The 55,768-nt window shown below is 35.1% G+C and overlaps 5 protein-coding genes and 1 non-coding gene across 16 annotated transcripts; 1 reads left to right on the top strand and 5 right to left on the bottom strand.

Moving 5' to 3' along the window:
- The first annotated feature begins 6,372 nt into the window (after window positions 1-6,372).
- Window positions 6,373-14,594, top strand: LOC114738230 (uncharacterized). 4 transcript variants are annotated; one of them, XM_028926266.1, is made up of 5 exons: window positions 6,373-6,383; window positions 7,196-7,522; window positions 7,900-8,760; window positions 9,433-10,566; window positions 11,466-14,594. In XM_028926266.1, the coding sequence occupies exons 2-5, from the start codon at window positions 7,360-7,362 to the stop codon at window positions 14,372-14,374; spliced, it is 5,067 nt and encodes a 1,688-aa protein (XP_028782099.1). In that variant the 5' UTR covers window positions 6,373-6,383; window positions 7,196-7,359; the 3' UTR covers window positions 14,375-14,594. The 4 variants fall into 4 exon arrangements, with proteins under 4 accessions (XP_028782099.1, XP_028782101.1, XP_028782100.1 ...); XM_028926268.1 differs by lacking the exon at window positions 6,373-6,383 and having other exon boundaries at window positions 6,794-7,522; window positions 7,914-8,760; XM_028926267.1 differs by lacking the exon at window positions 6,373-6,383 and having other exon boundaries at window positions 6,795-7,522; window positions 9,436-10,566.
- Window positions 14,595-14,765: 171 nt separating this feature from the next.
- On the bottom strand, window positions 14,766-22,686 carry LOC114738233 (RNA pseudouridine synthase 5). Of its 6 annotated transcripts, XM_028926270.1 has the most exons (16): window positions 22,151-22,670; window positions 21,945-22,070; window positions 21,471-21,723; window positions 21,179-21,236; window positions 20,388-20,415; window positions 20,250-20,296; window positions 20,079-20,169; window positions 19,435-19,600; window positions 19,006-19,093; window positions 18,568-18,643; window positions 17,919-17,994; window positions 17,610-17,677; window positions 17,091-17,160; window positions 16,242-16,320; window positions 15,588-15,681; window positions 14,766-15,093 (listed from the first exon to the last, which is right to left on the bottom strand). In XM_028926270.1, the coding sequence occupies exons 3-16, from the start codon at window positions 21,577-21,579 to the stop codon at window positions 14,995-14,997; spliced, it is 1,149 nt and encodes a 382-aa protein (XP_028782103.1). In that variant the 5' UTR covers window positions 21,580-21,723; window positions 21,945-22,070; window positions 22,151-22,670; the 3' UTR covers window positions 14,766-14,994. The 6 variants fall into 6 exon arrangements, 5 of the variants coding, with proteins under 5 accessions (XP_028782103.1, XP_028782102.1, XP_028782105.1 ...); XM_028926269.1 differs by having other exon boundaries at window positions 21,945-22,670; XR_003739511.1 differs by lacking the exon at window positions 14,766-15,093 and adding an exon at window positions 17,251-17,420 and having other exon boundaries at window positions 15,629-15,681; window positions 21,945-22,686.
- A 1,892-nt stretch (window positions 22,687-24,578) lies between these two features.
- On the bottom strand, window positions 24,579-24,773 carry LOC114738240 (U2 spliceosomal RNA). Its single transcript, XR_003739513.1, has one exon. It is a non-coding gene; the product is annotated as a U2 spliceosomal RNA (small nuclear RNA).
- A 1,526-nt stretch (window positions 24,774-26,299) lies between these two features.
- Window positions 26,300-29,565, bottom strand: LOC114738239 (uncharacterized). The gene is made up of 4 exons (XM_028926277.1): window positions 29,425-29,565; window positions 27,967-28,107; window positions 27,378-27,671; window positions 26,300-27,209 (listed from the first exon to the last, which is right to left on the bottom strand). The coding sequence occupies exons 2-4, from the start codon at window positions 28,081-28,083 to the stop codon at window positions 26,538-26,540; spliced, it is 1,083 nt and encodes a 360-aa protein (XP_028782110.1). The 5' UTR covers window positions 28,084-28,107; window positions 29,425-29,565; the 3' UTR covers window positions 26,300-26,537.
- A 2,831-nt stretch (window positions 29,566-32,396) lies between these two features.
- Window positions 32,397-38,506, bottom strand: LOC114738222 (general transcription factor IIF subunit 2). 2 transcript variants are annotated; one of them, XM_028926255.1, is made up of 6 exons: window positions 38,172-38,506; window positions 36,126-36,234; window positions 34,132-34,262; window positions 33,972-34,046; window positions 33,559-33,705; window positions 32,397-32,707 (listed from the first exon to the last, which is right to left on the bottom strand). In XM_028926255.1, exons 1-6 carry the CDS (start codon window positions 38,397-38,399, stop codon window positions 32,603-32,605), a joined length of 795 nt encoding a protein of 264 aa, XP_028782088.1. In that variant the 5' UTR covers window positions 38,400-38,506; the 3' UTR covers window positions 32,397-32,602. The 2 variants fall into 2 exon arrangements, with proteins under 2 accessions (XP_028782088.1, XP_028782089.1); XM_028926256.1 differs by having other exon boundaries at window positions 36,126-36,241; window positions 38,172-38,334.
- Window positions 38,507-40,214: 1,708 nt separating this feature from the next.
- Window positions 40,215-52,623, bottom strand: LOC114738237 (alpha-taxilin). Of its 2 annotated transcripts, XM_028926275.1 has the most exons (13): window positions 52,478-52,623; window positions 50,846-51,061; window positions 50,620-50,772; window positions 48,593-48,681; window positions 47,895-48,003; window positions 47,527-47,594; window positions 45,163-45,240; window positions 44,075-44,139; window positions 42,823-42,889; window positions 42,540-42,722; window positions 42,122-42,178; window positions 41,902-41,997; window positions 40,215-40,591 (listed from the first exon to the last, which is right to left on the bottom strand). In XM_028926275.1, exons 2-13 carry the CDS (start codon window positions 51,054-51,056, stop codon window positions 40,457-40,459), a joined length of 1,311 nt encoding a protein of 436 aa, XP_028782108.1. In that variant the 5' UTR covers window positions 51,057-51,061; window positions 52,478-52,623; the 3' UTR covers window positions 40,215-40,456. The 2 variants fall into 2 exon arrangements, with proteins under 2 accessions (XP_028782108.1, XP_028782109.1); XM_028926276.1 differs by lacking the exon at window positions 52,478-52,623 and having other exon boundaries at window positions 50,846-51,077.
- Window positions 52,624-55,768: the final 3,145 nt, after the last annotated feature.

Raw genomic sequence — 55,768 nt, 5'->3', positions numbered from 1 at the left:
TATAAAAAGGATCAGACGAGTAAATGATTAAGGAAAAAAAATAATAGTTAAAGTTATTTTCATTTTATTCTCTGTTTCTGCTAAAAAAATATTCGACCTATAAATTAAAAATCAAAACAACATTATATTCAGACCATCCATTTTCAATCTATGCTACACGAGTGCGAAGGTTACATCGGACTTTTGTTTTTGACCTTGAAGTTATATATCTGGCTAGAGCCATGTGACAACTACAATTTATGATTAATATACAGAACCATGGAATAAAAAGTTGTGTGGAGATTTTTTTTTCTTTTTACAAGAAAGTTTGTGTGGTGAGTGTGTGATGGTAGAAGGGTCACCTCTATTCTAAATGCAAGGTTGGTTAACTAAATTATAAATATTAAAAAATAATTAAATTAATCATTTATAATAAACATGTCTTGATTTTTCTAAAACACTTCATTTGATTATTTGCATTTAAAGTATTTTTATTAATTAAAGGCCTTGTTTAATATATGCACTCAATATGACTATTTAGATAAAAATTATAAATTTGTAAGGCAAATAAAATTGAAATATTTAGTATTGGAGAGGGGGACACATCTCAAATTGCATATAACACCTGATGTTCATTTTAAAAAAGAATGAAACAGAAAAATCCAGTGATTTTAGGCTTGAAACTAGGGGTGTTCACGGAACCAGAACAGGCCCGTCTCGGTCCCGTCCTGGTGAACAAGGACGAAACAGGACTTTTGTCCCGTATCCCGTGTCCTATCCCGTCCTTCTTTTTTCTTTGCTCCTTTCAGTTTTGGGCCTTTATTTTTTTATTGGGCCTGTTTTAAAATTTCTTCTTGATTTTTTTTTTGGGCTCTGTGAAAACTATTTTGGCCTTTGATTTAATGGACTTAATATTACTTTTATGGTAACAAATTGGCCCACTTCGAATTCTGCAGCCAACAAAATTAAAAACTAAAAGCATAGTCCATGTTCTAATTGGATTCCCCGCAAATGTATCAAATCAAATCAATTCCTAGAAGCTACCACTCCATGCTAATTAATTAGCCAAAGCACAAAACACAAGACCCATGGCATGTGACTTGAACAGAGACAAACGGTTTACCTGCAAGCCTCGCAGATGAAATTCAGGTCAGGCGAAGGCGAGAAGAATTGGGGATAGTTCAGAGCGAAGGCAAGAAGTAACGGTGACGGGCTCACGAGGAGTAACTAGAGCTGGCCATTGTGGGGAGAGATAAGGGGAGTCACAGCAATGCAATCAGAGACTAGACAGCAGACTAGCAAAGCCGTAAGAAGGCTGAGCTTCACATGAGGGCGGGCGGGCGGGCGGGCCGGGGGGGGACCAGCGAACGGAGGCAGGGAGATGGAGTCAACTAAATATCTGATTCTGGTGACGATTGAGCAAAGTGAAGGAGATTATTAAACCAGGTCGAGAGCCAAGAGGGACTTGCTACAACGATCACCGGTGGGGAGAGTCACAAGCTGGCGAGAAGGAGCGCGGTCTTGACAAATGATGGTAGAGGCTGGAGATGCGAAAGGCTGAGAGGGAGATCTGGAGGAATGGCTGAAATAATAGTAACTCAAGGCATATCTGTTTTTCATTTGAACTACGTTACATTCACAATTTTTTTATCATATACCTTGGGATGAGACAACCTGTCCCGTGTCCTGTTTCGTCCCGTCTTGAAAATTTGTTTGTCCCGTCCCGTCTTGTCCCGAAGTGATTGGGACCGGTATGAGACTATTTGAACATCTCTACTTGAAACACAGGTTTTGTTTTGTGTTTGCAGTTTTTTTTATAAAAAAATTGCATAAATAACTTCCTAGACACTTTTTTTTTTTAATTAATCAATAGCTCCCTAAACTTTAAATTAGAGTGTTTATCTTTGACCATGTAAGAAGTCAACTTTTTCTGTGTTTCCAGCTCAGGAGGAAGATGAGGATAAGGGTATTTTTGTAATTCAAAGATTGAGATAATTGATATTTATATTAGGCCATAAGTTGGAAAATATGATATTCTAAATCAGGAACCTAATAGTTGAAAATGACAAAAAGAAAATGAAATGGTGTTTGATCTGGTATTTTGCAAATGTAGTTAAATAACTAAAACATCTTTATATCAAAAAAGTTTATTAACAAGTTTAGAATTGGCAATAACAAGTGTTGAAGCAAATGACAAGAAATGTGTTGACAACAACAAAATATTTTTTATAAATTATGAATTGGTAATGACAAGTGTTGAATAGCTAATAACAAAGAATGTACTGATAATGACAAGTTTGATAATTTTTTTTTTCAAATCTAATACAAGAGCGTTTTAGTCATTTCATTATATTTACAAAATACCAAATTATACAAATAACAAGAAATGTGTTGGCAACAATAAATTATTTTTTATAAATTGTGAATTGAGAATGACAAATGTTAAACAACCAATAAAAAGGAATGTACTGGTAATGACAAATTTGATATATATATATATTTTTCAAATCTAATACAAGAGCATTTTAGTCATTTCATTATATTTGCAAAATATCAGATTATGCACCGCTTTTTTCTTTGTCATTTTTAACTTTTAGGTGCCTAAATTAGGAAATAATAATTGCTTTTTTTTTTTTTTTGAAATTTCCCGAAAATTTATTAGCGTCAGTAGCGGGGCCATATTGTAGCCGTACAAGAGTATTCAAAATTTGTAATAGAATTAACATTTCTAAAAGGTACTAGTGTTTGTGTATTTTAAAAAGAAAAAACCACAAAAAAGACATCAAAAATAAAAAAAATTACATAGAGAGACTCATTCATAAAAATTATTGTTATTTGTTTATTAATTATTGTCAAAACTAATACTAATACTATAATAGGTCTTTATTTATAAATTTTTTATTTTTAAAATCTTTTTTTGTGATTTTTGCCTTTAAAAATACTGCTCAATAATATTAAACAAATAGAGCTCGTGACTCTTTTCACTTTTTCCGGTATGGACTCCTTTTCACTTGTCAAAAAGTATTGTCAAGATTTGCACCTTGGCATGTTTGGATTGAGAGATCTTAGAATATGCTTTCTTTTTTCTTTTTACTTTTTGTGTAGATAAAATTACTTTAACATTTATATATATTTTTATATAGTACTACTTCCAGTCCTTAATATAAAATTTAGTTAATTAATTTGAGTAGATTAAAGAAATTTATTAAATTAGTTATTCTTAGCTAGAACTACCATGTGATGAAATATTTAACACATGCAATTTTTATAAGGACTATCTTGAAAAAAATAGATAAATATAAGAGATAGAGTAAATTGAGATTTTATATTTAGGACTAAATTAAAAATCAAACTAACTCTTATGTTAAAAATTGGAGGTAGTATAAAATTGCAAATCTACTTATAAAATATTTCTTCATAAGGCTGGAGTATAAAAATGTACATAAAAATTTTAAAATGGCGCAAAAATATCATGGCCATTGAGTTAACTAAAATTGACAATTTACCAAACATGTAGGTCAAAAAAATAGTACAAAAACATACATAAAGTTTTTAAAATGATGTAAAAATGTCACGAGCGATGAACATTTTATGTATATTTTCATATTATTTGGGAAACTTCATGTACATTTTTATACCTTTTTTTTAGTCAAATTGTATGCTAAACAGGTAACATTAGTTGACTTAACGATCATAATATTTTTGTACCATTTTAAGAACTTCATGTGTAATTTTGTACTACCTCCGGTCCTTAATATAAGACCCCAATCCATTTTGTCTCTCATATTTATGCATTTTTTTTCCAAGATAGTCCTTCTAATAATGATAATTCTAGCTAATACATTTAATTAGCAAGGATATTTTAGGAATGACAACACTTATTTATTACAAATAACTAACTTAACTTACTTCCTTAATCTCCTCAAATTAGTCAACTGGGTCTTATAATTAGGACCGAAGGTAGTATTAAAAAATTCATGGTGTTCAGTGCTGTGATGAAATATTTTATTATTATATTTTCACCCTACTCTAATAAATAAAATTATGCACTCTTTTAGCCATTAACACTTTATTTAGCAAGAAATCTTATCTTCTCATCATAACAACATTGAGTAACACAAAAGTCAGTGGGGGAAAAAAAATCAAAGCGTGAAACTGGAGTTAGGCATATAAAATCTTGGGGTTGCCAACTAGAAGGGAAGAAGAAGAATACTTTCCTTAGGCTATGACAATTGCAGTGGGCCACCCCGTCACTTTAGTTGGAGAAAATGGTATTAGATCCTCTTTTTGAATTGCCGTATCATCTGTGTTGTGACTGAAAGAAAATATAAAAAGTCAAGAAAAATAATTTATTTAAAAAGAGAAAATAATACATACACTGGAAAGATATAAAAATTATTTAGAGAATGCCTCCTCCCCCTGCTGTCTTCACATTTAAATAAACTATTTATTCCTACTATCGATCGGGCTTAGAATTATGCCCAAAACATTCTTTTTCAAAGGGAAAAAAAGAGGAAAAATATGTTTTGTACTATCATATTACTTATCTTTAATATAAAAATTAGTTGATTAATTTAAAAATATTAAAAAAATTAATTAAGTTAGTTATTTATAATAAACAGACGGTGTTTTTCCTAAAACATTTTTGATAATAATATTCAATAGAATTCCCCATTCATAAAAACCTTTAACATGTATAATCATTATGACTACCGTGAAAAAGGGTGAATAAATATAAAAAATAAATGTGTTTTGTATTATCATATTATCTGTTATAAATATGAGAATTAGTTGATTAATTTAAAAATATTAAAAAAATAATTAAGTTAATTATTTATAATAAAATAAACGCTGTTTTTCCTAAAACACTCTTAATAATAATATGTATTAGAATTCCCCATTCGTAAAAACCTTTAACATGTGTAATCATTATGACTATCCTGAAAAAAGATGAATAAATATAAAAAATAAAATGAATTAATATATTATATTTAGAACTAAAATAAATATTTAACTAATTTTTATATTAATCACTGGAGGTAACACCGCGTATCCAAGTTCTAAAGGACAAGGAACACAAATCTTGATACTAAGGTACAAATACATCTTTTAGAGTCTAAATTTTAATCCAAAAGTGCAAACATTCAATTCTCACTTTCGCCGTTCAAAAAACAAATTGTTTGACCCCTTCTATTGAGGAATTAACATATATTATTGGATTCCAAGAGTTGTGATATTCATGTGAAATATTATATATTTTTTAGTTATGATATAATAAGTATTAAACACATGACATCATAGGATCAAATATATATTTGTGATAAATATTGATACTAAAAAAATAATTAATTGTATAGAAAAAAAATTTATTAACAAATAAATTTAAATATAATTTTTTTGTATTTATTTATTGTCATATCCTAATCGACCATCAAATTACACGGACCATGAGAAAACATTGCGGTACCTTATTTGAAAAAAAAAAACGATCACAAGCTGTAATAAGAACATAATCAGGAGTTTGACAGATAGGTTTGGTAGATTGAACGAGAGGCATTGCCCCGGAAGATTTTAAAAAAAAAAAAAACAATGAAAAGGAGATTACGGATAATTCCAAATTCGAGTTTGAGTTTTTTTTTTGGAAGGAGACTTATTAAGACCATATTTAAAAGCTTTTTTTTTTAATATGCAAAAAGGTTCATATCCCTGAAATATCAGGCAGGTTTGGCAGGTATTTTTCGTTTTATTTGGGAGTGATATTTGTCAATATTGATAAACTATTTTGGAGACATCTATACTTTTATTTAATTTTTAATTTGATAATCACGTGTTTTTTTAATTAATTTTTTAATTTTATTCTATTAATATTATTAATCCTTACATAGATACTAAAAAATGATAACAGAATAAAGTTACAAGAGTTAATGTTGGTAAAAAAGTAAAATTAAATAATTTATTTAAGAGTTAAAAATTAAGAGAAAATATATGTATCGATTCCCAATGAAGCTTTTAACTTTTTTTGAATGCTTGCTTTCAAAGGGATGCTGTTAGGGTTATTCAATTTTTATATATACATATATATATAAATATATATATTGGGCAGAAAGAAAAAAGGCATGTCATCATTTTAGATTATGCTTTTCCGGGATTTTATACATTCTAATTCCAATAAGAAATAATTTTTCCCTATAGACTGGCTAAAAATGATTATATGTAATATTAATTCTGATCATATATACAATATACATACTAAAATTTATCATAAATTATACCATTTATGACTATAATTTAGAATTATGTATAATAAACTTTTTTGAAAAAAAATAATTCTATTACCTGATTAATAAACGCGGGACAAAAATTATAATTTTAAAAAAACTCACCCTTGAAGTAATAAAATGGTGGTAAAAGGGTTAATTTTATTACTTACAAATGATCTCACGCTAGAGTCAAACAAACAGGGCCGATTGATGAGAGAACGCCACGTAAGGACAGCCCGCCAATTCAATTCACAGGCCCACTCCCGTAAATATCGGCCCAGCCATGGGCCATTCTCATCTATGTCCTCATTACCCAAGTAAAAAAAAGTGAATCGACCCAGAAAAATACATAAAAAAGAAAAAGTAAAAGATACGCCATGGGATAAAAAAGTTTTTTTAATAAACAAAATAAAAAAAGAAATAAAAGATAAATTGCCGGATTCCAAACGAGAACTCAAATATAGTTCGTAATCAGCGTTCAGGTCCGTTGCTGGTATCTCTCTTTTCTCTCCAGGCTCCCTTTTGTCCCTTATCGTCTCACGTTCTCACTTTCTCGACCATACGCAGGTTTTCCACCAGCCAGGAAAGAGATAGAAAGCAGGAGAAAATTTATAGAGAGATGCAGAGAAGGCCGGGGGCAGGGATTCTATGAAGTGGAGACTCTAGCCTTCAAGATAAACAAGAGGGGGGATGAAGAATCCATGGCTTGGGCGCTATTTATTGGCTTCGTTGTCGATCTGAACCGCTGCCTTTGAAGTTATTCGCTTTTTTATGAAACCTTAAGGACTCTTGCTTTGGTTTTGAAGTTTTTGACTATACCGGGAGGCAAAGATTGGTGCGGCGCAGTTTGTATTGGTTGCCCCATACGGTTTCCTCTTCGATCTGGGGCGGGGGGCCTAGCAAATCACCGTTTTATCAGCTGCGAACTTATTCGTGGCTGGCCTTTGAAACCCTAGATTTGTTACTGTGCTGTTAAATTTGGTGTATGTGGTGCCGCCTGTACGATCTGGCCTGTGGGATTGTATGAATTGCACTTAGGAGCGCTTTTACTTGATTTTATTCTTGTGTGGTGCTGTGCTACGGTTTTTCCGTGGCTGCCCCTGCTATTGGGTTGTTTTTCATGCCGCCTGAACCACTGCCGTGGGACCGGAAGGACTTCTTCAAGGAGAGGAAGCACGAGAGGTCTGAATCGCTGGGCTCTGTGGCGCGATGGAGAGACTCTTCTCATCATGGTTCCCGAGAGTTCAGTCGTTGGGGATCGGCCGATTTCCGCAGACCGCCAGGTGATTTGTTATCTTGTGTCTTTTATGTCCTGATGATGTCTAGGTTGCAAATTCTTGGTTATTCAGCCTATAAGGAGCTGGAGCTTCTGCTCGAGGCTAATTCATCTCTTTTTCATTTTAATTTTCTCAAGTTTGTTTTTTTCTTTAATTGATTGATTATGTCTTATGCTCTGGATCCATTGTCGTATGTTTGCGTTGGTATGTTGACGATCTGAGTCGCTTGTTTTAACAAAATACTTTCGCGAAGTGCAAATCTTCCCTTCCCACCTTTAAAAGATTTTTCTGCCATTCTTTTCTTTTTTGTGAACAAAAATATATACTTTGCTTGTGTTGATGTCTTCTATTTTTCCCTGTTTTTGTTTACAAATTTTCTGAAGGTCATGGTAAGCAGGGAAGTTGGCACCTGTTTTCCGAAGATTCTGGGCATGGATATGCACAATCTCGGTCCAGTGAAAAGATGCTGGAAGAAGAGAACTGTCGTCCATCCGTTTCCCGAGGAGATGGAAAATATGGTAGAAACAGTAGGGAAAATAGAGGATCCTTTAGCCAGAGAGATTGGAGAGGACATTCATGGGAGGCCAGCAACGGCTCTCCAAATTTGTCCAGGAGGCCATCGGATGTGACTATTGACCAGAGGTCAGCTGATGACATGCTAACATATCCTTCTCACCATCATTCCGATTTTGTAAATACTTGGGATCAGCATCATATGAAAGACCAGCACGATAAGATGGGTGGTGTCAACGGGTTGGGTAACGCACAGAGATTGGATAGAGAGCATTCTCTTGGTTCAATTGACTGGAAGCCTCTTAAATGGACCCGTTCTGGAAGCTTGTCTTCACGAGGCTCAGGTTTTAGCCACACAAGTAGCTCAAGGAGTGGAGGGGCAGATTCCAATGAAGCTAAATCTGAATTGCATCCAAAAATTGCAACTCCTATTGAATCCCATTCAGGGGATGGGGCTGCATGTGCGACATCTTCTGCACCCTCTGAAGATATGATATCCAGGAAGAAGCCTCGGTTGAATTGGGGTGAGGGACTTGCAAAGTATGAGAAAAAGAAAATTGAGGAACCTGATGCGAGTGCAAGCAAGGATGGGCCTGTCTTGTCTACTAGTAATATTGAACCCTCTAATTTTCTTGGTTCAAATTTACTAGATAAAAGCCCAAAAGTTACAGGTTTTTCAGATTGTGCATCTCCAGCCACTCCATCTTCTGTTGCCTGCAGTTCCTCCCCAGGTTTGTACTTCCCTTGATCCTGACTTTGGTGTGTTCCTTTTCTTTAACCCTTCAGTGGAAGTGATGCATGATGATGGTGAAATGATTATTCTTAATAATAAAACATGAGAATTTGACTTTGCTTACTATTACCAGTCAATTACCATCTATGTCCTTGGGGTGTTTATCAAGCTATGTCATCATACAGAAGTGTAATGCCTCTTCCTGTGATGTCTGCTTACACATTCCTATGCCTGTTCTACTCCACATATGGTCCACACGTGTGGTCAAATATACGATCCTTTTAAGTTGAATGAGTTATATTAGCAGGGCTTTTAATATCTCTATGCAATCATTGGCTTTGTTCTTCTGTCTTCATTGGAAGTGGATTGCAGTGTTGTTAGGATTGTTGCTATCTTTTCTTTTATGCTCATGAAGTTTATTCCTTTAACCTGTTGCTGTTTACTGTTTAGCCAAAAGTATGATACAGACGGTTTTATTTGCTTTTTGTGCTTCTTGTTTGTTAAATGCTTCATTTTATTTCATCTCCCCAGTTACTTCAAGAAGTTATATGCTTCCCTGAGATTAGAGGAACTCTATTATATTTCATCCTTTGAGTAGCAGAAGTGTAATATAGTTCCGTCAGTCTGGCAAGTTTACTAGTTATTAATCAAAGTAAATTTCGCAATTCAGCAGGTGTGGAGGATAAATTGTATGGAAAAGCCGTGAATAGCGACAATGATATTAGTAATTTGAATGGCTTATTGGACCCCGGGCCTCAGAATCATCTACAGACGTTCTCTTTGAATTTAGAGAAGTTGGATATTGATTCCCTTAGTAGTTTGGGTTCTTCACTTATTGGGTTGCTACAATCTGATGACCCAAGTTCTGTGGATCCTAGCGCAGCAAATTCCACTGCAATGAATAAGTTGCTGATATGGAAAGCTGACCTTTCGAAGGTATTGGAGGTTACTGAAGCTGAAATAGATTTACTAGAAAGTGAGTTGAAGTCACTGAAATCTGAATCTGGAAATAGCTGTCGTCCTGCAGCATTGGGCTCCTCAGTGGTGGCAAACAACACAAAGTCTTGTGAAGAACAAGTTAGAGGCTATGATAAGGTCTCCAGGCCTGAGCCATTGCAGGTTTGTTCTTCTGCTGATCCTGATGTTGAGAAGATTTCCCTTTCAACTAAAGTGAATAATATTCATGAAAATGGCAAGGAGGAAGATATTGATAGTCCTGGAACGGCAACTTCTAAATTTGTGGAGCCTCAACCTCTTATGCAAACTGTCTCTTCATGTGATATAGGCGGAAATGATAATTGCTCTGGAGGCTTTGATGCCATTCAATCTGCAAGCAGTAGATGCTTAGTCCCTTGTTCCACTAGTGAGCGAGCTATGGAGATAAAAGATGACATGGGTGCTGCTCCTGGTGCAAGTGCTTGCTCTAGATCTGAGGATATATTGTGTAATGCAATTATTTCTTCTAATAAAGAATATGCAAACAGAGTGTGTGAAGAATTTGCTCAGTTATTGCCAAAAGATTGTTTTAAGATTGGTAACATAAGAGCTATCACTGATTCATGCTCTTCAGCTGCCGCTGTTAGAGAAAAATTTGTAGAGAGAAAGCGGTTAGCAAGGATTAAGGAGCGAGTAATAACCCTAAAGTTTAAAGCCTTGCATCATCAATGGAAAGAAGATATGCGATTACTGTCTGTACGAAAATGCCGCCCAAAATCTCAAAAGAAACTTGAAGCGGGCATTCGAACTACTAATAATGGTTTTCAAAAGAATCGGTCCTCCATTCGTTCTCGGATATCCTACCCTGGTATGAATCTTTCTTCATCATGTCTGTTTGCCAAATGTGTTCCAATTGTCTGTCTCTTGTTTATCTCAACTGTCTAGAATATTCTACTTATTCCATATGGCAATGGTTGCTTTCTTGAGGTGAAAAAGCAGAATTTGTAGTTTTTTTAACTGCAGGTTGGGTTTTATTCGCATATACGGTGCATTTGTGATGATTTTGATGCCTATTATCTTGTGTGCATGCATTGATTAGAAAACAATTGTATTGTTGATGATTTGTGAACGATGTGGCTTCCAATACTTTCAGTATGTTATATTGATATCCATACTTATGTTATTGTTAACCAATGTTTGTGTTAGCCTTGTTGGATGGTTGATATGGTAGCTGTATTTTCAATGTTAGCAGGCCACGTAGGTCTGGCTTGTAGTTGAATTTTTCAATATTGTAGAGATTAATGCGTGTGATGCTGCATTGGGTGTTAGGCTACTGGCCATGGTGCTTGCGATAGTAGCATTCTTTTTCAGTTTTATTTAGCATTTCTATGGCCTGATTTCCATGACACTGTTGGTAACTGGAGCTCCGATTTTTATCAGACTAGACTGAATTTATGTCAACGTTAATCATCGGCAGAAAACACAGCAAGTTCTTACTCTTCATGGAAACATTTTTAATTTGTTAGTAGGATCACAGGTGTTCTCATTGATTTGGAGAAGCAGTGCGAGTTTTAAATGTATATATTTTAGGTTATTAAACAAATATTTACCTTGCTGATTTTAGGATTGCCTGCAATTATTGCTGGCACCTAAAGTTTTGGGGTAGGTTCATTTGAGGCGATTTATAAACAAGTATTTAGCTCGCTGATCTTAGGATTGCCTGCAATTATATTTCATTTGGGTGGTGATAAATGTATTTTTGTGCAGGAAATAATTTAAGCCTTGTTCCAACATCTGAGATAAATAATTTTGCAAGCAAACTTCTCTCTGATCCCCAAGTTAAAGTTTACCGGAGCGCCTTGAAGATGCCAGCATTAATTTTGGATGAGAAGGAGAAGATGATATTGAGGTTTCCGTGTAGTAATGGGTTGGTTGAAGATCCTTTGGCGTATGAGAAAGAGAGGGCGATGATCAACCCTTGGACATCCGAAGAGAGAGAGATTTTCATGGAGAAATTTGCTGCTTTTGGGAAAGACTTCCGGAAAATTTCTTCTTTTCTTGATCACAAGACAACTGCTGACTGTGTTGAGTTCTATTACAAAAATCATAAATCTGAGTGTTTTGACAAAATTAAGAAGGATGTTAGAAAGCTAGGGAAGTCATATTTGACCAACACTGACTTAGTAGCATCAGGAAAGAAATGGAATCGAGAAATAAATGCTGCTTCACTTGAGATTTTGAGTGCAGCTTCAGTGATAGCGGGCCATGCAGACAGAATAAATGGTAATAAGAAATTGCGTTCAGGAAGTTCTCTTTTAGGGGGCTATGGTAATGTGAAAAGATCTAAGGTTGAGGATAGTCTCCTAGAGATGTCAAACAGTTTTGATGCTCTTAGGGACGAGAGAGAGGTAGTTGCGGCTGATGTTTTGGCTGGTATAAGTGGTTCTATATCATCTGAGGCTATGAGTTCCTGCATAACAAGTTCTGTTGATCCTGTAGAGGGTAGCAGGGACAGGAGTTTGAAAATAAACCTTGGGAAAAAGCAGTTGTTGACACCTGATGTTATTCAGAGTGGTGATGATGATTCCTGTTCAGACGAGAGCTGCGAGGAGATGGATCCTGCTGATTGGACTGATGAGGAGAGGTCAGCTTTTCTTCAGGCTGTGTCATCTTATGGAAAGGACTTTGCTAAGATCTCACGGTGTGTAGGTTCAAGGTCCCAAGATCAGTGTAAAGTATTCTTCAGCAAGGCTAGGAAATGTCTTGGATTGGATCTTATGCGGCCCAAGTCTATAAATGCAGGATACCCAGCGAATGATGATGCAAATGGTGGTGGGAGTGATACAGATGATGCATGTGTTGTAGAGACAGGTTCGGCAATTGGCCCTGATAGGTCAGGCACTAAAACTGATGAGGACCAGCCAGTGTCTCTCATGAATACATGCTCTGATGAATTTAATTCGGTTGAAGTCAGGGTTTTGTCAACTGATTTGAATAAATCAAATAATATTGGGGCAGAAGGGGTTCAAGATGGTGATGGTGTGGATGATATGGTTTCTGATGCTTGTGAAATGGATGAAAAGCCTAAACTGTGCTATGATGATGGTGGGGATGTCTTGTACAGTTCTGACAAGTCTGCTGCTGCCAGTGGCCGGACATCTATGAATATGTTAGTTAGTGATGAAGGAAATAAATTGGAGGGTGCAGTTACAGAGTCAGTACCATGCCAATCTAATTCTGTTGTTGAGGCTAAAGTGGTTTCTGAGATCTCTTCTGGGGGTTTTGGAAAGGATTTAACAGGGCAGAAACAATCACTGCCTCCGTGTCTTGATGATAGGAATAATAAATGTGAAGCAGTTGCTGATGTAGCTGAATCAGGAAGCTCAGTTCGAGGTACAAGTACAATGGTGAATGCTTCACCCTTAACTGCAGGCGCTTCTCGTACAGGCTTGAATCTTGAAGTTGAAAATAAACATCAAGTGTCTCTTGGAGAGCCCTGTATATCAGCATTGCCGCGGGGGAATTTTCAGTCCAATGCAAAATTATTGTTGCAAGATGCTGTCGCTGTTGCTGTTCAAGGAGAACAAAAAGCTGTTCAAGATCAACTACCTTCTGCGTCTAATTTTCAGGGAAGTATAGACGTGCACCGTCAAAATTCCACAAGCAAAGATGGGAAACGTGTTCATATTCCCAGCTGTTTATTGGACCGTGTTGAGCCTAGTAGCATCCTGCAGCGCTTTTCCTTGCCCATTAAACAAGAAGTGAGGGGTGATGTTAGTTGCAGCAGTTCGGCGTCTGAATTGACACACACATCCCAAAAGATTGAACAAGCCTGTAATCGTTACAAATCAGAGTTGTGCCATTCAGCAGATTCTGAAGTGACATCCAGAAATGGTGATGTGAAGTTGTTTGGGAAGATATTAACCAATCCTTCATCCAATCAAAAATCTAATTTGAATTCCAAGGGACGTGAGGAAACTGGTACCCGTCAGCCAAAGACGAGTAGCAAGTCTTCTACCCTGAAATTCAATGGCCACTGCCATCAAAATCCTGATGGAAATTCAACAATTTTGAAGTTTGATTGTGGTGATTACAACATAGGCCTTGAAAATGTTCCCATGAGGAGTTATGGTTATTGGGATGGGAATAAAATACAGACTGGCATTCCATCATTGCCTGATTCTGCCATCTTGCTTGCAAAATATCCTGCTGCCTTTAATAATTATGCTACCTCGTCAGCTAAACTGGAGCAACAGTCATTGCACACATTTACCAAGAGTAATGAACAGCAGCTGAATAGCTCTGCGTTTACAACTCGAGAAATCAATAGCAGCAATGGTGTGATTGATTATCAGATGTTTAGAAGTAGGGATGCCCCGAAAGTGCAGCCATTTATGGTAGACATGAAAAACCGCCAAGAAGTATACTCTGAGGTGCAGAGACGAAATGGTTTTGAAGCAATAGCAAATTTACAGCAGCAAGGGAGAGGAATGGTTGGATTGAATGGTGTAGGGAGGCCGGGGATTCGGGTGGGAGGATCACACAGTGGCGTCTCAGATATTGTGGCAGCCATCAAAATGCATTATTCCAATTCTGACCAGTATGGTGGTCATAATGGAAGTATCATGAGGGAAGACGAATCATGGGGAGGAAAGAAAGGGGACTTAAGCAGGTAGTAGATGTGTTCAGCGGCAAATGTTTTCTTTTGCCGCGATCTGTATTATATTTTTGTTATTGAACAATACAGTGATAGGTCGATTTGACAGGTTCCCAAGCCTGTCTTTTTGATAAATTATTTAGGTTCTTGTAATATGGCAGCAACTTTGTTTTCCCCCCTTTTTGGATCATCATTCTGATCATCATCTAGCTAGTTGGTTGCCTGGCTGATTGTTTCAATTTCTGACGATCTTTGTTGGAGTGGTCTCGTGTGACTTGCGTCACTTGTCAAGGAGTGCAGGCTTTCTGCACCTGTTCTAAAAGCAATACCTGGCTTATCACCAGCACTTACGTGCTATATAAATTGTGCACTAATAAAGGTGCTTTGGCCTATTCTGCTACTTTCTAAGATTTTCCTCAAATTGTTATTGCTTAAATGTTTTGAGCGTATCGTGCATTAATAGGCGGACCAAACTTTTTGTCAGTGCCAACTTTTTCGAACAATCACGTATCACCCCATTTTTGAAAGAGCATACCTATTACTAACATCTGGCGGGCTTCGAATGTAACCTTGTAAATTGTGACGATTCATACATAGTCAATCGTATAAGCCCATTGAAAGTTTTTATCTCAACAGTTTTCAAACTGCCAGAGTTTCACTACTTGGGTTCCATTTAACGCTGATGGCCTCTGCCTGTGTCTGGAGGATCGGCGGAACGGGTGCAATGATCTCAATAAGCTGCAGATTACATAAGCATACGAATACAGATAAATATGGAGGATCGTGAGTAAGCATGTGAGGATGCAGAGCAGCAAAACCACCAAATGAGCTATTGCTAGTTTTTAAATAGAAAAATTGACAGAAAACTCTAGTTAACAAGTCTTACTAGGTTTCCCTGATCCGGACCTCCTGCCCATTCCCCCCCCCCCCCCCAAAAAAAAAAAGCTGCACCTGAAGAACAAATTAAAACCGTCAGATTTTAACGGTCCTTATATGGTCACCCTCCCATTGATGAACTCCCTGCCTGACTTTACCGGTTGTCCTAGAGGTTTTTAAAATGTCTTTCGGGACTTGAGCCCCGTTTTAGACCCAAAAAAATTGAGTCAAGTCTACCTAATGAAGCCATGCAGCAAAACGGCATAAAAGCAACTAAAACAATCCTTGCATCCGTTACTAAATGGCTAGTCATGGGATCACTGAATTTGAGATCACGATTAAAAGTAATATTATACCTCATTTGTTTTGGGATGGGAAATGACCAGCTGATGTGCGTGCAGATGGTAACCACAGTCTCCAGGAACAGGCTGAGTAGGTTTTTGGTAACCCCTATATAATACACAGCAATAGAACACAATTCAAATTAACTTTCTGTAATTCTTGAATAATCAAACAGACGGAACTGAGGAAATAATCCAAATTCGTCCACCATATGTCACTGCTTAACTTGAGGGTTACGTGACAGTTACAAAGATACCATAAAATTGCTATTGTTGATCATGTCAACCAAGTAGTTAGGTTCCAGCACTTATTTCCTGTAAAGGGTCTGTCCTTTCCATAATTTGCATATATCTTTTAGAATCACATGCAAAGGAAACTTTTGGCCCCTGAAACTTCTATAGGGGCATGCAGAGTCTTCCAATTAGCAATGGCTGTTTTCTATTTTAAAAGCAAAGAAAATAGAGTCCTTAAATATGCTTGTTAAAAGGCCAGAAGTCAAGAATCAGGAAAGCACATGCATTAATTCCACAAACTTGTAGGGGCTCTGTCATGTTCTCCAGTTACTTTGTACACAATATATAGCAAAGATCATTGCAGGAGAGAATTTGAAATAATGTGTGACTACAAGATCGAATGACTCACTGAAGTGTCCCATAATGAGTCCTTACCCATCTTCAGCAAATATCTCATCGGGAACATTGTAGTCAAAGCAATTAGGCTGCCCACCAACTGCATATAGCGGATCGCCTGGTAAGAGACAAGCTAATGTTTAAGCTTTTCCGAAATCAAGATTCATTCCAACAATTATTCCTAAATAGGCGCATCACAATTAATCAGCAGTAGCAGAGACTAAACGCGAGATCCCAAAATGAAATGATTTAAGAATTCCTGGGAAGGCAAGTTAACTGATCCGTGATTGAGGTTTGCCTATATGATTTATGCTGAGAATGCAAATGGACAACGCGGAGCTTCTATTAGAGAAGCAGTTGGAGTTAGCAATAACGTAAATTGGTTTATTTGCTGATCTACGACACAAAAATGCAAATATTGACATGTAAAATGAAAATGGCAAAGCGGAAAATAAGGATAAAGCTCAAGATACTGGAAACCAGATGATATGGATTATGGACACCTTTTTTTTTTTGGTCAGCAATTGAGCGCACCGTTTACACAAGCATTATTACAATATCTGATGAGTCCAGGTTGATGGAGACACGAGCAAGATGTCCCCATAGCATACGGCCTGGATCTAATTTCACTATAATAAAACATGGAAATAGGAATGTGCCTCGGAAACTTAGGCCTACGAAGGACAGCGATTTATATCCATGACAGAAAAGGAAGTCTCCTTGGCTTGTAATATGACGTGAGCTTGCAAAATTCAACAACTTTTTCATGGGAAGAGTGATTCGTTCTCCGACTAGACTAGTGTATCTTCCAATAACAAGACTCGGAAAATTTCACTTGAATACTTTTCACATGAAGCAACATAAATAACTCGTCAATTCAATGCTTACCTACTAGAGGATGCCCTATGAAAGACAGATGAATGCGGATTTGGTGTGGCCTTCCAGATTGTATCCGAACCTGTTAGACAACCCAATCCAAGAAAATTATAATATAACCAGCACAATTTAAATGCATGCAAGCCACAAATATTTACTTTGTTCAGGATACCTAGGTAGACCTTCTGTCAATCCACATGCATATGACATATTGAACTTCTTTATTACCCACACCCACACCCAGCGGTAATGTTTATCAGCCATCACCTCAGACTCTTGATGCCACATAATTATGATTAAAGATACCGAGGTGCAAATGCGCTCAGCAATATGCTTGCTTTGCTGTATATGATAAAATACAATATTAAAATGATCATATTTTTTTTTCATAAATTTTTAAAATAAATAAGAATCATTGTACGTTCATTTTTTTCTCATGATATTGCATGTTCCCCAGAACCTGAGTCTACGGAGTTAGAAATTAGATACAGGAGCATATAACTATATATAATCATATAAATTCAGCCACACCTGGACCAATGTGCAGTTTCCTTGTATATTTCTTTCTAGCACATCCACTACACTGAGAGCTGGTTTTCCTGTCTCAATGAGAAGAACAGAACATAAGATGATGAAAAGCTAATTAAACGATAGAAAAGGAAATGTCAAAATAATGTGAAGAAATTTGTTGGCATATGATGAAATAGCAAATATTATGACAAAGGCATGTAACGGTAGCTCAATAAAGATTATGGTTTATTAAGTAAACATCTGGCTGAAGTAACAAAGGACCATGATCTTATGCAAATTATGGTTTTGAAAGAAGCATTAACAACCAACCTGACGGAGAAGCAACGTACAGCCCTTTAGCAACACCAGGATATTTTATTGTTCCAATTGGCTGCTTGATAATCACCTATAGAGTGAAAAAATCAGTACGTTGTGAAAGTTACGTTTCCTTTAATAAGTGAAAGCTATGTATTTTAAACATCGTAGTTCTAGCAAGTCAGTTTAGAGAAAAAAGGGGAAAAAGCAGAAAGGATCCTATATAAAAAGGAACAAACAACTGAATCTCCCAATTGGCTGAAAAGGAAAAACTTTATTGCCCTTTTGATTCGACATACATGGGAGAACTAAATAGACTCAGTCTATTTAATACAATCTCGAGCAACAATCAGAACAAAAATAAATGATGAAGAAGGACGTTACAAAAATACAGAGTTAGTTTTATGGAACTTCACCTAATACCTCTAAATAACCGGAGTAACTACATAAGCTACTGGAGCTTTAAATCTAATTTATAGAAGAGAACGACTTCCTGTGGTGTAACAAGTCTCGCAATCACTTGAATAAACAATTACTGACTTCCAGACCCTTTAAATCTCATTTAATCTCATTTTGCTTTTTCTTTAATCCCTTTTTTAAGAGGGGTATTATTAGAAATCCCTGAACAATCAAATACCCTTGTCAAACTTATACAGGAAATTACCTTATCATTGTCAACGATCCCACTTACAAGGGCCCGATAAATCTTTGCAATTTTCCCAATCTCCTTGTTGGAATCTCTGTTATTGGAAACAAGAGAATACGATAAGTGAAAAGAGGTGACAATCTTTTTTTTTTTTTTTTTTTTAATGCAATCATGGTCTTAAGTAACAGCATGGTACAAACTAAATAACCAGCAACCACTTCTCAGACAAGTGATAGCGGTAGTGAATGGTGATCTCCTTCCAACCAAGCATAACAAACCAACGGTCTCTTTTGAAACCCCTAAACAACTCAGGAAGTTATCAATGATATATGGCCAGATATATCACAAAGGCATCGATACACACACACACATATTTATTTTAAAACTTCAAATGCAAACTTTTTGAGCTGATACATCTTTATTTTAATGCAGAAAGAATAAGCAGATGCAACAAACCTGTTTCCCTCAATATGAGATGTTCCATCGGCAAAATATGATGCAAGTCGAGCTTTAGCTAGCTTTGTCTTTGCACATAGTAAAATTCCTGAGATACAATCAATCAATCTTGAAAAGAGTGAAGAATTGCCAACCTGGTTAAAATGTTAGCTAGGGTCTAGAAAAACTATTTAGTCAGTCATACTTACGTAGTGTCTCAGGGAATGACTTAGAAAATACTATTTCCACTTCCATTTAAACTATCAATTAAGAAATTAGTGAAGGGTTTCAAACTCCTCACAAGTGGCGTCCATATCTTACACTGATTTGTACATGATCTAAGCAGTGAAGTTATCTCTCAAAAAACTCATGCTCGTAACATTTCTGAATTGCAGTACATCAAATTCAAACTTAACTCTTATAAATATTAGCATGGGTATTCAGTTTAACCTGAAGTTCCCCTACCCAACCGATGTACTGGAATAGGGTGAGACCCCTGGCATGCCACATATGTTCCCTGATTGTTTGCTTGCCACCGGAGCTGTGTTAAAACTGTCCTTTGTTGGAAAAGACCTCCAGGTAGAACTTGCAGGCCAGAAGGCTTATTCAGAGCAATCTGAATGCATATCAACTTGTTCATATCAAATTGAATAGACATATCCCAGTTGATGACCAAAACTAATTAAAAATAATCTATTAGTTTGCTACTTGAAACAATCTATTTTAGCTCGGAGGAACAGGAAAATATTCTGAATGATTTATGCTCCTTTTGGTAAATTAAAATATCAAATGCCTCGACACAATAGGTATTAGAGCATAGAAAATCCTCGATAACATATTTGGCATGACATTTGAAGGTTTTTTACCCCCTTTTGGCCATAAAAAGCTTTCAAATCTAGAATCAAAAGTCAGAGAAAGCAGAAAATTTCAGAACGTGAGGTCTCCTTTGTTTTGTAGTGAATAAAAAAAACAGCAAAACGGTAGCATCCTATGTCTCTAGGCACAGTGTAAATCAAAAAATGCCAGAGCAATTAACGAACAAGAAGAGACTGACATGATAACGCATTATAGTGACAAAAATAAAGAAAAATTACCAAGTCATCATCTTCATGCAAAACTTCAATCATGTATGGTGCATTAGGTTCCTTCCATGGAAGCCTATGATAGACTAACTCTGAGCCAACTCTAACATAAATAAAAAGAAAAAATTAGACATGTTATGGAAGTGAGGATCTACCTACAATAATAGATTTGCATCAAATAACCTGAGGACTGTGTTGGGATCTGTAACAACTTTTCCATCTACTGTTATCTGCAGACAACATGCTAATGAGGATTAGACTGAGCTGTAGAGACAATTCATTCCGTATAGCCTACTAATTCAGATTCCTTGACGACCAGACCTGCTCACTCTGAAAACGCTGCAACCAACTGCTAAAATGTCAGTACGATATTTTTATTGGGAAAAAGGGCGGGGAGAAGATCAATACTGAAATACTGAGTATTTTTGGGTAACAAAGAACGTTCTATAAGAGAATAATTTTACAAAGAGCCTAGGAGAATTAAAATACAAGAGGTTCAGGAGCCTTCGTAAAACCAAAAGAAACTTTAAGTCTGAGAAATGACCAAAAATTCAAATTATACACAGATATTCCCACAGAACTAAACAGACGTGTGCAGGAAGAAACACTATTCTACCCCAAAAACGATACTGGAAGAAACCGTTGGGTAGAAATCATATTGCAGCTCAGCCGTTGGCAAGAATTAATTAGCTCTTCTGTGGTATTAAGGATCAGCTTATAGTTACCATTTTCTCTTGGATTTAGGAGAAGATCTGAATAATCTTAAGCACGTTCATCGGTGATGATCTATTTCTGCTTATGAAAAGAAATGCAGTGACTCGTTTTCGGCTAGCTTGACTAGCACTTTCAAACGCCGTTTGAGTGAAGGAAGGTTAGCATACATATCAGAAGCTACTGAAACTCATTCTCCTTTTAGTGATTCTCAAGGAAGCATATTCAATTACTTCTTTTTTTTTCAGAAGAGGGGAAAAAGTAGCTTTTGATGACATTAACCGTGCCCAACTTACTTTATTTTCCTTCGTTCCTAAGCAGGGCCAAGACCCAAAAATAAACAAAGTTAATCATAATAGTTATAAATTTTGATGAAGTCTGAGTGGTTCCAGGTAGCTTACCCTTGCAAGGGAGCTGAACTCTTGTACTTGCTCGAGTAGAACTCCAACAATGTCAAGCCTGAAATTATTGGAGTATGATTAGTAAGTGAACTGATACATGCTTCTGTAAGCATTATCCACACCAAACAAGAAATTGGAGGGAAAAAGGAGGTCTCGTTTGGCTGCGCCGGCAATGCAGGGAGACGGGTGGGAAAGTAGGGAAAAAGAAAGTGCAAAAATAATTCCGATTAAATTTTCCTTCTTTAAACTCGGCTGAAAACTTGTAGCATAGAATTAAGAAGCAAGTAAGCACCAGAATCGGAGGGTCGCACGATGTCGTTGTAAAAGAGACCGTCGTTGAATTCCGGCCAAGGATATCCGAACTTCTGAATATCACGGGGCAGTGAAGAGCTCGCTGCCATCGAGCGATTTCGACAAGTTTCAAATTGGATCGAAACAATCAAAGCAGCGAAGCAGTGCAACGATGCAACGAAATTGTGATGATGACAATGGTAAATTAGGGCTGATATCGGTGCCAATTTCTTCTTCAGTAAGAAAATTTAGTCCTGTTTGCCGGAAAAATAATCCCATCAAACAAGATAAATAACTTTTTTCAAAGTAGGATGATAGCTTTTTTTTATGTTTGAATATTTTGATGATGCTTTTGATTATTAAATTGAGTTATCACAGATTCTTATTTAAACTTGGATTAAGATGGCATTCTAAAATATTTTTACAGGTGCTTTGTAATTTCACTCCTCATATATTAAAAATAGATCAATTTTACCTTTTTACTAACGCCATCACAAACACAACCGCCGTTAGAATCGCGCCCTCTTCCTCTTGGCCTCTGCAGCATCTCTTTCCTCCTCACCTGAACGCTACCTCTCATCCAATCGCTTTGCGAAGGTGGCTGGCCAAAAGTATTGTGAGCGCCACAATCATCGTCGTCAAAACCGTTCAAGAAATTCTGTGGAAACTGGAAGTACCCACACCAGCCACTATGGAAGGCGGAGGCTCGTGGTCAGGCTCTGCACCATTGAAAAACGGTTGATTTTGCGCCTCCTAGAATGTCGCTTGCGAGATTTTGTTCACGCGTTGCAGAATATAACTTCTCTTTCGATCCCTTCAATAACAAGGTTTTATTATTTGAATCGCCTGATAAATTAGAAACAAGATTTTCAAGAGGAAAAAACCAGTTGCTCTTTCTTGCTAGAAGTAATCCTCATAAAGATTCAATGAGATTTTAGTAGTGTTTTCCACTTTCATGTGAACTGGACGGAGTTCACGTCCTCACTTTTCCTTCTTTCAGTTGTGCGGTAGATCAGTAAGACGATTTCAATAGCAACTTCAAAACAAATTGTATGTTAAATACATTTCCTAATTTCTTCAGTTGAATAGCCATAAAAGGTATAAATTAGTGTACACAGAACGCCACCAAATAGATACGAGCATCAGTAACAAAGCAAATGAATAAATCATATCAGAAAAATAAATTTGGTTTCAGTAATTTCTCAGAGAGGGAGGGGAAACAAGGAAGTATCTGGTCTAGGGGAGGAGGAAAGAGATGTCCCAGAGGCTAAGAAAGAGGAAGACGGGATGGTTCTAACGGAGATTGTGATAGTATACTATAACGAAAAGGAAAATTACGCAGAGGTTCCCAAAAAAAAAAAGACTTTATTTATTAAGGTCTCACGGAATGTCAAAATTATTAATAGGTCTCAACAGACCTTAGAGTATTATCAACAGACCTTAGAGTATTATATTGTAATTGTAAAATGATATCACTATCCCTCAGATTCCTAATTCATGTTTTTTTGACCATTGTGATTAACAATCTCAGTAGCGACTATTAACAACCTAAAAAGAAGGTGTTAACAACTTAAGCAGTATCTGTTGACAACTTATTTTATATGATTACATAACCTTGACATAAAAGTAAATTATAACCAAATAGTATAATACAATAACTTTAATACTGAAATGAGAAGCTTTTCGAAACCATTAACAACTTTAATTAAATCCAATAGAATTATAACAAAATTTTAATACAGAGATCCATTGACAACATCAACAGTGAGTATTAATAACCCAAGGAGAGCTATTGACAACCTAGGTAGTGTCTGTTAACAAATGACTTTATAGGATAATATAACCTCTACATAAAATCAAATTATAACTAAATAGTATAACGTAACAACTACATGAGATCAACTTTAATACTATTTAGTTATAATTTAGTTAGTCATAATTGTTAAAGGTTATATTATCCTATAAAGTCAGTTATTAGTAGACACTGTCTAGGTTGTAAATAGCTTTTCTTGGATTATTAATACTCACTGTTGAGGTTGTCAATGGATCTTTATATTAAAATTTTGTTATAATCCTATTGGATTTAATTAAAGTTTTGAATGGTTTCAAAAAGCTTCTTATTTCAGTGTTAAAGTTATTGTATTATACTATTTGATAATAATTTACTCTTATGTGGAGGTTATATGATCCTATAAAATAAGTTGTCAACGGATATTATTTAGGTTGTCAACACGTTCTCATTAGATTATTAATAGTCATTGCTGAGGTTATTAATCGTAATGTCATTTTACAATTAGAATATAATATTTTAAAGTCCTTTAGGACTTGTGAGTAATTTTGATATTTTATGAGATCTTAAATGAATAAAATATCTTTTTTAGTTGATTTAAAAGGGTAAAATTGCGCACCGGCCAAGCTTGTTTTACTTAGTACATAATTTATTCTTTAAAACAAATTGTAAAACGTGCTAGGTTTTCTCTTGAATGAATGACAAATATTTTTCTTCCTTGCCAACGAACAACAGATACTTAAAAAAACTTTAATTACTCATTAGTCGTTAGGCCTGTGCCTTTGTGCTTGGCACATTTTGATATGCATATTATGAAAAAAATTTATTCGTCAATTTTGACAAATACAAAATAAAAATGAGATTTTAAAAATAAATATTTACTATCAGTGTGAAAGTTAAGAATTATTTTTATATCTTCCTTGCATTTTTTCCTCATCTACATAATGATTTTATTTAGATTCATGAGAGAATTAATTCAGATTTGTGTGATTGATAACTGTTATCGTAAAAGACCTAAAATAATTATATGGCCAAATTAAATATTAATTATTAATAAAAAATAATCATTAATTAGTAGTATTAATTATTAAAAACTAATTTTAAAAAAATTAAATAAATAAAATAATTTAATCACTTGTAATAAATATTTATGATCTTTTCTAAATCATTTAAAATCAAATTAAAATTATCAGCCATCTAAAACAGGGTGATAAACAATTTTAATTTGCCACTACATACCGCGTTAAACTTTCATCATAATAATTGCATCCCATCCATACCTGTATAATCATTAGAGGAAAGCATTTAATACTGGCATTGGTAGGGTGCGCCAGGCCCGAGCCGTAGTGCAACGCTCGGGCGACGCTTGAGAACCCCAATAGCAAGCTATTGTATTGGGCCACCCCAATAAAAAATTAATTTAATATCATGTGGGCCGATGGCCCACGTATCAGATATTAAACTGATAAGAACAGATACTACACTTGATCTTAGCCAAAAGGCCGAGAAAGGTATGAGGTTTTCGATCTACAAGCGCGTCATTTTATAGGCTTGTCTTGGCTATCCGTTGTGACTTTACATGGTGTGGGACTTCCATCATGGCCATGGCAAAAATATTTCTTCTTTATGGTTTTATATTACAGTTAGTTAATGGCTTCTCTCTCTGATAACTGACGATTGGTATCTTGGTAGATTTATTGGCAAATAGAAAGTGTTCGTCGAGTCGAGGAAAGTGGAAACTACATAAATTCACCGTATTTCACTCGTGTTTATTGTCATCACTTGAGTGATGCTTTTAAATGTGGGTGCATTTATAGTTAATCCCTGGGGATTGAGGGTGGATGATTAAAAGCGATTCCATGAAAATCATTCATAGTGTTGAAGAGGCACCTCGTTTCAGCTCGCGATAAAGGCTCTGTTTGGCAGAACATTAGAAATCATTTATAAGTACGTTTTACATAAGTCGAGATAAAACTCTTCTCATATACTTATCTCGTATTATGTAAATCATGATTGAAAAGTTACTTATAAGCTACTCCAAACGGGACTCAAAGTTCGTCAAGGCTATCGCATGTAATGATCAAAATTCTTTTCACAATCCATGTGTTAGTCCAGAGTGGATTGAATGAATGCATTATGCATGACATTGACCATATGATTAGCAAAACGTCGTAGCCATAGAGGTGTTTAAGGCCGGCCCGTCCTGGTTGACCCGTTTCGGTCCTGGTCTTATTGGGACGGGACAGATCCGTCTTGAAATTTTTCGGGACGGGACAAAAAAGGGACCGGGACGGGACAGGACACAGGATGGGGTCGTCCCGTCCCGGTTCTTTTTTTTTTTTTTAATTTTTTATCCTATTTATATCATATCATTTTTTTAATATTTTTTTTAAGATTTGAGACTATTGTATGGAACTATAGATATATTTATTTAGAGTTTTTATATTTGTTAATGATTTGAGATTATTGATGATTAGAATTTTTAGCAAGTTTTTATTGTGTTAAAAGCTTTTGTTTAGAATTTTTAATTACTATTATATGTAATATTTTGAGCTTTTGTTTAGAAGTGTCCAAACAAATAAAAAAAAATTTTTATAAGGTTTAAGCCCAAAAAAATATAATTAAAAAATCATATTTTTTAAAAATTTAAAAAAATTTAAAAAAATAAAAAAATAAAAATTTTTTTGGGACGTCCCGATCCCGTCCCGTCTCGATCGGGACCGGGACACGGGACAGATTTTCTGTCCCGTTACTGTTTATCGGGACGGAACCAGGACTGGCCTGTCCCAGTCCCGACCCGTCCCGTGAACAGGCCTAGTCAGCCATGTACCGAACATTCCGGACAAGTCTGAAAATTAGTGGAGCTGTAGGTAAGAGTAGTTGAACCACGCATCTTACGCGTTTGAACGAACATGTTCCAACGTTGAGTAAGTCAAACCTCTTTGATATGAACGGATATTATGCTGTAGGAAAACAGCGATGTATAGTAACATTATTTTTCAGCAATAAACAGACACAGAAAAATGGCTTGACAGAGCATATTAAGCCAAACATTGCAATCTTTATATGGCACTAATTTATTTCTGTTGAACAATTGAAGCGTTTTTGAAATAGAGTATTTAATAATAGAAGGAAAGGATACAGCCTCAATGGGAAAACGTATGTTTTTATTTTCTCATTTACCTAGAGGCAAACAAGGTGAAAATGGATCAATACAAAGATAATAATTCAAAACACACTCTGCAAACAGAAGCGATTGCACAGATAGCAAACTAATCATCAGCAAAACACATCTGTTGATGAAGGTCCGGCCAGCTGAAGAGTAGCTGCATTCCAGTTCGCAGTATCACTGCAATGTCTCTCTTTCGGTTTAATCACTTGTAACTGAGCTGAGCCGACGGAGGTTTCTGTACTCATAGAGATATCAGTGGCTTCTGTGCCCGCAGAAATATCAGAAGTTTCTGTTAGAGCCAATTTTTTTGCAGTCAAAGCCTTTAGCCTGTACCGCTCGGCCCGAGATCCAATTACTTGACCTAAAACTGATGCAGCAATGGTAAAAGCCATGGCTGATTTAGGCATCAGAATGGACTTCCTTAGCATCGCTATGAATGGAACAGCTGCATGGACAGCAGCAAACCATGATGGTGAAAATTTCTTGGTGTGTTCTCTCCAAATTCCCAGGGGAACATTAGCTGCCATTCCCAACATCCCAATCACGAGAACTTTTGTGGGTAGTGACTGAGGCCGAAGGTTCTTTGCAAGTGCAGTCCGTGCCAGAGCTGCCCGGGCTGCAACTACTGCGGGTGGGCACTTGAATTTCATGCCAGCAGGGGGCTGAAGAACCTTTGCAACAAGTGGAAGGACATTGCTAACAGCTCGGTATGACTTTGCAATAGGGCAGTTACCCGTTTGCAGCCACTCATCGCTCATTGCCTCATGCTTTGAGCTATCCTGAGATACCAATTTGACATGCATCAGGGACAATGAAAAATATAATCTGAATCATGATATGAAGATCTACCAAACATGATATTTATAATGTTAGAGCCTTTATTTGAAGATTTTCCTACAGAAGATGGTTTAGAAAGCGGATAAGACAGCAGGACAAATGTGTTATACCCGTGAAGAAGGTTCTTTTTTTGAAGATTTGGATTTTCTTTTCTGATTGTTCCACTTCTCAGAAAATGAATCAAAACTAAAAGGCCATCCCAATCCAAAAGATGATAGACTGATAGTTGCTGCCTTTGCTGCTAAGGGATTGAACTGGGATGTAGGAGGCTTGGGCTGTCCTTTCTCTGAAAGCTGAAAAGAACTTTCAGATAAGGGAACCACACCATCACTACCGTGGAAAAGCCTAAATGCCAGATCAAAATTGGGACCATCTTCAAAAATTGGACCTTTAGTCCCCCGAACCTGCATAAGAGAAAGAGAAATATTTGTCAGTGTCAGCCCCTCAATTATTATTGTCTCTAACGGGAGGAGATAAATGGTCTGAAAGCATATTTAGGCAACATATTTGAGAGTTAATTTCCAAAAATAGTATAAATACACTAGGGATCAAGGAAATGGGAACTGTGTTTCCTGGAACAGCAGCTCTAGTTACCAGTACACAATAATGGCCTAAATTGTCAGATAGGTCTTAGAGACCAAAGATGGTTATTATTCTCAACAAACATGCTAGCTAGATGAGAGCAAATGAAAAACTTACAGGCATTGGAAAAGCCAATGATGAAGAGAATGAGAAGTTAGTAGGCTCATTGATGTTCCTCAGGAATGGACATCTAATAATGGAATCCTCATTTATATCTCTGGAGAAGAAATCCATTGTTTTGTTGTAGATTTAGCAGATCTGCACATGGCAATGCATAATCAAGAAACTTATTCACTGAAGTAGAGATAATAAGTTTAAACAAAATAATTTATGAATGTCAATATGAAAGCCAGCATTTTACATGCTCATCAGCAAGAGGGGTATTTCTATCTTTCAAAAGCAAGTTATATTCAAGTCTTTGCTTTGGATCAAAGATTTTAATACCTGCGTAACTAATTAAATGGTAAATATCAACTTATCGACACACAAATATTATAATGACGCATGTTATTTATGCTAGTTGAATTGAATAAATGTCAAGACACCATTGCTAGTTGATTTATTAACATACATCAATAAATTTAACTTCAACAAAAAGCCAGCTCAATAATGACTTACCCACCTTCGAACCTAACTGATCATTGAGCAAGGAAACAAAACAATTCAAATATTGAATACAATGAAGGTATTCATCACATTGACGAATAAGGAAATTTTCATGAAGCACAGAAGCTGACTAAAGTGTATAACCAAATTACGGAATTGAAACGTACAGCCCGTTGTTTCTAGTGTTTCTCGCCAATCAGCAATTAGAAACTGATTAAACTTCTTTTTGTGCGAATTTAGCAAAAAAATCCTCAAATACAAACAGTTGAGGGCTAATTGAAACCAATTCTCATAACTTTTACAAATCCAGACAAATGAAATCTCAAAATAAGGAAAGCTCCATGCCAGTATTCAAAACCCAATTGCAAACCCATCTGATCACGCATATCTAAAATTTTAGAATCTTAATTCTCTTCCATTTTTCAGATGATTTCTAAGGTATACAGAAAACGCTCTAACCCTGTCATGAGATGACCATAACACTTAATCATCAAGGTCGTACTAAATAAGCAAATTGATTATTCGTTCCTATTTCCAAACTGCAATAAACCACGACCCTTGAGGTTAAATTAATGCTAGTCTTTCACTTCCCCAAAAGTCAACCCAAGGCCGAATTAGAACGAGCTTTCTGAACCCAACCTCCCAAAATTTTTTTTTTTTATAAAAAAAACACAACAAAAAAGCATAACTTCAATTCCCACAAGGATTTCTATATGCATTGACAAAAGAGAAAATCAGATCCCAAAAATTGTGAACTTCTTGACAATAGTAGCTCCAGAAAAATCAAGATCAGTTGAAATGAGGATCACATCACAGTACAACGGCCAATCACACATCAAAATCGGTATCAAACAATCAACCCAGAATTCCCATCGCAGAAACGAAAACCTAACAGAAGGAACAACAACAACAACAAACAATTGGAGGAAAAAGTCAGCAACCCAGAAATCAGAAACCGCAGATATGTACCTGTCGGAGGTTAAAAGAGCCACACGCCCAGAGAGCGCGAAGAAACCAAGGAAAATGGGAGAGAGAGGGAAAAAAGGCAAAAGAAGCAAGGAATGATACCGCGGTAGGTGGGATGGGAAGGAAAAAGAATAGAGATGCTACAGCAACATGAAGAAAGAAGAAATGCGTTTCTTTTATTTAACTCACTTTTGGTTGCTGGAACGTGGCCGTGGAGAGAGAGAGATGGAGAGAAGGTCAATGTTGGCTGTGGTATGCACACGCCAAATTGGACCTACTGCTCAACGTGGTGGTATTTTGAAGTCACCAATGGCATGAATTTTGATGATTCCGTTTGGAATTTAATTATCGCTATCATTTAATGTCTCTTCGTTTCCAATGGAAGCCCTTCCTACCGCTTTGGTTGGTCAAAAATCATCCCCAGCTCAATAATATATGATTTTTGACCTTTATGCGACGGGAATGATTTTTATTTTCATCCTTGTTTTGGTCAAATATTGAGTTTAATTTATAGGTCTGTGCGATTATTCATATGGTCTAGAAGCTCAATATGTTTCCGGCCAAAAAGAAGAAGAAGAAGAAGAAGCTCAGTGTGGTTTTTTCCATAAATTATAGAATATATTAAACATAATTTGGTATTAATAATTAGAAAATGTTCCATTATTCACCCGTCATTGCCCACGTTTTTTTCAAGATTAATGACGTTTTATTTAATATTTATCTACCCTGTTTTTTAAGAATCCTTTGAATAGTTATCCACGATTTTTTGTGGAAAACTTTTACATTTTATATAATATATATTTAAATTATTTTAATGATATAGTACCTCCGGTTTTAATATAAGGTTTTATTTAACTTTTATTTTGGTTCTAAATATAAGACCTTAATTCACTTTATCTCTTATATTTATACATTTTTTTCAAGATAATCCTTTTAACAATGGTAGTTCTAGTCAATACACTTGATTAGCAAGAATATTTTAGAAAAGACAACACCTATTTATTACAAATAACTAACTTAACTTCTTTCTTTAATTTCCTCAAATCAGTCAACTAGCTTTTATAATTAGTAGTACATCTCAAATTATTTAAAAACTTAATTTCATGTTGGCACAAAATGCGTCTGCAAGGTGTGCTAAAGTCTCAATGTGATTTGACTTCTACCAAATAAGTTTTCTCGAATGCTAAGATGCAAATTAGTATATAAAAAGAAATACAAAGGCATTGTTCAATGCACGAAATGAAATTGGATTGGGGTCAATGGCTAATTACAAAGGAAACCAAACAGCCCAAATAATAATGATGTGCGTTAACAATGGGAAGTAGAAAATGACTCAATAAATGAAGTAAATACTCCGATGAAAAAGAATATGTTGTGATCATCCCCATATTTGATGTCTTCAATTCGTGGCGATACTAAATACTCGTCCAGTAATGAGTCTTACATTTAGAACCGGATAATTTAGTAGATACTCACCAATATTTCCCAATCTTTGACGGTAACTCAAACTAGCAGTAAGTATTATACGTTTGTTGCCACGTGAAATACGTCAGTTTCACTGTTTTGTGGGATTGACAATTCGAGCATGCACGCTGTTCTTTATTTTTAGGCATATTTTTGGACTCAAACTATTTTTGATCCTCACAATTTAATACCAAGTTAAAAATATTGTTATAAATCCACTAAAAAAAATCATATTATTGTAATGAAATGGAAAAATGACAACAACAAAAATAACTTATTAAATTTCAAAAGGACAAATAAATTATACTGATTATTCTTGTAATGATTTTGATTACTCTTGTAATAGTTTTGATATATTAAAATCTGTCAAAATCACTTATTTATTATTATTTTTTAAATTCAACAAGTACTTTTTTTTTGTTATTTTCCCTTATAAAAATCACATTTTTGAAATAAAGATGTTTGTATGTATATGTATATCTCAAAATAAAAGATAAATCAAGTGTGTGTTTAGTTTTTCTTCAAATGTTAATTTTTTTTCCCCAACAGTGGAACAGCTTGATATAATGGCATGACAAGATACTTACTTTTCAAGCGTTATTATGACGTGAATTGTGAACTATCCTGCAAAACCATGCTTATACGATTTAGTGACGTAAATTCTAAATTTTCTTTATATAAAATTTCGGTTAGTAATACAATTATTTTGACGTAATAAAATATTCCATTTTTTTTTAAATCCAAGAGAATATCGCCGTAACCCTTATGACATAAATCTGGACTTAAAATGTGTCAAAAGTGCAAAATAATCAACTTTGCCCTTCTAGAACAAGGCTATCAAAATAAAGCAATATACACAGCATCATCCCATCTAAATAATTATCCTAAAATCTCATATGACTCGAAATCAAAATTAATATCACCAAAATCATTAATATGTTAATATAAAATATAGGGATGAACTCTGACTCCATCCGAATGAAATGCTTAGTTGACTCCTTAACCTTGATGGGAAAATGGCTTATTCAATAACTCGTGCATAGGGGTAAGCAACTCAAGATCTCTTTTACAAATCACAGAGGACATTATGCATTTGTCAAATTCAGTATATTAAAATGACAATAACAAGATGCAGAAAGGGAGGGGTATAGGAGATGCAACTGGCTCGTGATAAACACGGGATAATAAAAAATGCATTTTCCCACAGCTGGATCCCACTACCAGAACAAGGAAAAAAATCATAATTAAATTTTCAATCAAAATGATTTGAGATCTAACCATGTCAGCACGCGACCAGCAATCGAATCTATAGGTGGATTGGTTATCGAGAATTATATATTTACAATCATTATTAACACACACAATAAACATATCAATAAAATCTACCTCTAACAAAATAAAGCCAAGGTTGGTTTGATTAATTTATCTTCAATAAAGTGTTCTTGCCTAAAAATCTCTTATATGTGTGAAGCCAAAAAGCTGAGCGGTAGATGTAAGATAAAGAGACAAGCATGGAAGGGTAATGATTCATTCAAATGGTTAAACCGTGAGGAGACATGCTATAGCAGTTCTGAAACAGACAAAGAAACCCAATTATCCACTTCTTGTGTTCTTGCACTAAACAAATCAACAGGAAAGGAATCAGTGACTTATAGACACAAATTGAAGGGCCAAAAAAGGGTGATCAGGGCATGATATAATCAACCATCTTGGGCATTTAATCATGAGATCTTCTGTATTCGGGCTTCAACTCATATGTGCCCTGATTAGTTCCTTTGTTATTGTAGACACACAGTTCTTTAAGTATATCTTTCACATATTGCTGCAGCAAAGCAAGATGTCAGTCCAGCACTCACAGTCAACACAGTCACAGCCAACAGGATAGATGAATGCTAAAGAAACATAGTTTCAAGATTAGTGGGCTGAATCAAATCACATGGACCGAAAAGCATGTTGAAATGGGTATTATTGAAAAATCTTCTGATACGCTCATTTTATTAATTTTTTGTAGGCTGATTTTGCCTTGGAATTTCTCACAGCGAGAGGACAAGATTTTGGGATATTAACTTATTTCAGGTATTCTAACGAACCACTACTTCATCATCAATCAACAGCATCTGCTATTAAACGGTTTTGGGATTACTCATCAATGGCAACTGTCTGCCATATAGAAGCATGGGTTTCACACAGACATGGTGACCATGGTAGAGGCTTTCCTACTATATATAAAGATAAAAAGATATTTAGGAGTATACAGATTCTTAATAAAATATAACAAGTAAATTTCCCCCAACTCAGTAATACATTATTGACACCTACAAAAGAGTTCTTTCATTTCATATATCATAGTTAAATAAAAGGACTTGATAACAAACATCTTAAAATCTACACTTTTTCTTCTGAAAAATAACTTGAATTTACAAACCCCTAAACTCCATTTACATCGTGTGTGCAGGCGTATCTGAAATACATGCACTTCTCCTAGAAGCAACACATTCTTCACAATTAGACTTGGCATATAGAGTGTAGTCCTTTATACAACTGATGATAACTACTGGCTATTGTCTGACAAAACTTACTTTTCATGAGTGTTCTGCCTGTACATATCTCAAACTAATGTCCCATAAATTAGAGTTGAATATTTAAGAAAAACGTGTCACTAAGAATACATACTTCGGGTTGGTCAGTTTCTTGTATGAGTTGTTTCAAACTCCAGTTTGGCTTCCGTTCAAAGAGCTTAAACAAAATTTCTTCCATCTCTCCACGGTCCCTTCTGGTTCTCTTTGTTTCAGTTGCTTTGGTTGGGGTTTTCTTCTTTTCCTAAATCAACAAAATAGCTTCTGTTAGATCTAGTAAGTACAAAATATATAATAAGCGCTAACCCTTCTACCCCTGGCTCCCAGTCTCCCCAAGGGAAACATAAGCAGACCCAGTCGATATCAAAATAAGCATGTCTGACACACTCGCATACATTTTCATGATTGGCTTAGTCTACGTATGTCAAAGAATCTCTAAAAGAACAAGTCCCTCCAGGCATGGTTCAAGATCTGCCAAAAATCGGGTTAACGAGGAAAAGTAAGACATACACTGGCCCCAGAAGTGGCAAAGGTAATCATCCCAGGCATGGGCCTCATATGAGCCCCATGATCATTGTCAATAACCTGAAAATGAAATTTAGGAAGAGTCAGAGGAAAGAAAATTATCGCATGAATTATTAAATTCATGTTACAAAAGCCATAAGAAAACCTGTATCTGTCTACTTTTGACCATATATTTGTTTGTCCTTTCACGGCAGAGTTTCCCATAGAGTTCAAGGTTTTGATTATGAGGCTTCATGTCAAATTTGTTGAGTATTTTTCCTTCCACACTAATTTTTCCTACAGTTTGACAAGAAATTTCAACTGTTTCAGTCAAAATTTTTGCCAAAATTACAGTACTAGAGGAGATTTATGATATTTTCAGTCTCAAACCAAACATTGCCAGGGGTAGCGTAATAAAGTATATCCTCATTATTCTGATCTCCTCCATTCTTTTACATGTTCCATTAGGAACTATTCAATCTCCACTTGCTCAAGTTAAAGATACATGGGAAAGGTACCTAGGTAAATCACAAACCCAAAGGAAAATAAATTACCACATAAAATGGAATTACATTTAACAGACAATAAATGAATTATTTGACCATTGTTTCAACAATTACCTGAGAAAAATACAAAGTTGGTGCCTACGAATTCACTAGGCAGATATCAATTAAGCTATGAAGTCTAAGTAAAACATATATATTGAAATGTTTTTTTGGTGAAAGTATATATTGAAATGTTTTAATTGACATTAAAATTTCTTCTTCTTTTATTTGTTTGCTTTGTTTTATAAGATAAAATATCTCGTTTGATAGCATTTATAGAAAATCCTCTAAAATAATAATTGAAAAGACAAAACAATAATCTGCCTTGAACAAGAGTAATAGTCAACTTAATTCCAAAACGAGAAAAGCATAATACTGCAGAGTACAGATATCTAATGCAAGCCCTCACTCAAGAATATAGTAGATCCTCCCTGTTTAATTAACTAATTGTTATACAGTAAAAGGTCTGTTGCTTCTGAGGTGTCAATATTTTCAGTGCCAAACTGATTACTATCAAGTAGTCACCCTTCATTTGTATGACGTAAGATTCTTCCTACTTTGACATACCTACATCTCATTCAAAAGTGCTTGAACAAGAATCCATTTTTGTTAAAATAGTCACCATCAACCCAGACATCATAGGAACTAACCAATCAGCAACTTATTGTTTCGCACAGGAAGAGCACTGTCAAAAGTTAAATATTAACGTTCTCTTAATAACCTTTTTAAGACTGGTCTCTCATTTTCGCTCAAAAAGTAACTGCATGAGGTGTCAATATAGAACTTATGCATTAGAAAAAGCTGAAGTTTATAGACAGGATAAGTAGGTCTAGGTATTGAGTTTATAGCTTCAATGGGGGCCAAATTCAAATTCAAAATTAATCGGAAAAGATTAACCATAAAAATCTCCTGGTATAGTGAATATACAAGAGTTCCTCCTCATGGCTGGTTATATTGGGAGTGCAATCATTTCAACATGGGGGAAAAAAAAAAAAACAATTAAACAATGATGATAGGAACCCACGTCCTATAATTACCTAAAGTGGGAGAAATAAGAAGGCAGAGGGGATGATGGCAAAGGAAGTGAGAAGCAGGTCAAAAAGCAGTTAAGGACAGTTTACTGGCAGTTTCCCCGATCACAGAGCACGATGCACAGCAAGTACCACTTAGGTCAATTGTTTTTGAGTTACTTTATGCTTCAGTCATCATGCATCAGTTCTGCTTTACTTCTGTAGTGGTTTTATTGCTTATAAATAGTTGTAGGAATATTGGGAGAGAACGTCTGAAAGATTAACCGGATTATATCTTGGAGATTCTCTTGGATTTATCGGTGAATGTGTTGAGATTCTTTCTCATCTTCCAGTCTTTCACTGTACTGTTTCTTAAATTAGAGTTCATTTCGTGAGAGCACAATAAGCAGATAATGTATGAACAGAGAATTGTAATCAGGCGACAATATCAAGAGTATGTAAGAATGAAAATTGAAATAATCTCGAAAGCATAATGTCAAACCAAGATATAAATTAAAGCAACTGCTTAATTCCTCACTAAAGCAGAGTTCTATTGAAGACAATCAAAATTCAAAACATCTGGTCACTTAAGGATGCATGATTACCTTGGGAAGACTCTGAAAACACGGACATGGGAATGAAATCCTTTGACATATCCATAGCATAACATCTGGGAATATGTCCAGCTTCAGTTCCAGCCAACTCCATGGTAAACTGAGTACTTAAACAATCAATTTCAAGGGAAAGAGTACTGTAGGGAAGGACATCACTTTAATCAGATCTAAAAAATATTAAGATATGGTTACCTTCACATTCAAAAACAGATATATTTAAAATCAATTCATTAAGTGAGGTTAAAGGAAAAAATTTGTCTCCCTCCTTACTTTTGAGTAGATTCCGTTACGCTTGAAATCAAATCATGTGAAATGGTAAATTAGTAAGATTCCTAACGATTTGGGGTGTCAGACTAATTTTGATGTTCTTGACTGCTGTTTGCAACATTTGGAATTGGGGAAGAGGATCTGCTTTAGGGAGTGTGCTAGATTTTATTATATTCATGGACCAGAGAATGACAGCAAAGCAGCCTAGTCATTTTTTATCTCTTCAAATAAAAATGAAAATGTTCAGTTGCGGCATAGGCATTATAGGCTAAGCAACCCAAACTGTCACTACATCAAACAGATGTATCCACATTGGATGGGAGGAAAAAAAAATCCAATCTTAAAGTGTAAAATTTGACAACTTTCCTATGCTAGGTCCTTTTTGTCCTCTCCTCACATCAACCTTCCAAACCATTTTCACACATAGATAATGATATTTAAGGTCCCGCATAACATCAACAATATTAATGGGCCTCAATGGTTGGGCACATTTATAAACCTTAACATGGGTACATCTTCTATTAAGAAATATACGAGGTTACATATTCTTTCCCAAATCTCCAGAAACTATCTTACATCAGTTTCAAATTCAAAAACAAACTTTTAGAGCTGGTTAAGCCAAGAATACAACTCAATCCTCAAGCCCTGCTCCACAAAATCGTGTCTCCATCCACGAAAATTAATGTGTGTACCAAATGCACCTGAGTGTTATTACCTACTAAATCAATGTGACACATTATAGAGCCCTGAAATTCCTTCAAAGAAATTGAGCTAAATCAACGATACAAAAAGCTAAGTTGCTCACAGCACCCAAGGAAAAAAAAGAAAAGAAAAAAGAAGTTAAGTCGCTCAAGCTATTTTATGAGAAATAGGATGCTATCCTTCCGCTGTTCTTTCTTTTCTCCACATTTGACCAAAGGATAAATACCTGCTGTAGAGAGTCCATAAGGGCAAAATTGTAATCACTCAATAGTGCTCAATCACTGTACTATTTTCTTCATCATACTAGAATTGAGATCATGTCTACAATACATGACGATAAAAAAAATACTAAAAGGGGGAAAATTTGGAACGACATTAAGTATAATTCCTTGACTACTGCCAGAAATTTCATTTGAGTTGCAGAAGAAAAGTAAAGAAACCATACAAATGATTGTTTGTTTTAATGCTCATCAAAATAAAAGAAGCTGACGTTAATTTATCATAATTTATGTGCATAATTATAAACTTTTTAGGTCTGTTAACTCTTCCAAGCAACCAAACCGAGCCTACGCACTCAAACTTCATTCACACAATCAAGCAAAAATTCCAGGAAAAGAATATAAAAATCATGTGTGATCAGCGTATTATATTAATCAAAATAGAATATTTAAACCGGGGAGATACGCTGGGTATACATTTTAACTGAAGGACATAAAAACAAAATTAGTCCACTATGGATTAAAAATGAGCGGGCGGCAAGTCCTAGTCCAAATGCCAGAGAAAACATGTAACGTTTGTAAAGAAGGGGAATGTATACTCAAAAAGCAAAAGTTGGGAAAGCTAATTTCGAGCAAAGAGTCTAAAGACTCAGAGCAGGAACAAAGAGGAGTAAAAGAAAAACAGAAACGGACGATACTAAGAGTCAATGCCAGTTTCTGAAACCCTAGAAATCAGAGAATGTAGAACTTGAAGAGAAATTGGGTCTGAAAACCAATGCATGCAGTCACAGAATGATCAATGGGGTCCAAGAAATCACAGAATGAGGTGGTGATGGAAGGAAATAATAACCTGAGGAGAAGAATCATCATTGCAGTTAAGAGGGTCGAGAGAAACGACGACCTTGGCGACCGGGCGAGAAGCGTCGGCGGCATCGGATGGAGGAGAACGGAGGGAGCGAGAGACAAGAGGTGGGCACTTCATGAGCCACACGGCTTTGTCTGCTTTAGTGGTGTCCAAGTACACATTGTTGGCAATAGTTCCGCCACTGCGATTGGGGTTTCCAGCTTTGTCGTCCATGGCGCCACACGCTCATAGACAAGGCCAGAGAGAGAGAGTGTGTAGAGGAGAGGGAGAGGGAGAGAGAGAAAGAAGAATGTATTTGGTGATTTGATTCCAAAATTCGGAAGAACAAGAAACGGTTTTTCAGTGTGTTCTGTTTTCGCGTCGTGCGTTCATATACCCAACGACCAGGTGCTAATAGGTCCCACAACAATCCCGTCCGTCCAGATCCCTCGCAGAAAATATAATTTATTTTTTTTAAAAATAATTCATTTTCTATAACTTATATATTGGGAGAATCACAATAAAGTCTTAAGAAAGAAAAAAAAAATTACAAAACAAATCTTAGGTTATGATTCTTCATTTACAAGTTGTTATTAAGAATTTTTAGTAATTATTTCTCTTCTTTATGACTTGATTGTAATTTTTCCCTATATATTTTCTGTGCAAAGCATAAGCATATATGTAAAAAATTTTGTTAGTATATACTATCTCCTGTTTATAACATAAGAGCTCATTTAATTTTTATTTTGGTTTTAAATACAAAATCTCAATCGACTTGGTCTCCTATATTTTTATTCATTTTTTAAAATAGTCTTTGTAATAATAGTAATTTTAATTAATACACTTGATTAGTAAGAATACTTTAGAAAAGACAACACCTATTTTTTTTATAAATAACTAACTTAATTAATTTTTTTTAATCTACTTAAATTAGTCAACTAACTTTTATATTAAGAACTAGAGGTAGTATTTATTTTGACTCTACATCTATATAGACTAATAATTTTTAATAATAAAAAGTAAACCTAAATATGTTTTTAAATATATTATGTGAAGAATATAAGCTGCCCTGTATATATGTTATCAATTTCATTATACAAATTGATTATGATGATTAATGTTTTAATAAATAGCGTATTTCTGAAAAGAAAACTCCTTATCCATAAAATTTTTTGGATCAATGCCTTGTCGACAAAGTTAATTTCGTTCCCACAAAATGTAACAGTGGAGAAGGTAGTTGCAACACCTTTGGGACGTTAGAGGAGTTGGGTAATTTCATCAGGGAAAAAAAAAAGATTTGGGTAATTTTTTATTAAATCCTTAGATAGTACCAAAAAAATGTGTAGTATATTTAATTAATTCTTTTTTGATAAAATTTTTTTATTACTTTATTAAAGAGAAAATAGAAGATGCCTCACTCATGACATGTTTTGTAGTTTTGATATTTAATTTATTTAACATTCTTCTTATCCTAAATGTATGAGTTAGTTAGAAAGTTAATTTTAATCTTTAATATAAAACCTCAATTCTTTTTCTTCATATCTATCATTTTCTAAACTAATTTATTTAATTTATAAATTCAGATGCAAAAATTATATGTAAGAATATTTTAAGAAGATTAGGTAGCATTTGTTAGAATTTAGTAATTTATTTAATTTCTTAATTTACTCCAATTAATTAAATAGCTTTTACATTAAAAACAGTATAACTACATGAAATATTTTTTTGTATTTTCAGTTGTTATCATTTAATAACACGAAAAATATTTTGAATTATAAATTGTTTCATTGTATTTTAATTCCTTATTTTAACCTATTTTGCACACAAAGCGACTTCTTAAACCCAAGTACAGGTTCATTAATACAAGCCTTGCCTCTTCCTGCCTCTACTCTCTTGTTATTGGGAGATGAGAAGTTTGTAACCATAATTCTGACATATCATATGCAAAAATAATAAATTAAAAATAAAATAATTTTGAACCGCTCATTCAGAACTGGGTCTTACCAATACTCGATCCTGATGAAGAAAAGTATTTATAAAATCAGATCCTTACAAATAATCAAATCGTAAAGATATTCCAAGAGAATCACAAGAAAAACTAGAAAATAAAATCAGATCTTCTAATAGGATGGGTCAACAGAAGAGAAGTTAAACAAGAAAGCACAACCTGAGAATAATTGCAATATATCAGTAATAATGGAAAGATTAGAATTTCGCAAATACATGATAATAATTTTTGAGACATGGCTTCAAGGAGATAGTTCATTGACATGTTCTTAATAAGCTCTTGTTCATGTTGGAACTGAGTTATCACTCTTGCTCCCTGATAAATTTTGCTTCCTTTCTGCCTGAAGGGATCTGCATAACGATTCCAACTTTTCTTTCTGATTTTTTGTTTTCTCCAGCTGTTTCTTCAAGCGCTCACGCTGCTCAAGGGAAAAAATATCACCATTTTGACAATAAATAATCACAATGCTCAAATCGCATGGGAGATTAAAAATATAAGAACGAAAAAGCAAAACATTTCCAAAGAAATGTTAATCTTCTCTTACAGATGTGAGTCACAAATTAGGGGGGGAAAAGTGCATGGGGAATCCAGAATGGATATTAGTCATACTTTTAATTTTCCTGAATTTTCAATAAAAAATGATGGCTGTTTTTAAAAAGCTACAACTTCTACAAATCATGCCAAATGATATATGAGAAAAGAAATTATCAACAAAACTTGGATTTTAACTTCTCATATCCATGTATTTCTTTCTTCTAAAACAATTCAAGCTAATAGGGAATTCAGAAACTTGACATTATGCTCTTGAACCAGAGATTTGCTATTTTAAAACTAGCTAAAAGATAATTAATCATGCCAGGAACTCAATTCTAAAGGGCCAAAAAGATTAAGGGACTTCTCCGCATAATAGCATTATTTTCCCAGGTATCACGGATGCCTAAGGATAAGGCATGGTGCTTAAATCATATTCTTGATCGGACAATGCAGAATTGTTAAATAAATTGTATAAATAATATTCTAAAAAGCTGGCAAAGTTGAAAATTCAGGGAAGTGGCCCATGCGGGATATCCATGCTAGTGGATTGTAAAATGAGAACATCTCATGTCTCCATGCATCTTATATAGCTTCAGTGCTGCTTAGTGGTATTACTGAATGGTCCTCGATAGTGACTTCATCAACCACAAGAAAGATATGGCATGCTATCTGCCAGATATGGAGCCGAGAATATTAGGAACTAGGCTACTATGGATAGACACCTGTGTAGATCGTCCAAACAAAAACCTCGAATAACTATCACTAAGAAGGAGAATCTGCAATAATCTAAAAATATGACAAAGGTGTGTGGTCTCTTTTACTGGAGAAGGGATATGGTAGTTGGCCACTTGGAATGGAAATGCAAGCAGCAGCTTTAAGGCTCTAAGGCGTAAGCTAAGTACCCAGGTAGGAATGTTGGATAACCAGATAACACCCAATGGATACCAAAAAAACTAACCTAAAAAGGCGCCCATAAGTCGTAATATGTGAGAATATCTGTAAATTCAAGGTTACAGGAATTTACACATGATGCAAGTAAGTTCATAAAGCGTAAAAAATCACGTTGCGCAATTAGGTAGACTGAACTCTGTATGCATACATGGAAGAACGGGATGCTAATGCTGTCCTCGCAGACTGAATGGTAAATTGCCCAGAATATAAGACCAACATGCAAATGGGGTAAACATCGTATACCTCATCAACTAACTCTATGAGAGTAACATCAGACTTCTCAGTTTTACTCCTCAAAAATTGATTCTCCTTTTTGAGTTCCTTGATTGATTTTGTCATCTGAATGTTTCCAGAAAAACGAAAAAAGCAGATAACTTTAGAATAAAATTCCTGCAAACTACATAGGGACCAGCAAACATGACTTGTGAACACATACAATTTTTTCAAAGAAAATGTCGTGTACCTTCTCAATCTCTTGTTTAAATGTTTCAAAAACCTCATTGCTCTTTAACAATGCTTCCTGAAAAATCAATGCATAATAAGGAACAAGTCACGTTCAGGCATAAACTACACACACACATGTATCAAGTAATTCAAGAGGGGGTCAAACAATTGAATAATGAAAAAAAGGGCCGATAGTAATGTCTCAAACTAAAGCCTCCATCAATGTATGGCTCACTTAACAACCTTTTCTTTTCTGGGGATAAAAGAAAATATAATTATTTTCAACACTCAAATCAATTTTTCCCCCTCCGCCTTGAAAACCAACGGGTTTCAAATTACACCATTAAAGCAAAGCGAAGTTTTCTACAACCAGTGAGAAGACTGCTGTGGCTTTAATTCAGATTGCACAATGATATATGAAACAGAATCGTATTAACCTGGAATTGTTGGAATTTTTCTCCATCAGCAGTGAGCTGCAAGCGCAAATTTTTCTCAGTTGCCAGTAGCTGAGACACTTGTTCTGCATATACTTTCATCTGAGACTGTTCCTGAATCAATTTTTCCTCATATTGCTTAATTTTCAAATCAGCAATCTGAAGCTCCAAAGCCTTCTGCTTCAACTGTGGATTTGAATACACAATCATGGAAGTAAATATCAGCTGCAAAATTTTTAAATAGAATTATACCAAAAAAGTCAGCCACACATGTAATAAATTCCACCTTCTGGTCATATTGTTGCTCGGATAGTGTATATTGATCAGCAAGCTGCTTCAACTTGTTTCTTAACCTAAATAAGGAATATATATATATATATTTAATGCTAACAATAATACTGCTATCGGACCATAAAATAAATCAATATTCTTGACCTTTTTGTTCCATTATAGATACTCAAACATGAAGTGTAACAAAAATTATAGGATGATTAATTAAGAACACATGAACAGAGAGAAACAAATTAAAGATGAGCACAAATCAAAATTGTCAACACTATGAAATGCTGTCTGCTACATTCTTTTATATTGAATTTTCATATAGTTCAAGAAAAAAAATTAGAATAGAAATTGGAAGGGAAATCTTTCATACAATTTTATTTTACAGTAAAAAATATTTTATTTGATGTTGATGAAGTTCATATAAGTGTAAAAATTATTTAGTAACAAACGAAATTATACCAAGAAGAAGTCAGTTTAAATATAGTTATTAATATTTTGATTAACCAACTTGTCAGTTAAAGTTTTTCAGTTGGAGCAGGCTAACAACCTGAGACGGTATAAATAAGGGCTAATCAGCGAGTTGGGGCACCTGACCATTTCCCACTCCTACGTCACGAACAGAAAAACATATGAAACGATTACCAGAACAGAAGGAAAAAGGAAAAAGAAAAAGAGCTCTCAGGAGAGGGAAATGAAGAGGGGAGAGAAGAGAGAGATAGAAGGAGATGAACAACAGAGCAGAAAGGATTTAGAAAAAACTCAATATACCACATGGACTATGGACCAAGAAAAAAAAAAAAAAAAGAGAGGATGAAGCATGAAATGAAGTCTACAGACCGAGTTCTTGCAGAATAGACCTGGAAATAAGCATCATATTATAAAATTCTTATGATCAGTGCTCAAAACCGTTCTCATGAATCATGATAACATAAGAGAGTAGCATGGTCCAAATGGAAAATGCAAGACCACCTACAGAGGTAGACCACCAATATCTGACAAAAAATCTACCCCCAACACCCATCCCCCACAGAGGAAAAAATCTTCCAATCCCAGTCCCCGTCCAAGGTAACCCACATTCAGATTTATGAGCATGTAAAATTAGCATCCCTATCTAGGAATGCAGTAGTTAAAACACATTCCATTCTATCTCAAATTATAGCAAGATAAAGCAAAAAGAAAGTAGCGGTACTGATGGAAAAAGATGTGCAATCCCAAGTTCCCTAACCAATGACCAATCATAACATCCAAGGTCTTACATTTCATTCTCCTTCAGCTGAGAAAGGCACTCATCCTTTTGTTCTTCAAGCTTAATTCCCACATCCTGTAGAAAAGAGCAAGCGAGACTAAAATAAGAAAGCAAAACATAGGGAGAGAACAAAACTCAATTCTCACAATGAATACTGGATGTTCAGAGAAAACATCGTAGGTGATTGATTTATGTGATTAGGATATTAATTGATAGCAGTACAAAGGTAATTGCTTCTCCCTAATTGATTATACACAGGTATGGAATAAAAGACAAAATATGTTTAAGCTCTACAACCTTCTCTTCCACTCTATTATTTCTATTCATTACTTTTCTCTATCTGCATCTTCAGCCACCCATCAATGCAGAGGCAAAAGCTATTTTTCTGCTAAGGAATAAAATTAACTAAATATAACCTGCTCTGACAGAAAAAATAAAACGTAGAAAAGCAATTTCTGTTGCAATTTTTGCCTTCGGTGTCCTTTGTGTCCCCCTCATGGATAAGCCTTGGGCCTTCTTAGTTAGAACGGATGGCATTCTTTGTTACTAGTAAAAAGGAAAAACAGGATTTATTGTTGAAATGAGAGAACAATGTCAGAAAAATACAAAAGACAAAGGATAGGAGATCCTCCCCAAATAAAGTTGAGACCCTCAGGTCCGTTTGGTATGAGAAATGGAGGTGAGGAAAAATTTTAATGAACTCAATTTAAAAAATTAAATAAGTGAAGTTAAAAGCTTTTAATTAATTTTTCTTACGCTGTTATCTTACATATTCTCTTCATCAAAATTTTATAACCTCACTTCTCTAATTTTTTAAATTGAGCTAATAAAAATTTTCCTTTCCCTCCAGTTTCCTCGTATCAAGTTCAAACATAGGGTCAAAGAGCGCATGAAAATAAACCTATCCCAAAGATGATGTGATAGAAAAAACTTTTAATTAAAACAAATTGCATTGTCTACCGAAAAAGGAAAACAAAGAAAGAAATTCCATTAAATTTGACATACCATAATGGAAGATAAAAAGCTCAGTATACCACATGCAAGTTACTTAAGACTATATCTCAGACTCTGAAGAAAAATAAGCGACCAGGATCAAACCTTTATTGCATCTTGGAACTTGGCTGATAAGTCTAACCTCAAGTTTTGTCCCTCAGTTGACACACGTTTGCATTCTTCCTGAAAATTAACAAAACAGTCTAAGTCTTTCCATTAAGAAAGCCATGATGTAAAGCCTGAAGTCGGTTGAACCAGAATCTCATAAAACTTCACGGTAATCTTCAAAGAGAACAGGCAAAAGTACTAAAGTAGAGACAATATCAGATTGAAATGTAATTGGAAACCCAAATCCATTCCATATGATGATTTTTAGTTGTTACCATCATATTTGACAAACAAAAGCATTAATAATAACATTTTGGTTGGTTCCCATCAGATGTGCACAGATGGGGAAAAAAATAAAAAATAAAAAATAAAAGGGAGGATGCCAGATTAATATAATATCGTCCCTATTATCCGTTGATCATTTCTTCTTGCCTCAAAATGAAATTGGCCACTATGGTTTTTCTTTTTTTCTTTTTTCTTTTTTTTTTTTAAATATCCGGCCAACTCAGACTTGGTATTGTTTTGGCCCAAAAAGCAAAGTTCAAAAAATCAGACTGGACCGGCCAGTTGTCCGATCTGGTTTACCTCCTAAACTGGAGAAAGACCAACCTAGTGTAACCTGACCTAAATTGGGGTGACCCGGTAAAAACCGAAGTAACCAAGTGGTTTGGCGGGTCACGTTGGGTCACTATATTTTTACCCAGAAGAGAAGGAAGGGAGGAAGGACAAAGGGAACAGGAGGACAGAGTTCGGAGGTTTGATCTGAAGGGAGAAACCATGGAAGCTGCTAGAAGTTGAAGAAGCAAGACCATGGTGCTGAAGAATGAAGAAGGAATGGTCACCCGCACAAGGCACAATAAAGAAGAATGAAGAGTGAAGACGAAGACGCTATGGGAAGTTCAAGAATGAAAGGCAAGGGAAGAAGAAAAGCATGTCAGTATTAGACTATTAGCCCCTGCCCTCTAGCTAGCGTGTTAAACACTGAAGCAAAAACGGAAGAGAAAGAACAAAAAAAAAAAGTGGGTCACATGTAGGGATTTAAAAATGGAAATGAAAAGAAGAAATAATTTATGTGCATAAACAATATAATTTGTATATTTTAAATAAAATTAGATTTTTTTTCATATTTAAATATGAATATTTTATACGTTTTAATTAAATTTTATTATTTGAATCATTCCCAATCTGACCTATTAACCCCTGAGCCACTGCTTCGACCGATTCATTATCCAGTCTGGTTTTTTGAACCTTGCCAAAGAGTCAAGCATTATGTCACCCAGGTTGGGCTAGGCCACAAGCCGTGATTTGTAGCCTAAAGGGTTTGAGCTGGACATAAGGTAGGGTCAAACCCAGCTGACAAACAACCCTAAAGGTAGCAGAGACAGATGATACACAGCTCCATGAAAGAGGAACTAGTTTTAAGCAACATAGTCTGCCACCCATCTAACTTAAAAGACAATTGATCTCAAAACCAAGTGTTTCAAGAATCACTATGGTCATAAAAATGAACACAAAACCAACCATTGAATGCACGAGAATCCTGAAGTCAGCCCGTGATTCTAAGCATGACTCTATTATATGCTCATAACAAAACCTAGATGGACTAAAAGGACAATTGTAAACTCGTGCATGAAGTATGTCATGATCAACCTAGTATACATTTAGACAAATTGATGTTGCACTGAAAAGAATTTAGTGAGGAGAATAAAGAAATGAATCATAAAGCTATATGGATATTTGGAAATAATCAAAGACAGCTAAACTTATCAAGAAAAGCTTATAGTTCTTCACTTTGGAGCAAGGTGAGAAGGCCACATAAGTTGCATTCCTTCTGTAATAACTAGCAGAGAAGCTAAGAGAGAATGCAGATGAGGACACAAGTAATACGAATTTCATTTAGTTCACTAACAAATAATGTTGCCACAGAGATATTTGTTTCCACCAATATGGGTGGGTGATAAGGAAATCTTTTAAACAGTGTTTGCCATGTAAAAATCAACTTAACATGTTTGCTCACATAAAATATGAAGATATGATTACAAATCTATGACAGGAAAGGAAATGTGGCTGAGGAGGACATTGAGGAGGGGCAGAGAGGTAATAGATGCCACAGATAGAAGACACAAGATGCAGTATGGATGATGTACGAGTGCCATAATAGCTGCAAACAGAATTAAGTTGTACACAGGAATACGTATGGTGATTTATTTAGAGGGTTCAAGTTTCCAGCAAGCGCTGCATGTTTAATCAACGGATCATAAGTACATAATATAATATATGAAAGGCAACTACTTTTTCAGTGAACTGCATCTGGAAAACTATACAATCAGTTTAAAAGGTCTTGGTGCTATAGAGACATACCATGAGCATCTTATTTTGACGCTGTAGCTCCCTGCACAGTGACTCAAGCTTATCTCGCACAGCAAGGGCTGCAAATTAAAAGGGAAAAAGTTCATGGACAAAATAAAGCTTATCTCACACAGTGGGCGACAATTTTTTTTTTTCAATAGTCACAATTAACTACGGGGAGCATTCTCCACAGAATCTTATCTAGTCTCAAAGTATCTATACAGGTCTAAAGGCCCATTCGCCAGCAGATGTGGCTCTTATCTTTTACTTCAACTTATCTTCTGTCTATGAAACCTGGACCAATTCACATCCTCTCGTCTTACCCCTTTTCAAGATGAAAAGATAATTATGAAAAGCTGAAAATGTTCGTGCTGACATACCTGCATCTCTTTCTGCCAATACTTGTTGATACTTGAGCGTAAACTCTAACAATTCCTTTTCTGACTTAAACATACGCTTTGTACTCTTCCGTTTTGTTTCAGCAGGTTCCTGAAAATTTAAGTTCTTTTGAGATTGTTGTCATTCAATATTGGAAGGTAAAAGGATAGATCAATTCCAGTTTTGCATTCATTGCTGGACAGACACAAAAGATCAACTACCTACTAGGGTTTCACTGTTAAAGCTCCTTTCCTCTACGAATTGTAAAGGAAAAGTTACTTGGCGCTTGCTGTCACTATTCTTTTGTTATGCAATACTAGATTCTTGCAAGTTAAAAGATCCCACTTAGTTTAGATTTTTCACTAAATTTTTTGTGAAGCATAGATTCTCAATATACATGGACTACCACTCCTGGATGTGTTAACAAGACAAAAAAAAATTAATTACAATTTAATGCCAACCCGCTATCTGCACAGTTATCATGGGTTGTAGCAAGAAAGAATGGCAATCATGAAACAATAATAAAGAATCACGAAGTTAATAAAAAATGTCTGCATAATAATATTACCAACCAAGTCATTGATGTGGAAGTTGGATTCAATAACTAAGAAGATGTAGAGGAAAAAGAAGATATATGCCAGCCATTGATGTGTCAATATGTGAATGAATGACTGGGAATCAACAGAGTTGGTTCACTAACAGGTTTTTTGGTTTTTGAAGAATCAGCAGTCTCCGAAGAATGTGAATTTTTTTGAGGTATAACTTTTGCTTCCGAACAATCACCAGTGGCTGCAACAGCAATGAGCGGTAAGGGCAACAAAGCCATGTAAGATTCAGAAAATAAAACTGTCAGATAGAGGAATAAATACCCTACACTAAAACATGGAGATCTGTTAGCATGTATTAGAACGGGTTTGTAGAAATTGGCAAACCTAACTGATTCATTTCATTAGAGCACAAAAAACAAACATGCCATCTGCTCAAGCATAGAAGGAAATCAATAGATTATTTCAGTTTACAAAATCATACCAAAGATTTAGAAGATATATGGCATGGTACAAGGTCTACAGTGCAAAGGAATAAGAGAAGTTAGTCAATGAATTGTTATTACAATTATCCAACAGATAATTTAAGATCTTGTTCAATTCATTTTGCTTTTAATACAGAAGATTTTTAACCCTGACAAAGGGATAGCAAAGTTCAATGGTCAAGCCTCAATAAATAGGATTGTTCAAAAAAAAAAAAAGCAAAATCAAAAGGCAATATATCCCAATTTCACTCATGGTTCTTCCCAACAAATATGAAAATCTAATTTTGCTAATATGTATACTTTATGACCTGGAGTGCTGGGAAGAGATGTTACCACATGACGATGCAATTGATGGAAATGTTATGCATATGAATTGCTAGAACCATGAGTGCAAATTAGGTTTGTTATTAGACCGATGATACAATATGACAGTGAATGTCAGGCATTAAAGGGGAAAAAAGAGCAAAAATTTTGGGAAGTAGATTAAGGATACTGAAATGGATGTGCAATAAATTGTATATGGAGAGAAGTTGACATGGGATCTAAGAACAATAAATTGGTAAGAAATCATTTATGGTGGTTTTAATATGTGTAAAGAAGAATTCTAGGGGGCCCATAAGGAGTTAAGCAAATGGTCTTTAGCCCTAGGAAGAGATGTAAATGAAAACAAAGAGGGCATTCTAAGAAGTTATCAAATGGGGATCTCTTCATGAATAATATATCCAAAGAATTAGCTATTGATCGAGCACATAGCTTTGTGCAATCCATATAGTTGACTTCAAATTGTGGAATAAGGTTTGTTGTTGTTGTTGTTGTATGATCTAGAGGGCCAAAGACAAATCCTTGAAACATGATGAGATCCCATTGATCATTGAAATGGGGGAAAGGATGGTACAGTTATCTGAAGAACTACTTGTATCACTCCACAAAAACCTTTCAATGGTCCAAGGATTGCTTTAAATAGACACTAGGGAGACACTTAATCCAATGGCTACCATGACTAACAACTTTGGCTAACTATATTATTATATTGGAACAAAGGGACATAAAGAAAAGAAGATGCCAATCATAAATGCATCATCTAAAACAAGAAACTACTGAAAAATTACACCTATGCTCCCCCAATCCCCCTCTCCTACTTATGAGAAAAAAATTCCATGGATAAGGATAGAGAAGGAAATTGTGATAGTTGAATGCGTGAAAATTTGAGGCCAACAATGCATCACAAATTCAATCTGCTAGAGAAAAGCATTGGTTTCAGGATCTTTTGAGTGGGTTTGCAAAAAGCTGATCCGTTTTTTGCCAAAAAATTGTAAGATCATACTTTTTTGTCAGTAAATAATCACTAAAAATCCATCAATGTGGCAGCCCACTTCCCCAGCAGCATACTAATACATAAATGTCTACCAGGAGAAAATGAATAAAAGAAGAGAACAGAAGACCAACCAAAAGAGAGAGGAAAAAAAAAAGAGAGAGAGAGAGATTTATACATCATCACCACGGATTGGACTTCAAAACATCAGTAGATGAATCCTTGGCACCATATGAAGAATGGTTTAACATAAAAATCATAAAGAAATTTCTCAATTCAAGATCAAGATCTTAATCATATATCTTCCATAACGGGTAAACCCAATTAGCATGTAGTTACAACACCTATGTAAAGAGTGAAATGCATCAAGGCAAACAATATTTACTTCTTTCAGAGCTTTGACGTTCTCCCTGATGATCTTTCACCTCACTGCAACTGGATAGTGGAACCTCAGAATCAGAATCACCCACAGAAGGGGGAACCTGTATACTTTCTGTCTGCTGCATCAAGCTACTACAGGGAACCTCCACTGAACAATCTGATGCACCAAAAGTATGAAGTTTAAATATGGGAATAAAAGGAGTTCTGAGTTGCTCACCAGTCTTCCTTACCATGATTGTTTTGATATTCTTTTACTGCCAACTCGTTTGATGAGTCATTAGAATGGCCAACATCTGATGAATCACTATCCTTATAATTATTCAGCAGCTTCTCTTGCTCAGGTTTTGGAGTTGGAGGAGCAAGAGGCTCTGTAGTGCTATCAACAAACCCATCTGGCAAGGAATCCACTTCGGGAAGCTGATTTGCATCCTGATTCTGCATTTCACCTACATGTCAAACATCCTTTCTTCAAATTACTTAAATACAGCAGAAGTAACTTCTAAAATTTTAATTTCTTTCCAAGATGTTAAGGAAACACGCAAACTAAAGGCATGACCACTTCTGAAATTCTAGCTACGTCGCTGTGTTGCTTTTATATTTTATTACAATAAGCAAAGATGAATACTTATCAAAACACCTATGATGTTTTCTAATTTAATCTGGGATTCAAAAATGTGTTGCTTAACAACTAAGCATATCGTAACCTTCATCAAATAGCAACGAAATTCTTCAACCAAAGTCTAAGAAGCAACCTACAAAGTGCTGTGATATTCCTTAGTTCTAAGCGTGAGATATAGATTAAACAAGATGCCAACCTGTGTGGAAATGAAGTATAACACTTAAAAAAGAAGGGAAGTTTGGAAATTTAGAACCTTGGCTGAGAATCCCTACCAGCCAAGCAAGTAACCAGATATCAAGAAAACATCCACCAACACCCCCCCCCCCCAACAACAAAAAAAAAAAAAAAAAAGAGAAGAAGAAAAAACAACAGAAACACTCAAGGAAGGACTTAAGTCCATTAAGAATGGCAACCTGATTTTGGTACCCTTCCACCTGATAATCAGCCAAAAGTGATCTTAGACTGCTGTACAAGGATTGGCTAAGATCATGAATGAACATGTAATAATAGCCTAACAGGCATGATACGCAAGTACATTTGACTTCCTATAATTCGTTTTGGGTGAAAGTAACACTTCACTTCTGCCCAGGCGTAATAATAGATGAACACTTAAAAACACATTGTAGGTTATGGGAGAAAGTGTTGTCACATTTTACCTGAGTACAGAGTGTTATCATCATTCCAGCAGGATTGATGGAATGAAACCCAGAAAATGTAAACAACGAAAAAAGAAATCGTTTCCAAAGTAATATTCAGTTAAGTGTTCGACTGTAGATGACTAATGGTGAAAGAAATTATCTTTTGAATCCCTTTGCCGTTCTGTTCATGGAGCTTTCGAAGGAGCTTCTTTTTTCACCGACATGAATAGGTATTTGGTGGCACCTTGATATAACAAAATTCAGGTGCCATCTCTCCTCCACCCCCCCTTTCTGTTCTTTCTCCATCCAAATTCAGTTCAATGTAAAGTAAGCTTAGCAGTAAAAACTATTCACCTAAAAAATATGAAATGAATATCGCTCACCGCTCAGAAATCAAAGGAAAAATCAGTATTGCTCGTTAACGGTTAACCCACAAAATAAATAGCTAAAATCCAAAACCATACACCGAGACAGCTGATATGCAACAATCAATGGCATCATCAAGCGATCTGGGCTTTTCAGAACCAGAAAACAGAGATGAATCCAAAATATATATATAGAGAGAGAGAGAGAGAGACAAAGAAGAAATAATTAGAGATATCTACCACGGATATACAAATTGCTCTAGCTGCTCCCGCGGAGGTTGTGGCGCTGGAACTTGAGTTGGTAAATGCACTAGCAGTCGCAGGTGGTGTCTTCAGCTCTGACTCAAAGGTTTCAAAGGAACATTCTTCCCCTCCAAATATACCTGGTCCGGTACTACCCTTGCCACCGTTACTCTTTTTCTGCTGTGCTATCTTTGTTAGGAATCTCTTTTTTTTTTTCTTGGTTAAAAAAAAAAGAAGGAGGAGGCTAGTGTTCGGTGTTCCATTGGGTAAAAATGCATTTTTATTTTAAAATTAAAAATAGATAAAATTGTTGAAAAGTCCTTATTTTAAAATATAGTTCTTCTTAAAAAGACTTGAATAGAACTCTTTTTTTAATAGGGAAATAACGTGTAACATATCTTCATTACAAATAGTTTTCATTTTGTATGTGAAAATAAATTGCACACACCTGGATAAAAAGTTGCAAAATGAATTGATCAAGTACTTTTAAATAATAAATAATAAGGGGAATTTGTTTAGCAATTTTTCTCAAGTTTTCATATTTATGATATCAAAAATATTGTTATTCGTAAGAAATGAGGCTTGAGAAGGAGAAATTAAACAATAACTCATCTTAGGCTCCAAGATCCGTTGACGAGTTTGAGGATTACTTGAGGATTTAAAAAAGAAGGCTCCACCTGCACCTAAAAAAGAAGGCTCCACTTCGAATGGGCCCCAGATTCCAAGCCCATAATTGATAAGCACTTGCCGATCATGATCCATCAACTATGGGTCTGTTTATATCAGTGATTAAAAAAGTAGCTTTTGAAAAAATAAAATTGGATAGAAACTAAATTGGATAAATTAAATTATGTTTGGATTGAAATTCAAAAAAACTAGTTTGCAAAATTAAGATTGATAAAAAATTGTTTGGATTATGATTGAGTAAAAGTAAGTTTGGTTGTAAAATTACCAAAATGGGTATGAGTTTTAATAAATAATGAAACATGATTAAAAAAATAATTTCACATAATACAATGAAATTAAAATAATTTAATATGAAAATTTCAAATTTAATGAGTGAATTAAAATTCAAAACTTTAGAGAAGTCATAAAAAATAATTTAAATATAAAGTAAAAGTATATTTCTAACTTATTTATTACTTTCAACTAATTTTGACTGATTTTTTGTTATCTACAAATTAGTTATTTGAGGCTTATAATAAGAACCAAAAGAGGTAATAAATTTCTTAATTTTTTCTCTCTCCATGTTTCAAAAGCTATAAGTCATAAGCTGTTAATTTTAGCTTATAGCTTGTTGTAACTTTTTATACAAAAGTCAGATTGGCCAATCGCTCAACCAAACAGCATCAAAATTTGCAATTGTACTTTTCAGGCTTATAAGCCACTTATGATGCTTAGAACGCCCAGCCAGACAGGCACTATATCTATTTATCAACAAAGCCCAGTATAGTTGGTAGATGGCCAGTCCTTTAAATATGATGTCTTGGGTTTGAATCAGGCCATGAGCAAGAAAGAGGCTTTGTTGAAAGTAGGGGTGTTCATGGGCAGGGCTGGGCAGGGCATGCCCCTGCCCGATGCCCAGCCCGAAAAATGAGCGGGCTGCATTGCGGCCCGCTGCCCTGCCCTGCCCATAGAAGCCCTAACCATTTTCGGGCTGGGCAATAACGGGCTGGGCAGGGCGGGCTTCCAAGCCCAAATAGTGATACCTTGGTGAAAATTTTTAGTTAAAGTAAAGGTATCTTATAACAATTATAAAGAAATAAATACTTGAATAAACAATAAATTCAACAAATCAATAACTTTGCTTTGTTTTAAATTGATATATCTTTTAATATAACACTAAAGTGAGCTTGCTTTTGCATATTTGTAAGACAACCAACAATAAAAACAAACTAAAAGATACTAAACCAAATTAAAAAAAATTAAAAAGATACTAAGAAGGAAGAATTACGCATACCACTAAATGTATTTATGGCAAATAAAAGAGGGGAGAATAATATATATTATATTTATATATATTATTAAGTATTTTTGGCAAAAAAAAAGAATTATAAAATATATATATCACGGCAGGGCCAAATGGGCAGGCAGCATACCATGCCCGCAGCCCTGCCCTGCCCATAATATGCCCAGCCCAAAAATGCCCATTTTTCTTTGGGCTATTTTTTTTCCGGGCTGAGCAGGGCCATTTTCTTGCGGGCTCGGGCGGGCATACCGGGCTAGCGGGCTTGATGAACACCCCTAGTTGAAAGAGGCAAAACCCACTTTGATGATCTCTACATCTTAAAGGATTAGTCTTTAGCTATTGACTGAGAAAACCACTTGATTTTTGAGGAAAACATTATATCCACTTTTTTTTAATTATAAAATCCACTTTTAAATAAGATCAAAAGTATGTGCGATTTTTATATGATTAACTTTTTTTCACCAAAAAAAAAACTCTACTTATATAATAGAGAGAGAAACATTAATTATAAAGGTAAACTGGGGGGGGAAAGGATAAAATTGGAACTAATTTGGTGAGAAAAATTTAAATTCTAACCAATTTCTTATAAGAGTAGATAATTTTGAATTATATTTAAAATCATCAGTAATATTATATAAGAGATATAACGTGTATCATGTATTAATTAATAATTCAAAAAAAATATACACGGTCAACTTCTTTAAAAAAAAAGCATTAAACTTTGAGTAGAGATTGAATATCAACCTTCAAACAGGTAGATTTTGATTACTCAAGTCATGATTAAAATTTAAGCCCTTCTACAAAGCCCCATTTTGTGCTTTTGTGTTGAGCGTGTGTGAAGTCACTAGTGAAAACCAATTTCCCACTGACCTTAGATGATACCCCATCCAAATGTGCATGCTTTGCCTCACCAACAAATGCATCACAATTAAGCACAACAGATTGTCAGATTCTGTTGGAGGTTTTAAATCAGCATGTTTGTACACTCGCCCTCCTTTCTGTCAAATTAGTCTGACTTGGCAGCTTAGGAATGTTTGGGAAGCTTCTTAAGTTAAGTTGTCTCATAATATATACTCTTTCCGGTTCTTAATATAAGAACCCGTTTGACTTTTGTTTTAGTCTTATACATAAGTCTCCAATTTACTTTATCATTCTTATTTATTTATTTATTTAAAATAGTCCTTGTACTAATGATAGTTCTAATTAATATCTTAATTAGCAAGAATACTTTAGAAAAAATAATACCTATTTATTATAAATAACTAACTTAAATAATTTTCTTAATTTACTCAAATTAACCGACTAGCTCTTATATTAAA

This window comes from Neltuma alba, unplaced genomic scaffold, assembly GCF_004799145.2.
Source record: "Neltuma alba isolate B1F8T4 unplaced genomic scaffold, ASM479914v2 tig00013563_pilon, whole genome shotgun sequence".
Classification (NCBI taxonomy): Eukaryota; Viridiplantae; Streptophyta; class Magnoliopsida; order Fabales; family Fabaceae; genus Neltuma; species Neltuma alba.
The sequence above is the reverse complement of the archived record's forward strand: the minus strand, read 5'-3'. Positions and strand labels throughout refer to the sequence as shown.

Coding starts and splice junctions, on each gene's coding strand:
- LOC114738230 (XM_028926266.1), top strand. CDS start 7,360: ATGCCGCCTGAACCACTGCCGTGGGACCGGAAGGACTTCTTCAAGGAG. Junction 7,523..7,899: donor CGATTTCCGCAGACCGCCAG/GTGATTTGTTAT, acceptor AATTTTCTGAAG/GTCATGGTAAGCAGGGAAGT. Junction 10,567..11,465: donor TTCTCGGATATCCTACCCTG/GTATGAATCTTT, acceptor ATTTTTGTGCAG/GAAATAATTTAAGCCTTGTT.
- LOC114738233 (XM_028926269.1), bottom strand. CDS start 21,579: ATGGCAGCGAGCTCTTCACTGCCCCGTGATATTCAGAAGTTCGGATAT. Junction 20,170..20,249: donor GATCCCAACACAGTCCTCAG/GTTATTTGATGC, acceptor TATTTATGTTAG/AGTTGGCTCAGAGTTAGTCT. Junction 17,161..17,609: donor GAAACTGCACATTGGTCCAG/GTGTGGCTGAAT, acceptor GTTGTCTAACAG/GTTCGGATACAATCTGGAAG.
- LOC114738239 (XM_028926277.1), bottom strand. CDS start 28,083: ATGGATTTCTTCTCCAGAGATATAAATGAGGATTCCATTATTAGATGT. Junction 27,672..27,966: donor CATTGGCTTTTCCAATGCCT/GTAAGTTTTTCA, acceptor TCTCTTATGCAG/GTTCGGGGGACTAAAGGTCC. Junction 27,210..27,377: donor AAAAAGAACCTTCTTCACGG/GTATAACACATT, acceptor TTGGTATCTCAG/GATAGCTCAAAGCATGAGGC.
- LOC114738222 (XM_028926255.1), bottom strand. CDS start 38,399: ATGGACGACAAAGCTGGAAACCCCAATCGCAGTGGCGGAACTATTGCC. Junction 34,263..36,125: donor GTTTTCAGAGTCTTCCCAAG/GTAATCATGCAT, acceptor GTCAAACTGTAG/GAAAAATTAGTGTGGAAGGA. Junction 32,708..33,558: donor AAGAAACTGACCAACCCGAA/GTATGTATTCTT, acceptor GCTTTGCTGCAG/CAATATGTGAAAGATATACT.
- LOC114738237 (XM_028926275.1), bottom strand. CDS start 51,056: ATGCAGAATCAGGATGCAAATCAGCTTCCCGAAGTGGATTCCTTGCCA. Junction 42,890..44,074: donor CAGCTGAAGGAGAATGAAAT/GTAAGACCTTGG, acceptor TTCCTTATTTAG/GTTAAGAAACAAGTTGAAGC. Junction 42,723..42,822: donor AGCAACAATATGACCAGAAG/GTGGAATTTATT, acceptor TCAAATCCACAG/TTGAAGCAGAAGGCTTTGGA.